The sequence below is a fragment of the Mangifera indica genome, chromosome 16 (genome assembly GCF_011075055.1).
Source record: "Mangifera indica cultivar Alphonso chromosome 16, CATAS_Mindica_2.1, whole genome shotgun sequence".
NCBI classification, from domain to species: Eukaryota; Viridiplantae; Streptophyta; class Magnoliopsida; order Sapindales; family Anacardiaceae; genus Mangifera; species Mangifera indica.
The window spans coordinates 10,100,159-10,170,613 of NC_058152.1; the positions used below are offsets into that span (position 1 = coordinate 10,100,159).

General features: G+C 30.5%; 3 protein-coding genes and 3 long non-coding RNA genes across 8 annotated transcripts; 2 read left to right on the plus strand and 4 right to left on the minus strand.

Annotated features, from left to right (window-relative positions):
- Positions 1-11,878: 11,878 nt before the first annotated feature.
- LOC123198805 (WAT1-related protein At5g64700-like) lies at positions 11,879-14,661 on the plus strand. Its single transcript, XM_044613587.1, has 7 exons — positions 11,879-12,147; positions 12,232-12,294; positions 12,408-12,524; positions 12,746-13,001; positions 13,796-13,954; positions 14,043-14,194; positions 14,431-14,661. Exons 1-7 carry the CDS (start codon positions 11,972-11,974, stop codon positions 14,606-14,608), a joined length of 1,101 nt encoding a protein of 366 aa, XP_044469522.1. The 5' UTR covers positions 11,879-11,971; the 3' UTR covers positions 14,609-14,661.
- Positions 14,662-16,806: 2,145 nt separating this feature from the next.
- Positions 16,807-17,739, plus strand: LOC123198930 (floral homeotic protein GLOBOSA-like). Its single transcript, XM_044613736.1, has one exon. The coding sequence runs from the start codon at positions 16,807-16,809 to the stop codon at positions 17,737-17,739; it is 933 nt and encodes a 310-aa protein (XP_044469671.1).
- A 4,558-nt stretch (positions 17,740-22,297) lies between these two features.
- LOC123198533 lies at positions 22,298-22,767 on the minus strand. The gene is made up of 2 exons (XR_006498054.1): positions 22,644-22,767; positions 22,298-22,543 (listed from the first exon to the last, which is right to left on the minus strand). It is a non-coding gene; the product is annotated as an uncharacterized LOC123198533 (long non-coding RNA).
- Positions 22,768-28,591: 5,824 nt separating this feature from the next.
- LOC123198519 lies at positions 28,592-29,068 on the minus strand. The gene is made up of 2 exons (XR_006498046.1): positions 28,938-29,068; positions 28,592-28,837 (listed from the first exon to the last, which is right to left on the minus strand). It is a non-coding gene; the product is annotated as an uncharacterized LOC123198519 (long non-coding RNA).
- Positions 29,069-38,160: 9,092 nt separating this feature from the next.
- LOC123198588 lies at positions 38,161-38,627 on the minus strand. The gene is made up of 2 exons (XR_006498074.1): positions 38,508-38,627; positions 38,161-38,407 (listed from the first exon to the last, which is right to left on the minus strand). It is a non-coding gene; the product is annotated as an uncharacterized LOC123198588 (long non-coding RNA).
- Positions 38,628-50,228: 11,601 nt separating this feature from the next.
- On the minus strand, positions 50,229-52,947 carry LOC123198857 (uncharacterized protein YFR016C). Of its 3 annotated transcripts, none has more exons than XM_044613650.1 (3): positions 52,450-52,947; positions 50,823-51,169; positions 50,229-50,786 (listed from the first exon to the last, which is right to left on the minus strand). In XM_044613650.1, the coding sequence occupies exons 1-3, from the start codon at positions 52,708-52,710 to the stop codon at positions 50,486-50,488; spliced, it is 909 nt and encodes a 302-aa protein (XP_044469585.1). In that variant the 5' UTR covers positions 52,711-52,947; the 3' UTR covers positions 50,229-50,485. The 3 variants fall into 3 exon arrangements, with proteins under 3 accessions (XP_044469585.1, XP_044469586.1, XP_044469584.1); XM_044613651.1 differs by having other exon boundaries at positions 50,229-50,557; positions 50,690-51,169; XM_044613649.1 differs by having other exon boundaries at positions 50,229-51,169; positions 52,450-52,945.
- Positions 52,948-70,455: the final 17,508 nt, after the last annotated feature.

Below are 70,455 nucleotides of genomic sequence, written 5' to 3' on the forward strand. Positions count from 1 at the left end.
AAACAGTTATAAAGAGAACCAACTAACTTGTCCTTCAACAAATGCTTTAGTCTTCATATGACTGTGGTGTTTCCAGAGATCAACGAATTCCATTTGTGACCAAAACACTTCTTTTCTCTACTCTCTCTTTTTAGGGTATGGTTGGGATAAAAATAATATAAAGAAATTAGGTTTAACGTGTTTTTATTTTTGCCTACTAGACATGATACATAAACATGTATAGACTATACATGGGTGTGTGTCATGTCGCATAATTAAGGCAACACTCTATCTTGTTACAATTATGATTATGATCTTATTTAGTAAATTCAAATTTATTGATGATACATGACCATGTAAACCCTCATACACAAGCGTGTATCCCTTTAGAAAATATTAATTAGCTCAATTTAAAATAAAAAGACTAAAATGCCCTCATGTTTGCCTATAAGTGTTACAGTCCTCTCCTCTTATATTAATTTTGTTCTCGAAACTCATTTGAAAAGGTGTAGGAACTGTTGCCTCATATCATGTTTGACTTCCTATGTGGTCCCTTTAACTCAATGATTCTTCTATAAAACCTTGACAAGAAGGAATCTATCTACTTCTAAGCTCTTTAACTTACTTGTCTAGGATCTAAACTAGACACTCAACATCCTCAACTCTGAGCACATGGGTCAGGTCACTAATGTACTTATGCAACAATGATACATGAAACACGTTATGAATGTGGTTTATGCTCACTGGCAATGCAAGTCGGTAGGCAACCTTACCTTCCCACTCTAACACCTTAAATAGTCCTATAAACCTCGATGCTAACTTGCCCTTCCTATCAAATCTCATGACATACTTGTAAGAGCTATTTTAACAAACACCTTATCACCTATACTAAACTCAAGATCACTTCTCCTCTAGTTTGAATAATTCTTCTAATGATCTTAAGCATGTTTCACACCCTTATTTATCAGTGTGATAGCTTCAATCATCCTCTAGGTCATATCTAGTCCCAAAGCCTAAGTTAGGGCATTTTTCTCTCCTCTCTCATTCTAATGAAATAGTGAATTAACTCTTCTACCATAGAAAACCTCATACAAAGCCATCTTGATAGTTATTTGTTAGCTGTTATTATACATAAACTCTATTAATCGTAATAGCTCTATTTAACTCTCTCATCTATCTAGGCAACAGACCCTCAACATATCTTCAGTGATTTAGTTGATTCTCTTAGCTTGACCATTTATTTAGGGATGATAGGTCGTATTGAATACTAATCTCGCACTTAAGGACCTCTGCATACTTTACCAAAAAGTTAAGACAAACCTAGTGTCTTAGTCTAAAACTATCATCTTGGGTACCTAATATAGCCTAACTATCTCTTTAATATACATCTGACCCAACTAATATGTACTTATGATGTCTTTTATTGCACTAAAGTGTGTTGATTTGGTTAATTGGTTAACTATTACCCACAAAGCGTTGTATGCCCCTCTAACTTTTAGTACTCTAACCATAAAGTCCATCGAGATGTGTTCCTATTTTCACCCTAGAATGCTAAGAGGCTATAGTAGTCTTGATGGTCTCTGGTGTTCAACCTTAACTTACTGACATGCTAGACACTTAGCTACAAAGTCTGTTATATCTTTTTTTTCATACCTAACCACCAGAAAGATCTTTTCAGATCCTAATACATCTTTATGCTCCCAAGATGGGCAATGTAATGCTAATTATACACCTCAGTAAGAATCTTATTCCTCAAACTCTAATCTCAAAGAACACACACTCAGTCTTTGAATCTTAAAATACCTTCTACAACACTGAAATCTACCTTAGTTTTTTTGTGACTCTCTGTCTAATATAGACATAACACTTATCTAATAGTTGGGCTACACAAATCTCATCCAAAATGTTTGACTGAATCCATAGGCTTACCACCGACCTTGTGATTACCTCTATCTGCTTTCTCACTAACTTCTACTGTTACTCTTAATGAGTGATAATTTGTGATAAAACTACTTTTCTACTCATAGCATTTGTGATTATGTTCACCTTGCCCATATGGCATCTAATCTTATACTCATAATCCTTTACTAACTCTAACCATCGTTTTTGCCTTATATTAAAGGTTTTTTTATTAAAGAAATACTTATGACTTTTGTGATCTGTGTATATGTTACTCTTGACCCTATATAAATAATGTCGTTATATCTTAAGAGTAAACACGACGACTATCAACTCAAGGTCATATGTGGGGCGTTTAGTCTCATAATCTTTCAACTGACAAGAGGCATATGTTATCACTTTACCTTTCTATATCAAAACTGCTCCTAAACCCTAATATGAGGCATTTGTGTATAGGTTATATTTTTTACGCTCGATTGGTAAAGCTAAAATAGGAGCTAATGTCAAATTTTTCTTTAATTTTTGGAAACTTTACTTGTAGGTATTCAACCATCTAAAAGGAACGTCCCTATGAGTCAACTCTATAAGTGATTGGACTAACTTAGTGAATCCCTTAACAAATCCCTTGTAATAACCTACCAACCCAATAAAGCTCTTAACCTTATTTTCTATCTTAAGCCCCTACCACTCTAGTACAACCTCAATTTTTATGGAGTCAACTGAAACGCCATCTTCTGAGACCATATGTCCAAGGAAAACTGCTTTGTCTAGCCAAAACTAGTACTTAGAAAACTTAGCATACAACTATCTCTCCTTCAATCTCTAGAGTACAAATCTCAAATTTTGTGTATGTTCCTCTTGAATCCTAAAGTATACTTGGATGTCATTTATAAACACTATTAGAAATTTGTCTAGGCAATCTTGGAACCCACTATTCATAAGGTCCATGAAAATTGTTGGGGTATTAGTTAACCCAAATGGCATAACTACAAACTCATAATTCCCATAACTAATTTTGAATGTTGTCTTAGGTATATCTTGCTTAACAACCTTGACTTGATGATAACCTGACCTTAAGCTAATATTAAAAAATATTGCTACACCCCTTGAGCTGATCAAATAAATCAGCAATCCTTGAGAGTGGATAATTATTCTTCACGGTTACCTTGTTCAACTCTTTGTAGTTGATACATATCTTTATTGATCCATCTTGCTTTTTTACAAATAGGATCGGTATACCCCATGACAAATGGTTTGGTCTGATGAAATCATTATCTAATAGCTCTTGTAATTGTTTTTTTTGACTTATTTAGTTTTGTTGTGGCCATTTTGTATAGTGCCTTAAAAATTGCGCTATATCTAAAGGCAAGTTTAATACTAAACTCCACCTTCCTTTTGAGTGCTAAACTTAGAAGACTATCAGGGAAAACATTTAAAAATTCTTGCACCATTGGATATCCTTCACACCCAGGAGTGCCTCATCTAATCTATTCACTATATGTGCCAAATATGTTATGCATCGATTAACCAACATTTTCTCACTTTGACACTGTTGATCATAATGCTAAGAACTCATCCCTCTCCAAAAATGAACTGTTCTCCACTATTTAAACTGAGTTACACTTTTTTTCTTTCTACAGTCAATTTCGACCTTATATCTACTTAAGAAATCTATGTTAAGAATCACATCAAATTAGGCATATCCATAACTATTAGGTCTACGACCATTTCTTGGTCTCTCAAAATAAACTATCTCTCTAATCAACATATGGCTACTATGAATTCTATCCTTATTTGGCATCTCTATACTGATCTATGGAACAGTTAAGGGTTCTAGTAAGGAGAAAAACTATTTTTCACCCAAATTTTAGCCTAATCTCAAAGTCACACCCACGGGAGATGAAAAATCCAAACTTCGTTGTCCAGACGTGATGACGAAGGATAACAAAGCATCGTCTAGATCTGGGCGATAAAGGTTCGTTCTTCATTTTCTTTTGTAGCCGAAAAAGGGAGATTGGTGAAAAAAGTCGATTGAAAAATGAAGCAAACCTTAGGGGTGAAATCTAAACTTTTCAAACTTTAAGGATGGGTTAAAATATTAGTTTTTAAACTTGGAGGGGGGAAATGATAAAAATTTTGAAGTTCAATGTTTATAGATAAAATAATAAATTTACCCCTGTCTCTAACTGAAAATTTGGATGGTCGTTTGGTCATAGGTGGGAGTTTGAATTTTTAATCTCTTGTGGGTGTGACTTTGAGATTAGGCTAAAATTTGGGTAGGAAATAGTCATTTTCCCTCTCTAGCCCCAATCTCTCTATTATGTATTTAGTAACAAAATAAGTTGTGACACTAAAATCAATTAAAACATACAAAGGGAAAAGTAAAATATAAACTAACCCCATCACTATTATCGAGATAGCCTTGGCCTAAGTCTAAGTGACTACAAACACCTAAGCCAATGCTCCCCCAATTATCTACTTTACTGGGGTTGGTATTACTAGGGTTGTGCACTATTTGGTAAAGCGGTTAAGTTGCGTACATTCATAACTCACTTTCTAATCGACTAGACATTCTTTAGCATGTCTTTGTTCACATCTATGGTAAGTAAGGAGATCATCTCACTTTGACTGATCCTTTTTTCTTTATTTCTTAGCCCTATAGTTCTTTTTGTTTTTTTCGCTATGAGGTTTTTTGTGTCTAGGGTCCTTGATACCCTCTCAGCTATCACATATAATCATCTGACTCTATCTTTGAATTAGGGTTACTAGCGTAGGCTGATTTGGTTTCCCTTTCTCTCAGGTTATCCTATATTTCATAGTATTTGACCTCAATACTTAGCCTAGGGCCTTTGATAATGATTTGAAAAGATTATCTCCCATCATGACATCTTTGGTGATATTTGATCTGAGTCCACCAAGGAATACCTTTAACTTGCATTGGTCCGAGTTGACTACTCTTGAAGCATACTTGGCAAAAAAGTTTAGCTTGGTGGAAAACTCTTTGACTGACATATTACCTTGTCTCAGATGGAGAAACTCTTGGGCCTTCACATACATGATGTCTACATATAGGTACTTCCTCTCAAAGGCCTATTTAGAGTCAACCTAAGTCATTTCTAATATTTGACAGGTCCCACATAGCGTTTGCCACCATACCTTTGCATCATCCTTAAGCATAAGGCTAGCATACTGAATCTTATTTACATTTGTCATGGTGTAAATCTTTATGACGTCTTTAACTACTTCCAGCCACTCTTCAGTTGGTAACCCATCTGATACTACACTATCTTAAAATCAGAGGGTTGGTATCTACCTGCTAAACTATAGATAGGGTGAACCTAACCTTTATTGTCACCCACTATCTCCTCTTTGTCCCATTGGGTAAAATCTCAACAACTAAAAATTGCTTGAACATCTATAGGGCATGAACTAGGTGCCTAACACTAACTATCTAGTAGATAGCTACATTGTCTATAGTAGGTGCAACTGATACACTGAATACCTGTCCTTAGACCTCAGTTTGGCTCTTTTGACCTTTAGGGCATCCTTGATCAAACTTTTTAATCTCTTCATCTTGAAATAAAATCATGATTAAGACACATAAAATACTTCAACTGAATGCGTGATTATTATACTCACAACAGTAGGTGTGTAGGGGCAGTCAACATTATATGAGGGGTCACTTTCCTTACTTAACTTTATTATGCACTTTCGAACACTTATGAACTTAACATCTTTTTGGGTACCAAGATCAAGCTCTAATATCATAAATATAACACCCATCTTTAGATACATACCCCTACTTAGAACATAACCCGAAGAGGCATATACGATTGGATTACTTAATTTAAAATCTTGTAATTTAATAAATGATCATACAAACTCTAGCGTGCAAAAAAGTTTAATAATAATGAAAGCTAGAATATATCATTTATTAAAATGCATAACTATATTAAATGTTTGATGACTCAATATAAAGTTATCGTGCAATAATAAATATCAAAAACATAATTGAAATGTTCAAAATAAATAAATGGATAGAAAATCTCAAAATGACAATTATGCCTTCATTTTTGTGCAATTGCTTGCTAAACCTTTGGCTCCCCCGTTTGTCTTGTTACTCACCTTTACTTGTAAGACAATAAAAAGGAATGTGTGAGTGAAAATATTTAGTAAGTTAGTGACCTCTCAACACCAAAAATACTCATGATACTAATAAACCTGGTGTTCCATTTGCGAATCTAAATGTGGTCACCATTCAACACTCTTGTGCCCTAACATAGACCATCTACTAAGATTACTAAGGATTAAGCTAGATTCAGTATATTTGATGCCCTAGTGAAAGCATAAGACACCTTGTATGACATTGTCTATCATGGCTTGCACACATGTCATACAGTCTAATAGGTTAGCTAACTTAGATACCTAGTCACATGAGGAAAAATCTAGTAATAGTAGTCATTTCCTTTACCACATAAGTTAATCAGGATTGATGTCTAAACCTGGGATGGCCTTATACTATGGGTACATATATGATGCATATCGCAAACCATGTAAGAAAATATCTAAAAAACCACAATCATTACCACACATACCTAAATAAACTAGGTGGCTATAAGCCTTGACATCGAGTGCATGATACATCTCATAGGTATCTAGTCTTATCACTTTCATGAATCTTGGCATTTATGCACACTGCTAATAACTATCTAGATGTGAACCACTTTCTTTAACTTTTCTTAATTTTTACCCATATCTAACTCAGTTAGGGTCTCATATCGTCTTTCACATAGTCGAGCACTTTTTCTAATTTTATATGGTTTGTTTTTCTTTGCTAAATTCTCTTATTCTTACTCCTTTTTCTTCCCTATTATTGTGCTTGAACTAAAGGTAAAATGATTTTTTCATTGGCTACATGGGTGTGAGCTTAGGATGCACCCCCTTGTGCCTTTTTTAACACAGGATGTCTATTTTTAAAAAGTCAGACGCAAGTGTGTGTCTCATACCACACGATTATGTATGGCTTTCCTTAGAATAAGCGTGCAAAGAATGCAAAATTTCCTATTTTAAACTAAAGACGTAAGGGTGTGTATGAGATCAAACACAACTGTATGTCATGATCTAGAGATCACATAATGCCATTGATTCTGCATATTTTGGCTACCTTCGATCGTCCATTCACATACAAAGGATTCTAGCATATCTCCTAAACAGTTATACATATTTATCTCTAACCACAAACACATGTACCACCAGTAAAACTCAAATCATATCATCAATATCATTAAACATGAACTAATCACAATCAATGCATCCGTAGAATTTATACAACAAATATAGTTAAATTAATGCACTGATTCATACACATATAATCTTCATAGCCACAATACAATATTAAGAAGATTAGCATTTGATCATTATGGCACCTACAATCACTGTAATTATCTTTAAACAGTTAAGGAGAGAACAAGCTTATGTTTTCCAACGAATGTTTTAGTCTTCACTTGGCTATGGGGTTTCTGATGATCGATGACTTCCTTCGGCGATCAAAACACTTATTCTTTCTACTCTCTCTTTTTACGGTGCGACTAGGGTGAGAATAATATGAGAGAAATTAGGTTAAACACGCTTTTATTTTTGCCTATTGGATGCGATACACAAGCATGTATGGGCTATACACGAGCATGTGTCGTATCGCATAACTAAAGCAACACCTAATCTTGTCGTGATTGCAATTTTATCTACTAAATTCAAATTTGTTGATGATACACAATTGTATATACCCCCATACATAGGTATAAATCCCTCTAAAAACATTCATTAGCTCAATTTAAAACAAAAAAAAAAACTAAAATGCCACTTGTGTGTGTTACAAAACTATTTGAATTTCATCTAGACATATAGCAAAATTTTTTTTTAAAAAAAAAAGATCAATAAACAAAGGAGATAGATCGTTTTTGCATGGTTAAACCATACTCATAGCGTACATTCATGAGATCAAGTCCAATAAATTCAAATCTATTACAACAAAACACAAAACGTCAAATATCGCAAAAGATTGGCTAAAATAATAGCAACTATCAAGCTTACACAATTGGAATTTAAACCTCAATAACAAGAGTTAGACAAATTTGAATTGGATACAAGTATATGATTTGCTTTTCTAAGCCTTCAACTTAGAAAGAGAAGTTCAAGATCCTCTTGAAAGTTAGACAAATTTGAATTACACACAAGTATATCATTTGCTTTTCTAAGCCTCCAACTTAGAAAGAGAACTTCAAGATCCTTTTGAAAGTGAGAGTCAAATCCATTCAGCCTTGGGAGATTTAATTTAACCTTCGTCGATAGTCAATCTTCACGATTGGTACTTGCCGATAGAACTTAAGAGAGAAATTAATTAAAATGAAAACAAATATTCAAGTTATTGATTGACAAAGAAAAAAGGTGGTTCATGTACTAACCCAAATGCGCTTGATTGCGGACACTTCCAATATCAGATTATGATCCACATGCCCCATTTGTGACAAAATTCACAAAAGTTCAAAATATGACAGGTGTAATTTACTACTAATTAATTTCATATGTTATAAGATAATGTATTAGAAAAGTGATCATAGATGATCTCTACATGCACACAACAGTGTAATCATAAACTCAAAGATTTGTTTATGGTTTGCCAAAAATATTTACAAAATCTTTGAAATATTTAAATCTATGTTTAATTTATCATAGTCAATGATTCTCTTTCATAGCTAAATAGAGAAGACTATATATTTCGGCAATGGCAATTAGAAGAATAAAATTACACGTACAAGTTTATTTATACAAACTAAAATAATAATTTGTGATTTGATAATGTGATTATTTACTTTTTCTCTTATTTTAAAATCTCTATATTAAATATTATCATTTAAATTTATATGGATAAATTTCTACAATTTATTTATATATGTGTTATTGTTCCGTTAGAAAGATATCAAACTTTACAGTGCAAACACTACGAAACTATCAAAAAATGTTTGGACACAAAGTATGGGCGGTTAACCTTGACCACAAAATCACAAAGAAATCGATCAGGATATAAATATGTTACAATAAGGGAATCTTCCTTTACTATTGATGTATTTCGAAATAATGAGATCAAAGTTGAATTGTTCTAGCTTTTGTTATGTGATCACACTGTGATTCACAATACATTTTGATGTTTACTTAACATCTTTTGATAGGGAAAAATAAAAAGCAAGAAAGAAGACGTTGAGAACTCACTTTCTAGCCAGAATTGTAATCAATCCAAGGGCTTGCCATTGTTTCTAAAGCAACGTAACATATATAGCTATGGAATTCAAAAGCAAGGACTCACCTAGGACCACTCGTTTCAATTATATGTATCATGAATGTCTTTATTACCATTATTGGAAGCCATTTTGAAACCTCAATGAAATCACAGACGTTACATAAAGCAGAAAAAAGTATACCATCATTCTCGTGTCAAATATCAAATTAATAATATATAGAGAAGAGGCACATTGCTTCTTAGTTCAATTATTGTGGAGTTCCAATGATTTGAATGTTATATTCAAATCGAATTTAAACTTAACATTATTCTTTATTCGACTCAATTACACATAAACGTGGCAATGAACAAGTTCACCTAGTTTAGGCTCGAGCATCTCCTCCCGAGACCACACCGGCCTAAACCCGCTACTGCAGGCATAGGGCTTAGCCCGGGCCTAGCCCAGGCCTAGGACTTTTTCCTGAGATTTTTTTTTCTATATAATTAAACCACTCGTTGTAATTCAATATAATATATTTTTTACCGAAGTGGGGAATGACACACGATGCCATTACTGAAGTTAACACGCCAGACCAAACAAAAATCATACTTTTTCTTCCTTAGGTTTTGTAAGATATTAATAAAAATTTTCTTATAAACAAGTCATTTATCTCTTAAAGAAGATGATAGCAGACGTAATTAAAGAAGGATAAACAGAAACTAAAAGAGGAATTCTTACTTTCTCGGATCCTGTTCATTAAATTATGCATTTGCTCCGCCTAAAAAGGAACAGCTATTATTTCCCATTAATTAAGATCTTAGTGCTCTAACCTCCCTTTATATTACGGCCAAAGGATTATTTGTCACCCAAATTTTAGTTTAATATCAAAAACACATTCGTAATAGTTGAAAAATTCAAATATCATCTCATAAGTTAATTTCTATTAGAATTTTCTATTAAAGGTATGAGTAAAATTATTATTTTACATCTAAACCCTAAAAATTTATCTTATTTCATTTTCTTAATTTAGAAAATTAACAACCCTCCTTCCCTAATTAAACTTTAAAAAACTGCATTTTCCTTCCATCTCTGACGACCAGAATTAGTTCTCACTGTTAGCTAACATTTTCACCATCTTTGTCCAACCAAAGAGCAACATCTCATGATTTTGGAGTTTTAAAGATTTAGATTATATGACAATCTAGGTCTTCAAAATTTTTAATTTAACATTTTATACAAATGCATATATAGATAATATATCATCATCTGATTGAGTGTTATTTTATTCTTAATTAAAAATCATTTAATCACATACTACTATATCATTTATATATCTATTTTTGTACTAAAAAATATAGACACGTAATTTTATTGTTATTACAAATTATGAATAATTTAATTAATAATATTCCGTGATGCCTTTCGTCTCAATACCAAAGTGTGTTTTTTTTCCATTAACTACTTAATTAACATGATGCAAAGTTGAATAAAAAATCCATCAGAAGTAGGCGACGACGACTCTAATATATTTTATTTGCTTACAGTATGTACTTTTTCTCTCTTTTTTGGGTGCTAAAACAATATGTAGTCTCAAACATTAAACAATTAGTAGGTAAGAGTCCAACATATAAATTTAGCATTCTATAGTTCTCCCACGGCACGACACACTAACACAAGACTGTTCACAAAACGGTTGATTTTAATTTAAGGTCTAAAAAGTTAATAATTTTTTTTTATTAACATAAGCAATCTTAATGTGTGTAGATTTGGATCAAGCTAAATTCGAATAATGATCAATATGAGTTTAATTTAATTCAAAATAGTTAACTTCAAATTTAGTTTAACTAGCTCGGTTAACAATGGGTTTGTTAAAGAAAAAGAGAAAAAGTTTCGCTAAAAATGAAATATCATTTGAGAAGATGAATCTATAAACCAATTTTTGACAACTCAATTAAATCAAATTGGCTTAGTTCAATTTCACATTATGATACCCATATAAAAACTTGGATTATTGTTTTATCCCAATTGGGACTCAAGCCCAACACTAATTTTAATGAAAAGGCTAATTTTCAAAAGATTTAGGTAAAAGATCAATAATATTATTGTGTTACACGAAGAATTAAACATATGATGGAATAGAAATTCAAGTCAAAAGAATCTCCTGAATAAATACCAAGACTGGCTACCATGAATCTTCTTCTTAATTCTCACGTTGTTCTCATTTGGAATTAAAACATTAAAATAATTTTCCGAGTGGAGAATTAACCTGAGAAAATTCCAAGGAATTTGACAGTGGAGCACCGAAAATAGCAAAGGAGTATCTACTTTCTTAAAATCCGAACCAATTCTTCGAAAAAAAATGTATAAAAAAATAAAACTATACATACCAACGAATTTTACTAACTTAATTATATAAATTAATATTGTAATTTATAATTATATCATATTTTTTAATTTTAAAATCAACTAATTAAATATTATTATATTAGTTTATTCAAATAAATTTGTATAATTTATTTGTACATTTTATATTTATCTTAATAAAAACATTTTCAACATTTTGCATGTATTGATAGTAAATAAAGATCACTTGATAGCTAGCCAAGCAATTGTGGTCCCTTAAAGCAGCCCATTATCTTCACCACACACGTACCAACAGGAGAAAATTGTTACTGTCAGTGAGCATTCTCTTCATTGCCCATGGCTTTATGAACTTATAAAAACCTTCGCCATTATTCTCCTTCTAATTAACTTTGTAATTTGAGAGTGAGCCAAGTTTTCTTTGAGCAATCACAAAGAAAATTTAATTAAGAATTAATATGGTTAGATTAAACAAGTCTTACTTGGCTGTGCTTCTTGTTCAAGCAATTTATGCAGGCATGTTCTTGCTCTCCAAGGCTGCATTCAATGGCGGCATGAACAATTTTGTGTTCATCTTCTACAGACAAGCTGCTGCTACAGTTTTCTTAATTCCTCTCTCCACGTTCATAGAATGGTAAACGTTAATGAAAACCTCCATGGCTCCATGTAAATTATTATTTAAGTGACTAATTTAGAACTCATTTTGGCGTTCTACCAGGAAAACTGCTCCTCCTCTGCCATTTTCGACCTTTTGCAAGATTTTTATGCTCTCTTTATTCGGGTATGTATATCCATAATTCGATAAACATTCTTTCTTTCTTTTTTTACTTTCCTTTATGTTTTTACAAACCTTGACAGTATGACTTAATACCATCTGTGTTTATGAATTTTCAGGATAACTTTGAGTTTAGACTTGTATGGTATTGCTTTGATTTACACTTCTGCAACTTTGGCTGCTGCTACTACAAATTGCCTTCCTGTCATTACTTTCTTCTTGGCAGTTCTTCTCGGGTAAATAAAATTAAACTAAGCTCTAAAATTTCAAGAGGTGATGGTGAATGAGTCGTACGTTTTAGAGTTATTCCTTCATGGGAAGGAAACCTTGAAAAAGATAGTTGGTGTCTTGTTTGTAAGAGCCAAAAGATTTTTAACTCCATATGATCACACAGACACATACATATTAAACACTCTGAGCTCAAGATTTAATCAGTTGAGTTTTTACTGTGTTACAGGATGGAGACGTTGAAGCTGAGGACAATCCCAGGGGTGGCTAAGCTTGTGGGAATATTAATATGTACCGGCGGTGTAGCCGCTCTGGCGTTTTACAATGGCCCCCAGTTCAAAATTGCCTGCCATCTTCACATTTTTGACCTTCATAATAGCCATGAAGTTGAGGGTCATGCTCAGAACTCTGGAAAAACTTGGATAAAGGGTTGCTTCCTCATGCTCACTTCTAACACCTGTTGGGGGTTGTGGCTTGTTTTGCAGGTAATTAATAAATTAATTTGACACCTCCATACACTTGTATATTAATAGTATACACAAGGGTAAATGGCATATTTCCCCCCAAGGTTTGACCTAAAAACACTTTTTTACCCTCAGTTGAAAACATTTTTCCACTCAAAATTAAACTTTTTTTTTTAAATTAACAATGTAAGAGCAAAAGAATAATTTTACTATAAATTAAATTTGAAAAAATAAAAAAATTATATTTTATCAAATCTAAACATTTTAAACATAATAGTTTAACCCTTTGTTGTATTTTTTTCAATTCTTTACGGATGTACCTATAATTTTTGAAACTATTAGGGACATACTATATATGCCAAAAAGTTTTTAAAAGATCCCTGAACTTTTTTTGAATAACCTCCTAAAAATTAAAAAAAAAAACCACTACTATTTTCAAAAATTATTATTTACTCCTTGATATGTAATTATACAACAAACACACCCCTATCTATGAGAAGAGAGGAATAAAAGGTGATGGTGAAAAGAAAAGAAATAAGATATTTCTTATATAATTTGAATATTTAAAAGGTTATTTTTATTTTTTGCTAATTTAGGATTATATGGTAATTTAGAAAAATAAAATAGTAGAGATTAAATTGTAATTTCATATTCTTAATACTGTTGTTTCATTAACATATTTTAATTTTGGGGGAAAAAGTGTTTTAAGGCCAAACTTTGGGTGGAAAAATGGAATCCACTCTTTTCACAATTGAAATGGTTAGATTGATTTGAATAATTTAATTAATTGATTGAGTATTGTATGAAACATGCAGGCCCGTGTGTTGAAAAGCTACCCTTCAAAGCTTCTCTTTACAACTCTTCAATGCTTTATGAGCTCAGTTCAATCTTTTTGTATTGCCATTGTTTTGGTTAGAGACCCTCATGAGTGGGTTCTTGGTTGGAATCTCAGACTCCTCGCTGTGGCTTATTGCGTAAGTATTTCACTATTCCAAGCATCCATGTATCAGATGATATAGGTAGAAAAACATACCTAATTAACTTGTCTACAAATTTTGACAGGGAATTGTGGTGACTGGGGTTTCATTTTACTTACAAGCATGGGTTGTCGAGAAGAAAGGGCCAGTGTTCTTGGCCATGTCAACCCCCTTGACACTAATTTTCACCATGCTCAGTTCTGTATTTCTCTTATGTGAGATTATTAATCTAGGAAGGTACTAATTTTCATCATGTTACTCTACTATTAATTTAAAATCACTTAATCATATAATAATATGTTATCTATATATTTAATTATATACTTAAAAATGTCTATACATAATTGTATGGTTTCTTTCACTTGTAATTTAGATTATTTGATTGACTTAAACTGATCGATGTTACGTATTGACCCCATAATTAAATGTGTAATTTCATGATCTGATGATCTTGTGTTTGTTTAATTATGCAGAATTTTGGGTGGATTATTGCTAGTTGGGGGACTATATAGTGTGTTATGGGGGAAGAGCAAAGAGCAAAAAGTATTGGAGGAGAGAAGTTGCTTGCCAACTCAAGCTGAGAAATTAAGCTCCTCAGATAATCAACTGAAATTAGCAATTGTTGCTCCACCATCTCCATTATTTGTTTAATTAATCTTGCAGCTGATGTGATAGAAATTTGAACTATTTGCTTTCCGCTTTCACTTCACTGTCTCTGTTTTTTTTTTAGTAATTACTAAAAAAAGTTTGTGTTTTCTATAATATGTAGTAAAAAATGTGTTTAACGTGTTAATAACAAAAATATCTTAATAAAGGTAGACTAAAAATGATTCAAATTCAAATAAAAACTAATTTAAATATGATTAGATATAAAATAACTTGATTAAATTTAAATTAATGAATAATAACACTAGAAAAAGGTATTAAAAAAATAAAATGAATAGAAAAAAATCATGAAATGGATTACTGACAAAACAAATTCCGATGCCAACATCAACAAACCAATCATTTTTCAACTTTAACTTGTAAAAGCCGAACAACAAGCAACCCTAAGTGGGCCTGAGCATAAGTTCATAATATGAGCACTGTTTACTTTGAAAAAGAAAAAAAAAAAAGGTGAAATAGTGAAGTAGATTATGAAATTTGCAAGGTTATTCTGCCCCATTCAGCGATGAGAAATTTTATGATTTCTGTTTCCACGATTATTATTATTATTTAATTTTTTGAATGTAATTCAGTTTGTTGTCTTGGATTCAGTTGAAATAGACAATTGGGCTTTCATTCAAATTTTCTGTAAACATAAGGCGGCCCAAATCAACATAAAAGTATCAACGGTTTTTAGTAATATTATTATTATTATTTTATATATAATTATATATATATATATATATATAATTATATATTATTTTATTTTTAATTCAAAATCACTTAATAATATGATGATATCTATAAATGTATATATATTTGTATAACAAAATAAATATATGTAATTTTATTGTTGATTTAAATTAACTCATTTTCTTTTTTTTTTAAAACCCAATTCTTAAACTAAGGTTCAAACTGGACTTGAAAATAATTAAGTTTTGAATCGAATCCGAGTCAATTACAAATTAAGTTTCCGAATTGATTTAATCTCAACTTATTTTATAAAAACAAACTCAAATTTTAATTTGACCTCAACTGGTTTGATCCAAGATCATACAAATCCAACCATACGGGAACTTATAATATGTAACATAAAATTATATCATGCTGATTACTGTATTTATATAATGATTAATACAGAGCACTGACGAAAATTTTCTTAATAGCCTTCATTGCAATGATATAACATTACTCTTACCTGTTCAGTCTTATCTTAAATGCATAGAATTTCCTATAAAAACATAAAATTAATAATAAATATATATATATATATTATATATATATATATATATATATATATATATATATATATATTTTAAATACATAAATTAATAAATATTTCATATATATTATTATATGATTAGATAATTTTAAATTAAAAATAAAATAACATCTAATCACACGATGTCATATATAAATGTATATTTATTTATGTATTTAAAATAGTTATATATATATTACTCAATTATATATCATAGGGTATATTTTTTTAAATATTATATATATATATAATATATATGTGTGTGTGAGAGAGATGAGAGAGAGAGAGATTAGCACAAAAGCCAAGCAAGCAATTAAAATTAGGATTATGTAAGATTCTAATCGATTTTGTTATTTAAAGTTTGACTAAAATTACGTGTGTAATTGTAAATACAATATTTTTTATTTGCTTTCCATATTTGTTAGAAGAACTTTGATTTGATTCATGGAAACCGAATCCCTGACTTCTATAAAGGTGAATGAAATAACCCCATTGTTATTATTTTTTACCTTTCTTGCTGTAGATCAAATTCCCCTTCTGTGAAGCCATTACCTTAAAGGTGGTTCCTTTATCTTAATTATTCTCTCTTTATTTTAATGCTTTTCCCTCAATTTTTCATGTAAAATTTCCTTTATAATTGTTCTTTTTAGTCTCTGATTCTCATGTGTTTTCAAGCATATCAATAACAAAAACTACTTTAATGAATAGGGTTTTTCAACAACAAGCATATCAATAACAAATATAGTATTTTTTTAGTAATACTATATGTAAAACAAATTACATAAACTTATTTATACCATCTAATGTGACCTAATCACAAACTGTTGACAGTTTATTTCTATACATAGTTTAATTCAAATTCCTGTATTATTGTATAAACAAGTTTAATCTAATGTAATTAGGGTTTGGCTAAATTTTACTCTGCATTATTGTAGATCAAAAGATGGGTCGCGGAAAGTTATCGATGGAACTGATAAAGAAAGAGAAGTCTCGAATGGTGACTTATCAGAAAAGGAAGAAGGGTTTGGAGAAGAAGGTTCAAGAGTTTGCAACTCTGTGCGGAATTCCTACGTGCATGATCATTTACAGGCCCAAGTTGAACAATCGTCCGGCAGAGATGGAGACGTTTCCCAAGAACCGTGAGGATTTTCTCCAAGTTATAGATTTGTTTAGAGAGAAAGCAGCTTTATCCGATCGTGGGATGAAGAGTTTAAACTTGTTTGATTTCTTCGTGAACAGGAGGAGAAAACTTGAACAAAAAATTGAAAAAATTCGGAAGGATAATTTGGAAGGGAAGTTCCCTTGTGCTTGGAGTGATCGTTTAGAGAATTCTTCCGATGATCAACTCAATCATCTTCTCGTTAAATTCGACGCCATTCTTGAAGTTGCAAGAAGAAAAATTGCAATTCTCAAGGAAGAAAAAGATTTAATGGACGGCTGCAACAATGGTCAGCCTTTGCTCCAGGAAAATCATAAAATGGAAGAAGTAGAAATAATGAACAATTCGATGAATTTTATGATGAACAATAGGCAAATTAATCTTCCATTTTATCCTCCTAATCAGGCTCTCCATATGCAACCGTTTGATCTTAATCCTCTGAATAATTCGATGAATTTTATGATGATGAATCAAAATACAAACTACCCACAATTAGTCAAGTCGACGTACTATGATCCCATGGCAGCAATGCTAGAAAATCCAATGCCTGTGAATTTCTTTGGTTCAAGTCTGCAGCCATTTTTGCCTTATGAGCAATTTCCTTTTCTACAGAAATTTTCGTCTCAAATGCAGCATCAGCATGCCTCTCAGTTTAATCCTAATTTCCAATTTGACATGAACCAATTCGGGGCCAATAGCAAGAGAAGAAGGCTGTAGATTTCAAGTTCGAGATTTGAAGTAAATTCTATGAAGTTGATTTTTTATTGTGAGGATTCCAATTAAATATTAGCTGTGGAATTTTCTTTATTTCATTGTTAATGTGATTGACATTCATATGTATATATATTTTAATATTTAAATAAGAAAAAGTCACATATATAAAACGATATTTAAGCTTGAAGCTTTGTTCCAATTTGACATTGTTATAAGGGGATGTTCACCTTATAACGATTTTTATTATTACTACAAGGAATACTAATATAATTTTCCCTTTATCAAATTTGTGTTGATGTATATAATTAATGAGAATCCCTGTAATCACTCTTTATTTAAATGAAATCAATACTGATATATTTTTTCTATAATATTTTCCTTTTTCTATTATGAATAATTCCTTCTCAAATTGGGTCAACCAAAGTCTAGTTTTAAAAAAGGCCAAAGGACTTATTCCCACCAAAAGTATATTGTTTTCCTAAGTTTTCCTTTATTAACTTTGAAAATCTCATTTACCCATTCATGAGCAGTTAAATCTATTAGTTTTAAAGGAAAAATCGTCATTTTATATTTAATATAAAAATAAACTTAAATTTGATTTTATTTTCTCTCCTAAACCCTAAAAACTAACAATTTTCTCTTATCCAAGTTTTCAAAAATAGCATTTTCCCCCTGGGGTTTCCAATTTTTTAGATTCAATTTTTCAACGACAAAGAGAGTTCTCTGACGATCTTTAGGCAATGTCTCTTCCTCTTCGACGAGTCCTCTTTTCAATGTTATGTGGTATCGTCGTTGACAAAGACGAAGACTCTTTGTCGACGAAGACTCTTTGTCAACGAAGAGTCTTCGTCGTTGATGAAAACCTTATCTTCGTCTCTGAAAGAAGATGATTCGTTTTCATCGACGATGATGTCGCACAACATTGGAAGGAAGACAACTGAAAGAAGGACATGTCAAACTGGAAGAAACATTGTTTGGAGATCGTTGGAGAACTTTCTTCATCATTGAAAAATTAAATATGAAAAATTAGAAAACCTAAGGGGGAAAATGTTGTTTTTGAAAACTTGGGTTAGGGAAAAATTGTTAGTTTTTAGGGTTTAGAAGGGAAAATGATATAATTAACGAACTCAATTAATTTTAACTACCTATGGGTAGGTAAATAAGATTTTCAAAGTTAACAGGGAAAAATTTGACAAAACGGCGTACTTTGGGGGGGAATAAGTTCTTAAAAAAATTGCATGAAATAGTGTTACATGTTTGGGTTCTTTTCTATTCTTTTTCTTTTTTATAATATACTTTTACATAACCTACTCTCAACGAATTATACATCCAATATTAGGACTATCAATTGAGCCAGTCAATTTCAAGATACAATACCTAAAAAATTCAGTTTTGGGTATGACAAAATTTAGGCTCCAAGTGTGCCTGGACAAAAAAAAAAATTGTCCATTAATCGCTCGACTGTATAGTCATGCACATTCCATGCATGGTTGTACATTGTGACCAATTACAAATTTGCCCTTTAAGCTCATGTATGGGCATGCAATCTACCATGCACGACCGTATATTACATCAAATATAAAAATGGATTAATCACTTAAAGAAATATGACTATAATGTCCTTAGGACATACTTGTGGATGTAACAAGGAAAGTTTGCATTCCCTAGGATGATGAGTTGAGAGATTGAATTTTTTTTTTAAAGGATCATAATACATTTTGCACAACCCAATCTGGGAGTGTAAAGATGTATCAGGATCTAAAGAAAATGTTCTAGTGGTCAAGTATGAAGAATAACATAGGTGAATTTGAGGCTAATTGTAACCTACGAACAAGTTAAGACTGAGCATATGAGACAATTAGAGACATTATACCCTCTTAGTATTTTTGAGTGGAGATGAGAACATATATCAATGGATCTCATAATCAATCTACCAAGAGTTCAAATGGGTTATGATGTGTTATGAGTGTTATTGATTGGTTGACCAAATCAGTGCATATCTTACCTATTATGGATAACATGATCATGAAGCAACTGGGTAAGCTATATGTTAGAGAAATAGTGAGATTGCATGGTGTACCAAAAAAATTTTATATTAAGACACTTGATTTGTGTCAGCCTTTTGGAAAGGTATTCAAAAGCTTTTAGGCATGAGTTTAGCATTTAATACAACGTATCATCCCTAAGCAAATGGTCAAACTAAGAGAACCAACTAGGTGATCGAGGATATGCTGAGAGTTTATTATTTGGATCATGGGGCCAGTTAAGCAGATATGTCATTGATAGAATATGCCTATAATAGTAGTTATCAAACGAAGGTTAAAGTGATGCATATTACCATTGTATTGGGATAAAGTAAGGTGAGAGATAAAAAGTGACACAAAAATGAATGATGATTGAAGATTGATCTAGAAGAGGATGAGATAAGCCTATGACCAATAGAAGAGTTATGCTGACTAGAGGAAATGAGACTTGGAGTTTAGTGTGGACGATAAGGTTTTTGTAAAGATAGCTCCTACTGATATGTGATGAGATTTGGACAAAAAGGGAAGCTAACTTTGAGGTATATTAGACCTTTCAAAGTGTTAGAAAGGAATGGTAATGTGGCTTATCAACTTGCTCTACCAACAAACACATATCACGTTCATAATGTGTTCCATGCTTTCTGTTGTATAAGCAAGTTGGTGATCTTTCACATGTTTTAAGAATTAATAAGGTGAAGATATATATAGGATAGTTTGGTCTTTAAGGAATGACCAGTGCAAATATTGGATAGAAATGTGAAAGAGATCTAGAACAAGATATTCCACTAGTTAAAGTCCATCGGAGGAATTACAAGGTTGATGAAACTCCTTGGGAAGTAGAGTAAGACAAGAGAGAGAAAGAGAGAGAAAGAGGTTCCTAGAGCAATTCGAGTGAATTTTAGGTTGAATGTCAAATAAAGAAAAGGAATTATAACACCTATAAGGGTATTATGATCATTTTTTATTAATTTAAATTGATTTAATATATTTTTATAAGAAAAAAAGGTTGATGAATGGTCATTCATTTTGAATGAATGCCCTTTCATAGCATGATAATCATTCAAGGTTGATGAATGATCACTCATAGGTTAGAAAGTAATTATAATATAATCTATTTCAGTAGAAGAAATACTTGATTCAAAGTGAAAGTTATCAAAAAAATACGGTTTTTTATAAAGAGAAAATTTGCATTTCTTTGTCAATTTCAATTCATATCAGGTAAATAGGCATTTGAGGATTGAAATCATGTAATTTGAAGGATCATTCAAAGGATTTAAAGATTAAAGATTGAAGGAAATCCTCATATGGTTTGAGTGTTTATGGATTTGCAACCCAATCTAACCGAAAATGTAAAGTGAAACAAAGAGCTTGTTATGAAAAAAGAATTATCATGATTTCATAAGTAGTTAAGGATAAGACTTAGTGTATTTTGTCATCATAAGAAGGGTTAAGAGATGTGCCCTAGATGATTATAGTTGTATGAAAGAATATGCAAGTTATTATGTTAAAGAACCATAAGATAAATGAAAATTAAATTATGTACAAGATTAAAGGAACCTTAAGAATCACATACTAATTGAGTGTTTAAGACTTATTCGTTTATTAGGTTTAATTTGCCAGTAGGACATGATTATGCAAGGTTGAGAAGGAATGAGGATTAGTAAAAGAGGATTGTATAAGAAGGGGTTTAACTTTATGTTATTACACACATTTACTATTTTATTAGTGAACATGTTATGAGTTTTTAATATAATGACACTTTTTGTACACATATTTACAAAGTTTATTAAATAATCACTTAAAGTTTTTTATATGAGTTTTTTTTTTGGTAAGATTTTTATGAGTTATTCCAATTTAAATTTATCTTGTAATACATAGTTTGTAAAATATATGAAAGTATATGAAATTTATCTTGTAATAATTTAAGAAATAATTCCAGTTTGAGTTTTTGTTACCAAAAAGGAAATTTAAGAAATAATCGATTGTGTTAACAAAATTTTAGACATCCATTGTTATAAAAAAGATTAATATTATACGTAACCATTTTAAGCAGACAAATAGACATATGTTTATGTATGTTTTTATGTGATTTGATGTTATTATATTCTTAATTCAAAATCATATATTTATGTGATGACATATATCAAATGCATACCTATTTATGTATACAAAATGAATACGTATAATTTTATTTTAAAAAAATATATACAAATAACATTGAAATAAGACCTTTCCTCACATTAATATTTTCTTCTAAAAGAATTTATGTTATTTTATGGAAAATCTAAAATATACCACATTATTCATATAAACATCCAATGAATTTATGCCATATTTTTTTCTTATTTATATATTTAAGTTATCAAATCTTTTAAAACTTAATTATAAAGTGATGTAAAACTAACTTTTTATCATGATTTATTTTATTTTAATTTTTTTTTTATGATATTAGTAATTTCTATTTAACAAGTTCATATATAGAATAAACAAATCTTTACAAAATTAAAGGGAAAGATTTAAAAAAAAAAAACCCAATATAATAAGTATGAGAGGAGAACAAATCACCCTTTTTAAATCTTTATTATCAATCATATTAAGACATTATAAGAATTAACAAGGGTAGGTACAGTGACAATAAAGGTGCAAAGCAGTACACCTCCCCGAAGCATTGGGTCCATGTTCTGTTACGCAAGCTACAAAACAAGTGTCATTCTCACAACCACCATGTGTAGGTACTAACATCTCACCACACGTTTTAGCATCCACCATTTGTAGATCATTACCTAGAAGATTTACAAAATGAATAGTTAAAATTCTTTAATCAAAAGGAATATGACATTACTCTAAACAAAATTAATTGAGATTTAAAATTAATAAATCTACCTGTAGTGGTAAGGAGAACAAGAAAAAATATGAGAGAGATTGAGAAGCTTTTCATCTTTGCTCTTGTATAGAAGATTATGTTAAGTCAATGTGTATATATGGGAGAGATCTGGAAATGACTGAGGGTTTTGGTTGATACTTGTTTGTGGCCACTGATGATATATATGGTACTACATTAACGTTTTCTCCAGACATTAATGTTTTTTTCCAAATAAAGAGTAATTTGAATTTAATTTACCATTTATATATGTATACATGAAGTGTCTAGGCCACAGGGAAGGTATCCAAACTTTAATAAGGGCATATCTGTCACACTTTAAGTTTTAAAAATTCATTTTCCCACCCATCTATCAATTTTGTTATTGTAAAGTTTTTGGTTTTACCGTAAAATACTAATTTAATCTTTGGTAAAATTAAAAAGCTAGCATTAATATTTAATACAAATTTTAATTAGCACATGTCTGGTAAGTGTTATCGTCGATACCCAAATTAAAATTCTAATTTTCTATAATGAAAATGTAGTAAAAGAAAGTAGGGATCATTCCCTCAAAGAGTTTTAATTAGTACATCGTCACAAATTAATCAAAACAAGGAGATAAGAGGGGGTTTTAAATTGAATGCAAATTATAATTAAAAACAATTAGAAAAATTCAGAAAAATAATCAATTAGACAAACTTTGGTCTACGGTCACATCCACCATTGAACTACCATTGATCATCGATACTAAAAATATCAAATTAATTATTTAAATATTCATGCAGTATTAATTACATGTTCTTCCTTATGATTAGTTAACCAAAAACATGTATTTTAATTAACTCTTATTAATTAATAATTCGAATACGATCTTGAATTTAATTAAATAATAGCATTACAAATTAGAAAGATCAACAAAGCAAGACAACATGAGTGTATGATATTGCATTTAATCTAGTTGATTATTTTCCTATGATTTACAGTTCCTAACGCAGCAAACGATAAATCTCAGTTGCCACTTCGATTAGATGGATTGAACAATTACGAATTCAGCAATTAAACTAGCAGTAAATTATATTAATTGATAAACTAATCGCGTGCCTTAGAACCGACCAACACAATCATGAAAAATAATTCAAAAAAATAATTAATACTTGAATAATTAAAAGATGCATTAAAGAACAAAACTTGATTTCACAATCATTATAGTTCCATGGTTTCAAATCCCTTCAACCAAAAGAAAATATTCAGTCACTGTAAACCATATTTAGCTCTTCAATCCTCCAATTACAATGATGAATAATTCTAGCAAAATAAAAATAAATATAAATATATTTTCTCCCTACTAAAATATAGAAATAAAAGGTAATATTAATCTCCTAATCCAGCCAAGCAAAGGTGATACATATCTTCCTAAAAAGAAAGGAAAAGATATATATTTTAATGTATATCTTTCCTCTAAAAATATTCTTCCTTATTTATCTCAATTAATCCCCTTTTCCAGCTAATAATTATCTCTTTTTAGGAAGCAAATCTTGACATTTTGTGGACTTTTTCAGCTTTGGATGTCCAAATTTAATTTTTGAATTCTGCTTTCGTCATTTCACGTGCCCACGCCTAGTCAGCATCACAGGTTTTGTTAACTAGTAAGCTTGCTCTAATTTTAGTCTGATTGGCCCAAATTCAGCTTCGAAAATATTCAAACTTCCTAAGTGCAAAAAGATAGATAATTCCATTAACTTGAATTTAATTATCACGTAACATATGGGAATTAGAAATCAAAATATAACAATTAACGACGTTATCAATGTCCTTATTTATTTTTACTAAAATTACAATAAAAAAAAAAAAACATAAACTAATCTTAAATACCAGTTATAAGTATATATATTTATTCAGTTTTTATGAAAAACCCCAAACGACTAATTATTTTATAGAACGACAAATATGATTATTTAAAAATTTGAATCAAATTAAATCTTTTAAATAAATTTTCAATTAAACACAATCACACAACTAATTTCAACAGTGCACTCAAGCAATTAATCATAAACAATACTTAACAACTTATTAAAAACACACAACATAAATGTAAAGTTTAATGTAAAGAGAGATGGATAGAAAGACTCAAGAATTTATAGTGATTTGAAGTTTTCTCTTCCAAACTTCTTACATCCATTTCTTCAAAACCCGTTTGAAGTTTCATTAGTAAAAATAGTATCTCTTTATAATAGTTCTTTGGGATTTAATCCATGTCCACGTGTTGATTTGGGATTGTGCTTAATACAATTATTTCTCAAGGATTTTGCTCAAGAGTTTTTGAATACATACTATGTGTTTGTAAATGCCTCTACTAAGGTCGATACAAAGAGTAAGCATGATTTTCCTTTCAATAATATGATTTATAAGCTTAAAGAGATAGTTTTAGAGAAGAACAAAGTATTAGATTTTACATGTATGATCTCTAACTTATTTCAACTCAAATGATCTTCATTTGATTGTCTTGGAGGGTTAAAATGGCTCGTATGACCGTTGGATGGGATAATAGATCCATTCAACTTTGAAAGAGATGTTTTCTTCATGAATATGCACAATACACAAGTGTGTTCCAAGGATAAACAAGCATGTATCATTTAAATTTCTTTTTTTATGTGTTGCACATCTGTGTGGATAGGCCACATGCTCGTGTATATGATGGCAAGGGTAAAATGGTATTTTCTTGTGTGCATAAAATTAGGCTAAGCTTGGAGGACATGCACACCTCTGTATAGTGGTGTACATGCCCATGTATGGTCAACGTATTTGAATTTTCGATAAGGAGCAATTTCATAGTGATTTCGAATAGTACCATTATTGAGTAATGATATACATGTCCATGTATGGTAGGGTACACAATCATGTATCGTAAATTGCAATAAAAATAAAAAGAACTCCAATGCATTTGGCCAACATTATTCACCATGTTCTTCTAATAAATCAAAGAGAACTTGAGAGGATTTGAGAGCTTTAAAGGCTAGAGATCATGAGGATTATTAGAGATTGTTCTTTGTTATAAGAAGAGTTGCTTGAGACTATTAAGTTAAGGTAAGTAGCATGGCTTTCCATTATGCTTTTGTCTAAATTCGATCATGAAGGTTTCTGGAAGGATATTTGATGGATTATGTACATCTTGTTAAGTATGCTATGGATAGCGAATCGATTAAATTGCTATGTTGATTCTAGTTTGATTATTGACATGAATGAGAATTCAAAGAGTTTGTGTGTATTATGCTTAGATTAGGCTTTGTGATGAGTTAAACTACAAAGTAATATGATGTTAATTGGTCTTAGTGTGTAAATATTTTGTATGAATGCCTAAATACTTATTGGTTTCAATGTTTGGCAAACATGAGCATTAGTTGTGTAATATGTGGACTTTGTGCAAGAGTTTCTATATAGAGTGAATGAACTATTGTTTAGGCTTGATGTGGTAGTGTTTGGGAATGACTTTGATGCCTGAACTTGAGTTAGGCAATCGAAAAACATAGGGAATTACTGATCAGAGTTTTACAAATTAACGCTACATGCAAATGTGTTACTTAACACACAGTCATGTATATTTAGGAAAAAGAATCCTTGTGTTAGGTCAGGTCGCGAGTGTGTTAGGAATGGATGCATGTCCATGTAATATGAGACACACAACCATGTATGTCACCCTGGATTGCAAGCCCATGTTAGCTAATTATGCATTATCAACTTGTTTTGAGGTATATTAGACCTTTCAAAGTGTTAGAGAGGAATGGTAATGTGGCTTATCAACTTGCTCTACCAACAAGCACATATCACGTTCATAATGTGTTTCATGCTTTCTGTTGTATAAGCAAGTTGGTGATCCTTCACATGTTTTGAGAATTAATAAGGTGAAGATATATATAGGATAGTTTGATCTTTTGAGGAATGACCAATGCAAATATTGGATAGAAATGTGAAAGAGATCTAGAACAAGATTTTCCACTAGTTAATTAGAGGAATTACAAGGTTGATGAAACTCCTTGGGAAGTAGAGTAGGACAAGAGAGAGAGAGGTTCCTGGAGCAATTCAAGTGAATTTTATGATAAATGTCAAATAAAGAAAAGGAATTATAACACCTATAAGGGTATTATGGTTATTTTAATTAATTTAAATTGATTTAATATATTTTATGAGAAAAAAAGGTTGATGAACGGTCATTCATTTTGAATGAACACCTTTTCATAGCATGATAATCATTCGAGGTTGATGAATGATCACTCATAGGTTAGAAAGTAATTATAATAACATATGTTTCAATAGAAGAAATACTTGATTCAAAGTGAAAGTTATCAAAAAATTACGGTTTTGGAAGAAAAGGAAACACAATTTAAGTGAGATAATTGTATGGAACACCAGTTTTCAAGTGATGAATGTCCATTCCTAATGGTTAATTCCAAAGATCTATATAAAATAACTCAATTTTATAAAGAGAAAATTTTCATTTCTTTGTCAATTTCAATTCATATCGGGTAAATAGGCATTTGTGGATTGAAATCATGTAATTTGAAGGATCATTCAAAGGATTTAAAGATTAAAGATTGAAAGAAATCCTCATATGGTTTGAGTGTTTATGGATTTGCAACCCAATTTGACCGAAAACGTAAAGTGAAACAAAGAGCTTGTTATGAAAAAAGAATTATCATGATTTCATAAGTAGTTAAGAATAAGGCTTAGCGTATTTTGTAATCAGAAGAAGGGTTAAGTGATCTGCCCTAGATGATTATAGTTGTATGAAAGAATATGCAAGTTAGTATGTTAAAGAACCATAAGATAAATGAAAATTAAATTATGTACAAGATTTAAGGAACCTTAAGAATCACATACTAATTGAGTGTTTAAGACTTATTTGTTTATTAGGTTTAATTTGCCAGTAAGAGACGATTACGCAAGGTTGAGAAGGAATGAGGATTAATGAAAGAGGATTGTATAAGAAGGGGTTTAACTTTATGTTATTACACACATTTACTATTTTATTAGTGAACATGTTATGAGTTTTTAATATAATGACACTTTTTGTACACATATTTACAAAGTTTATTAAATAATCATTTAAAGTTTTTTATATGAGGTTTTTTTTTTTGGTAAGATTTTTATATGAGTTATTCCAATTTAAATTTGTCTTGTAATACATAGTTTGTAAAGTATGTGAAAGTTTGTTTTTGGTCTTTATTAGTGGTAAATTGGTAATCATCCCGTAATAAATATAGGAGAATTTTTAATAACAGAAATTTGGGCATCTAGGAATGACATTTTTAAAATTTGTGGTCAAGCCACATATACATAACAAACAATTTATGACTACAATAATTTAATAAATAATTCCAGTTCGAGTTTTTGTTACCAAAAAAGAAATTTAAGAAATAATCGATTGTGTTTACAAAATTTTAGATATCCATTGTTATAAAAAAGATTAATACTATACGTAACCATTCTAAGTATACAAATAGACATTTGTTTATGTGTGTTTTTATATAATTTGATGTTATTATATTTTTAATTCAAAATCACATAGTTATATGATGACATATATCAAGTGCATGCCTATTTATGTATGATAAGTGGGTATATATAATTTTATTGTATTAAAAAAATATACAAATGACATTGAAATAAGACCTTTCCTCACATTAATATTTTCTTCTAAAAGAATTTATGTTATTTTATGAAAAATCTAAAATATACCACATTATTCATATAAACATCCAATGAATTTATGCCATAGTTTTTTCTTATTTATATATTTAAGTTATCAAATCTTTTAAAACATAATTATAAAGTGATGTAAAACTAACTTTTTTATCATGATTTATTTTATTTTAATTTTTTTATGATATTACTAATTTCTATTTATCAGGTTCATATAGAGAATAAACAAATCTTTATAAAATTAAAGGGAAAGATTAAAAAAAAAAGCCCAATATAATAAGTATGAGAGGAGAACAAATCACCCTTTTTAAATCTTTATTATCAATCATATTAAGACATTATAAGAATTAACAAGGGTAGGTACAGTGACAATAAAGGTGCAAAGCAGTACAACTCCCCGAAGCATTGGGTCCATATTTCGCCACGCAAAATGCAACACAAGTGTCATTCTCACAACCACCATGTGTAGGTGAGAACATCTCACCACACGTTTTAGCATTCACCATTTGTAGATCATTACCTAGAAGATTTACAAAATGAATAGTTAAAATTCTTTAATCAAAAGGAATATGACATTACTCTAAACAAAATTAATTGAGATTTAAAATTAATAAATTTACCTGTAGCGGTAAGGAGAACAAGAAAAAATATGAGAGAGATTGAGAAGCTTTTCATCTTTGCTCTTGTATAGAAGATAATGCTAATTCAATGTGTATATATGGGAGAGATCTAGATATGAGTGAGGGTTTTGGTTGATACTTGTTTGTGGCACTGATGATATATATGGTACTATATTAACGTTTTCTCCAGACATTAATGTTTTTTTCCAAATAAAGAGTAATTTGAATTTAATTTACCATTTATATATGTATACATGAAGTGTCTGGGGCCCAGGGAAGGTACCCAAACTTTAATGAGGGCATATCTATCACACTTTAAATTTTAAAAATTCATTTTCCCACCCATCTATCAATTTTGTTATTGTAAATTTTTTGGTTTCACCGTAAAATACTAATTTAATCTTTGGTAAAATTAAAAAGCTAGCATTAATATTTAATACAAATTTTAATTAGCACATGTCCTTATTTATTTTTACTAAAATTACAATAAAAAAACATAAACTAATTTTAAATACCAGTTATAAATAAATAAATAAATAAATAAATATATATATATATATATATATATTTAGTTTTTTTGAAAAACCCCCAAATTACTAATAATTTTATAGAACGGCAAATATGATTATTTAAAAATTTGAATCAAATTAAATCTTTTAAACAAATTTTCAATTAAACGCAATCACACAACTAATTTCAACAATGCACTCAAGCAATTAATCATTACAATACTTAACAACATATCAAAAACACAGAACATAAATGTAAAGTATAATGTAAAGAGAGAGGGATAGAAAGGCTCAAGAATTTATAGTGATTTGAAGTTTTCTCTTTCAAACTTCTTACATCCATTTCTTCAAAACCCGCTTGAAGTTTCATTAGAAAAGATAGTGCCTCTTTGTAATAGTTCTTCAGGATTTCATCCACGTCCACGTATTGATTTGGGATTGTGCTTAATACAATTGTTTCTCAAGGATTTCACCCAAGAGTTTTTGAATACATACTATGTGTTTGTAAACGCCTCTACTAAGGCTGATACAAAGAGTAAGCATGATTTTACTCTCAATAATATGAGTTATGAGCTTAAAGAGATAGTTTTAGAGAAGAACAGAGTATTAGATTTTACATGTATGATCTCTAACTTATTTCAACTCAAATGATCTTTATTTGATTGTCTTGGAGGGTTAGAATGGCTTATATGACCGTTGGATGGCATAATGTGATGAAATGCACCATGGCTTCGAATGTATGTACAAGGGCAAAAATGTAAATTTACATGAACATTCATACATTTGAAATTTGAATACATACCCAAGTTAAAAATGGTGAGAGAAATCCAATGGTACAATTGAAATTCAAAAAGGATGACCAAAAGAGGTATTTTAAGACAAAAACCGAATTTTGGATGATAAAATTAGGGGTTTTAGATTTAAGACTTAATTTCAAAAATTGGTAGTTAGGAAATATTAGAATGATACTAGAAGGGATAAATGTGTGTTTAATTTTATATAAAATAACAAAAATTTGGATGAATTAGAGCAAAAATCAAATTTTTAGGTTTAAAGTCTTTAGAGATTTTGCTGAAATTTTAGGTGAACTATGATGTTTTTGAAAGAGAATTTTGGTTAGAAAGTGTAGAAAATATGTTAGGAACCAATTTGATAAAAAAAAGGTTAAAGAAACATGATGTAAAAAGTGGAGAAACATTTGCCCTTATACATTGCAGAATTTGGAGAAAACGGTCGATTGAATTTTTCAATTCCTCAGCCGAATTCTGCAAAATTTTGGTGTATATTTTATGCACTTTGTTGTCCCATATTGAGTATAAACAAGCCAAAATGATCCAACTATACAATTTTGACTCAATAACATAAAGTACAATAAAATTTGATGCTAAATATCAGGAAAATTAAATCAAACACATTAAAAATCAATACAAGAATAATTGGTACAAGAAAACTATCAAGGATGGTCAAACATGAAATGATGCATAAAGCATATATTAACATTTTCAATTAATCCAAAACACCATAACCACAATGATATGTAAGTGCAAATGCTAATATGGTGATTCCATGATCCCAAGTTCACCTCTAATTTTGCAAAAACGTTCTTCCCCAAGAGGTTTTGTAAAAATATCCGCAAGTTGATTTTCGATGGAAACAAAATCAAGACAAATATCACCCTTTTGAACATGATCTCGAATAAAATGATATGTAATTTCTATATGTTTGGTTCGAGAGTGTTGAATGGGATTTTTGGATAAGCTAATAGCACTTGTGTTGTCACACAAGATTGGAGTTTTAGATAGGCTAACTCCATAATCCCTAAGAGTTTATTACATCCACAAGGCTTGAGCACAACAACTACCGATGGCAATATATTCTGCTTTTGCGGTTGATAAAGCTACGGAGTTTTGTTTCCTTGAAAACCATGAAACTAATGCATGACCTAGAAAATGACAAGTACCACTAGTACTTTTTCTATCGACTTAGCTTCGGGCAAAATCGACATCCGAATAGCTCACTAGGTCAAAAGATGTTTCTCTAGGATACCACAACCCTAAAAATCTAGTACCATGTAAATATTTGAAGATTCTTTTAAGGGCGTTTAAATGAGATTCCTTGGGCATGATTAGAATCGAGCACACAAGCACACACTAAACATAATATCGGGTCTACTAGCGGTTAAATATAAAAGAGAGTCAATCATACCTATATACATTTTAACATCAACATTTGGCCCACTCTCATCTTTGATGAGCTTGACAATTGAATTCATTGGTGTGCTTGAAGCTTTTAGTCTTTCCATGCCAAACTTCTTTAATAACTCCTTGATGTATGAAGATTGGTTGATGAAGATACCCTCTTTGTTTTGCTTGATATTAAGTCTAAGAAAATACTTGAATTCTCCCATCATGCTCATTTCAAATTCTTTGCTCATGAGGTTAGAAAATTCTTCACACAAAGAAACATTAGTAGATCCAAAGATGATATCATCAACATAAATTTGAACAAAAAATATATCATTTTCTTTTCTCTTAATAAACAATGTAGTAACTACTTTTCCAATGCAAAAGTCTTTTTCAAGCAAGAATTTACTTAAATGTTCATACCATGCTCGAGGTGCTTGTTTTAAACCATAAATAGCTTTTTGAAGTTTAAAAACATGGTTTGGGAAATCATGACTTTCAAACTCGAGAGGTTGTTCAACATAAACTTCCTCCATGATAAATCCATTTAAGAAAGCACTTTTAACATCCATTTGATGTAAAATGAATTTTTTAGAACATGCAAATACCAAAAACATCCTAATGGATTCTAGTCTAGCTATCGATGCAAAAGTTTCTTCAAAATATATTCCTTCTTCTTGATTGTAGCCTTGAGCCACTAATCTAGCTTTATTTCTAACAATCACTCCAGATTCATCGTTTTTGTTTCTAAAAACCTATTTTATGCCAATAACGGATTGATGATCCGGATGAGGGACTAATTCCCAAACATTGTTTCTTTCGAATTGATTTAATTCCTCTTGCATGGTTAAAATTCAAAATTCATTATTTAATGCATCATAAATTGTTTTTGGTTCAAATCGTGAAAGAAATGCTAAATTATTACAAAGATTAAAGGATGATCTAGTTTTAAAACCTTGATTTTCTTCACCAATAATTAATTCTTTAGGATGAGCATTTGCATACCTCCAAGCCTTAGGAAGATCTTTATCTTTATCTTCTTCATGTTTTAGCTCTTAGTTTGCTTCATCCTTATCATCATTTGGTGAATCATGAATTTTCGTTTGGTCTCCATTTTTAACTTGATCATCATTAATATCAACTTGCACACTAGTTGAAGGATTAGATTCATCAAAAAAACATGCATGGATTCCTTAACTACTAGTGTCCTTTTGTTAAATACTCTATATGCTTTGCTAGATGATGAATATCCAAGAAAAATGCCAATGTCCGACTTTGAATCAAATTTTCCTAAGTTTTCTTTTGTGTTCAAAATAAAATATTTGCATCAAAAAACTTTAAAATAACCAATATTTGGTTTTTTGTTTTTCAAAAGTTCATATAGAGTTTTATCTAAAGATGGTCTTATTAAAACATGATTTAGAACAGTGTTTACGGCTTCTGTCCAAAAATATTGAGGTAAAGTTTTTTCATTTAACATGATTCTAGTGATCTTTTGAATTGTTATATTTTTCCTTTCAATAACACCATTTTGTTGGGGAGTTCTAGGACAAGAGAATTGATGTTTAATACCATGCTCATCACAAAACATTTCAAATAAATGATTTTCAAATTCTCCCCCATGATCACTTCTAATGCAAGAAATTTGCATTTCTTTTTCTTTTTGTATTTTCTTGACAAATTTTGAAAATGTATGCAGGGCTTCATCTTTTGATGCAAGAAAAAGTATTCAAATGAATCTTGAAAAATCATCAACAATAACAAAAACATAATGTTTTCCACTTAAGCTTGCAGTTCTTGAAGGACCAAAAAGATCAATATAAAGAAGTTGTAAAGGTCTAGATGTAGAAATATAAGTTTTACTTTTAAAAGAATTTTTTGTTTGTTTACCAAATTGACATGCATCACAACTTTTATCTTTAACAAAATCTATTTTCGGAAGACCTTTTACAAGCTTTTTCTTGGAAATTTTTGAAATCAAGTCCATGCTCTCATGACCTAATCTTCTATGCCACAATCAACTATTTTCATGCAATACGGAGAAACATAGATTTTCATGAGATGCATTGTCTACATCTATAGTGTAAACATTTTCATCTCTATTTCCTACATAACTTGTTTTTCCATCATTCATATTTTTTATAATGCAACTATTTGGCTCAAAAATGACTTTAAATCTTTTATCACATAGTTGACTAATGCTAAGGAGATTATGTTTAAGAGTATCTACCAAAAGAACATTTTCAATGATAATATGAGAGTTGTTATCAATATCTCCAATACCAATAATTTTACCCTTCGTATTGTCTCCAAAGGTGACATGTCCTCCATCTTTCTTGTTTATTATCGAGAAAAGTGAAATATCTCTAGTCATGTGTCTTGAGCAAGTACTATTGAGGAACCATTTGTTTTTCTTCCTTTTGTTTTTCGGTTTCTAAACACAATGGGAGATTCAAGAATTTGTCTTAGGTACCCAAATCATATTGGGTCCTTGATGGTTAGTTTTTGTTCCCTTAGGAACCCATACTTTCTTAGTGCCTATATGATGTTTCTTTTGAATTAGGCAAGATGATGAGATATGACCTTTATTTCCATAATAATTGCAAGTTATATTTGATTCACTTGAAGTTGAGGCTTTAACAAAATAATTTTTTAAGTATTTTGCCTTGATAAAAGGTTTATAACCAAGTCCTCTTTTATTTAAGACTCCCCTTTGTACACCAAACATTTTATTAAGAATATTTTTTCTATTTTTTAATTTTAAAACTATTTCACTTAAATCCTTTACTCCCTTTTTAAAACTTCAATTTCATTTTCTATAATTTGTTTTTCCTTTTTAGCTATGCAAAAATCATTTTCAAACTTTTGTTTTTCATTTTCAAAAATGGAACACTTGTTTTCTTCATTTTCTTTTCCTTTAAGTTTAGAGATTTTTTGGTTAAAAGTTTCATTTTCTTTCTTTAAGGACTCATTTTCCTTTTCCAAGTTAAAATTTTTCTTTTTAAGGGTTGCATTTTTAGACATGTAAAGAGCAAGTTTTTCATTCATCTCTTCAAGTGTATCATATAACTCTTCATATGAGGGGTTCTCATCATCTATGTCATCTAAATAATCACAAGTATTAGATTAGTTAGAGTTAATTACCTCATTATTTGTAATTGCCATGAAACACATATTGGCTACTTCATTATCCTCCTTTTCGGATTCACTTTCATCATTATCATCCCACGTAACCTTTATTGCTTTCTTTTTCGATCTACCAATTTTGAGGATAGGACAATCATATTTGATGTGTCCCGACTTCTTGCATTCATAGCACATAATTTGTTCTCCCATTTGTCTTTCTCCCCTTTCACCTTTAGAAGCCTCCTTTTTATGAAGTTTCCATTTCTTCTTAACTTTCTATTCCTTAGAAGCTTTCCAATCTTTCTAGTCAAGAGTGCAATGTCTTCATCTTCATCATTTGATGTCTCCTTTTCTTCTTCTAGGAACTTTTCATTCTCTTTGATGGATGATTTGAAAATGATACTTTTTTTCTTCTTCTTCACTTCTTCAATTTGTCGTTGCTTCATAGTAAGCTCATGAGTGAAAAATAAACCTAAAAGTTCTTCAAGAGGTAGAGTCTTGACATCTTTTGCTTCTTCGATTGTCGTCACTTTGGGATCCCAAGAGGGAGGTAAACACCTAAGAAGTTTCTTGACATTTTCTTGGTTAGTATAAACTTTACCAAGATTTTCCAATTCATTCACAATAGTAATAAATATATCAAACATGTTACTAATAGTTTCATTTTCATTCATCTTAAATAACTCGTATGAGTGTGTGAGCATACTAATTTTAGTCTCTTTGACTTGTGAAGTCCCCTCATTTGACACCATCAATAATTCCCAAATTTCTTTAGCCGAGGTACAAGCTTATACCTTGTTAAAGTTATATTCATTTAATGCACAATATAACATATTCATAGCTCTAGTATTAATGGCAATATTCTTCTTATCTTGAGGGGTTATTTCTTCTCTAGTTTTGGGCACTTGTTTTCAATCTACTTCTTTCATGGGAACAAAAGGTCCATCTTGCACTACATCCCACAATTCATAACCACTTTGAAGGAAAATTGACATATGATTTTTCCAATAGGCATATCCGGTGCCATCAAACAATGGCGTTCTATTAAGGGTAAGCCCTTCACTAACAGTGTGAGATTTTCCTAGGTTGATGGCCATTGCTTTAAACGGTTAAGTTTATGAGAATGAGCAACCAAGCTCTAATACCAATTGTAGGATCGAATGGCCTAAGAGGGGGGGTGAATTAGACAATTTAAAACAATCTTTACCAATTTAGAAAATTAAAACAATTTATTCAAATCAATGAATATTGCCTATTTTTAATCCAATTTATGATAATAACAAAAATATTTCAAATAATCAATACAATCAAAATAACATAATATAAAGTATGAGTTAAAGGGAGGAGAAAATCAAACACGCGATATATAGTGGTTCGGCTCAACCCAGCCTACGTCCACTCCTCCAAGCTTTCTCCCTTAGAGTATTCCACTAATCCTTGGTTGACCTAAACCTCAACCAAGCTTTTCTTCACAACCAAAATAGCTTCCAAGGTGCTATTAACATTTACAAATGTTAAAGCTCAATTTCTCTCACTAGAAATTTTTTAATCTCTCCAAAAGTGAACCTCACTCTTTATACTATGAATTTTAGTACAAAATTGAAATATGATCTCTCTTAAAAAGTGTATATGAAAGTTTAAACTTAATACAACTCAATGCAAATGAAATTACAAAATGTATAAGGGTTTTGATTAGAGAAAAGAATTTGCAAGTGAATAGTTCAAAACTAATTTGCCCTCAAATATATGAAAGTTTTTGGTGGCAAAAGTTTTTTCGAATGAATTTGATTAGGTTTATATAGGAGAAAATGAGGAAAGTTACCGTTGTGCACAAAGAATAGTCGTTTTAGTTTTCCAAAAAATGCACAGTTCGGTTGATCGGATATAATTCGATCAACTGGATGTGACGTAACACTTCTATAGAGCTTACATGGCACTAGTCATTGAAAAATTCAAACCAAAATTCGATCGACCGAATTTAATTCGGTTGATCAAATTTCTGAAAGCCAAAATACATGGTTTCTAGATAATTCGGAAGCTGCCATCGAAGAATTCGATCGATCAAATTCGGTCGACCAAATTTTATTATATTTTACCCTCTGAACTTTTAAAAGCATATTTGACCCCTAAAACTTTGAAAAGTGACAATTTAACCCATTTTTGAAAATTCTTTCAAAACCAACTTTAAGATATGAAAATATAGTTCACAAAACTTCATCATTTTAAAAGAATTAATAAACTTTAGTGAAAGAATTGGCTTAACCCAATAAGTTTGAAAATTGACATTTTAACCCAAAATGTGAAAGATATGAAAATAATTTTTCAAGTGAGCTATCTCATGCAAATAAATATTCTAATAAAAAAGAATGCTCCAAATTACAAATATATCTGCCTAAACTTGAGTTTTTCTTCAAATCTTCAAGAATTCTTCAATTGAGTTTTCTCTTTCATTTCCATCTTGAAACTTCTTCAAGTGTATTAGATAAATTCTTACAATCTAAGTTCATACTCAAGTAAAATCATTAGTTAATATGCTAAGGGACATATCAGTTTGTTATCATCAAAATAAGAGCATAATGACTCATTGAGGCAACAGATTATGCAAGGTTGAAAAGGAATGAGGATTAGTGAAAGAGGATTGTATAAGAAGGGGTTTAACTTTACGTTATTACACACATTTACTATTTTATCAGTGCACATGTTATGACTTTTTTAATGTAATGACACTTTTTGTACGCATATTTACAAAGTTTATTAAATAATCATTTAAAGGTTTTTATATGAGTTTTTTTTTTTTTGGTAAGATTTTTATATGAGTTATTCCAATTTAAATTTATCTTGTAATGCATAGTTTGTAAAGTATATGAAAGTTTGTTTTTGGTATTTATTAGTGGTAAATTGGTAATCAATCGATAATAAACATAAGAGAATTTTTAATAACAGAAATTTGGGCATCCAAGAATGACATTTTTAAAATTCGTGGTCAGGCCACATATTTATAACAAACAATTTATGACTACAATAATTTAAGAAATAATTCTAGTTTGAGTTTTTGTTACCAAAAAAGAAATTTAAGAAATAATCGATTGTGTTTACAAATTTTTAGATATCCATTGTTTTAAAAAAGATTAATATTATACATAACCACTTTAAGTGTACAAATAGACATATGTTTATCAAATCTTTTAAAACTTAATTATAAAGTGATGTAAAACTAACTTTTTATCGTGATTTATTTTATTTTAATTTTTTTAAAAGTTGGCCTCAAATTTATGATATTACTAATTTCTATTTAATAAGTTCATATAGAACGAGAAAACAAATCTTTATAAAATTAAAGGGAAAGATTAAAAAAAAAAAAAACTCAATATAATAAGTATGAGAGGAGAACAAACATAACACTGATTATTAAAATGGGGTGTCAATAAAATCACCCTTTTTAAATCTTTATTATCAATCATATTAAGACATTATAAGAATTAACAAGGGTAGGTACAGTGACAATAAAGGTGAAAAACAATACAACTCCCTGAAGCATTGAGTCCATACTTCTCTACGCAAGCTATGGTACAAGTGTCGTTCTTACAACCACCATGTATAGGGACTAACAAATCACCACAAGTTTTAGCATCCACTATTTGTAGCTCATTACCTAGAAGATTTGCAAAATGAATAGTTAAAATTCTTTAATCAAAAGGAATATGACATTACTCTAAACAAAATTAATTGAGATTTAAAATTAATAAATCTACCTGTAGTTGTAAGGAGAACAAGAAAAAATATGAGAGGGATTGAGGAGCTTTTCATCTTTGCTCTTGTATAGAAGATTATGCTAATTCAATGTGTATATATGGAAGAGATCTAGATATGAGTGAGGGTTTTGGTTGATACTTGTTTATGGCCACTGATGATATACATGGTACTACATTAACGTTTTCTCCAGACATTAATGTTTTTCCAAATAAAGAGTAATTTGAATTTAATTTACCATTTATATATGTATACTTGAAGTGTCTGGGGCCCAGGAAAGGTACCCAAACTTTAATGAGGGCATATCTATCACACTTTAAGTTTTAAAAATTCATTTTCCCACCCATCTATCAATTTTGTTATTGTAAATTTTTTGGTTTCACCGTAAAATACTAATTTAATCTTTGGTAAAATTAAAAAGCTAGCATTAATATTTAATACAAATTTTAATTAGCACATGTATGGTAAGTGTTCTCGTTGACACCCAAATTAAAATTCTAATTTCCTATAAAGAAAATGCAGTAAATGAAAGTAGGGATTGTTCCCTCAAACAGTTTTAATTAGTATGTCATCACAAATTAGTCAAAACAAGGAGACAAGGGGGGGGGGGGGGGGGGGGGGGGGGTTTGAATTGAATGCAAATTATAATTAAAAATAATAATAATAATTTAGAAAAATAATCTAAAACAAATAATCAATTAGACAAACTTTGGTCTACGGTCACATTCACCATTGAACTACGATTGATCATCGATACTAAAAATATCAAATTAATTATTCAAATATTCATGCAGTATTAATTACCTGTCTTTCCTTATAATTAGTTAACCAAAAACATGTATTTAATTAACCTTTATTGATTAATAATTCAGATACGATCTCAAATTTAATTAAACAATAGCATTACAAATTAGAAATACCAACGAAGCAAGACAACACGAGCGTATGATGTTGCATTTAATCTAGTTTATTATTTTCCTAGGATTTACAGTTCCTAACGCAGCAAACGATAAATCTCAGTTGCCACTTCGATTAGATAGATTGAACAATTACGAATTCAACACCTAAACTAGCAGTAGATTATATTAATTGATAAACTAATCGCACGCCTTAGAATCAACCAACACAATCATAAAAAATAATTCAAAAAATAATCAATACTTGAATAATTAAAAGATGCATTAAAGAACAAAACTTAATCTCACAATCATTGTAGTTCCATGGTTTCAGATCCCTTCAACCAAGAGAAAATATTCAGTCACTATAAACCATATTTAGCTCTTCAATCCTCCAATTACAATGATGAATAATTCCAGCAAAATAAAAATAAAAAAATATATATTTTCTCCCGACTAAAATCTAGAAATAAAAGGTAATACTAATCTCCTAATCCAGCCAAGCAAAGGTGATACATATCTTCCCAAAAAGAAAGGAAAAAATATATATTTTAATGTATATATTTCCTCCAAAAATATTCTTCTTTATTTATCTCAATTAATCCCCTTTTCCAGCTAATAATTATCTCTTTTCTAGGAAGCAAATCTTGACATTTTGTGGACTTTTTCAGCTAATCTGGATGTCCAGATTTAATTTTTGAATTCTGTTTTCGTCATTTCACGTGCCCATGCCTAGTCAGCATCACAGGCTTTGTTAACTAGTAAGTTTGCTCCAATTTTAGTCTTTTGGCCCAAATTCAGCTCTGAAAATATTCAAACTTCCTAAGTGCAAAAAGATAGATAATTCCATTAACTTGAATTTAATTATCACGTAACATACGAGAATTAGAAATCAAAATAAAACAATTAACAACGTTATCAATGTCCTTATTTATTTTTACTAAAATTACAATAAAAAAAACATGAACTAATTTTAAATACCAGTTATAAGTATATATTTATATTCAGTTTTTATGAAAAACCCAAAATGACTAATAATTTTACAGAACGACAAATATGATTATTTAAAAATTTGAATCAAATTAAATCTTTTAAACAAATTTTCAATTAAACACAATCACACAACTAATTTCAACAATGCACTCAAGCAATTAATCATAAACAATACTTAACAACTTATCAAAAACACACAACATAAATGTAAAGTATAATGTAAAAGAGAGGGATAGAAAGGCTCAAGAATTTATAGTGATTTGAAGTTTTCTCTTCCAAACTTTTACATCCATTTCTTCAAAACCCATTTGAAGTTTCATTAGTAAAGATAGTGTCTCTTTATAATAGTTCTTTGGGATTTAATCCATGTCCACGTGTTGATTTGGGATTGTGCTTAATACAATTGTTTCTCAGGATTTCGCCTAAGAGTTTTTGAATACATACTATGTGTTTGTAAATGCCTCTACTAAGGTTAATACAAAGAGTAAACATGATTTTCCTCTCAATAATATGAGTTATAAGCTTAAAGAGATAGTTTTGGAGAAGAAGAGAGTATTAGATTTTACATGTATGACCTCTAACTTATTTCAACTCAAATGATCTTCATTTGATTGTCTTAGAGGGTTAGAATGGCTCGTATGACCGTTGGATGGGATAATAGATCCATTCAGCTTTCAAAAAGATGTTTTCTTCATGAATATGCATAATACACAAGTGTGTTTCAGGGATACACAAGCATGTATCATTTAAATTTCTTTTTTTATGTGTTGCACATCTATGTGGATAGGCCACATGCTCATGTATATGATGGCAAGGGTAAAATGGTATTTTCTTGTGTGCGTAAAATTAGGCTAAGCTTGGAGGACATGCACACATGTGTATAGTGGTGTGCATGCCCATATATAGTCAACGCATTTGAATTTTCAATAAGGAGTAGTTTCACAATGATTTCGAATACTATCATTATTGAGTAATGATATACATGTCTATGTATGGTAGCGTACACAATCGTGTATCGCAAACTTCAATAAAAATAAAAAGAACTCCAACACGTTTGGCTAACATTATTCACCATATTCTTCCAGTAAATCAAAGAGAACTTGAGAGGATTTAAGAGCTTTAGAGGCTAGAGATCATGAGGATTATTAGAAATTGTTCTTTGTTATAAGAAAAGTTGCTTGAGACTATTAAGGTAAGGTAAATAGTATGGCTCTCCATTATGCTTTTGTCTAAATTCGATCATGAAGGTTTTTGGAAGGATATTTGATGGATTATGTACATCTTGTTAAGTATGTTATGGATAACAAATCAATTAAATTACTATGTTGATTCTAGTTTGATTATTGACATGAATGAGAATTCAAGGAGCTTGTGTGTATTATGCTTAGATTAAGCCTTGAAATGAGTTAAACTACAAAGTAATATGATGTTAATTGGTCTTAGTGTGTAAATATTTTGTATGAATGCCTAAATACTTATTGGTTTCAATGTTTGGCAAACATGAGCATTAGTTGTGTAATATGTGGACTTTGTGCAAGAGTTTCTATATAGAGTGAATGAACTATTGTTTAGGCTTGATGTGGTAGTGTTTGGGAATGACTTTGATGCCTGAACTTGAGTTAGGCAATCGAAAAACATAGGGAATTACTGATCGGAGTTTTACAAATTAACGCTACATGCTAATGTGTTACTTAACACATGGTTATTTATATTTAGGAAAAACAATCCTCGTGTTAGGTTAGGCCACGAGTGTGTTAGGAATAGATGCACGCCCGTGTGATATGTCTTAGAGCAATTTTGAGTCAAAAATTGAATCAATGTATTGTCTTATTCTCACAACCAAGCTTTATACAATGTGATTATCCTACCAAGCTTAGTGCAACGTGGATTCATCACTGAGTTATATACAACATGATATACCACCAACTATGTGCATGTGGCTGTAAAAGTAATTGGGCTAGTTTGTGTGACCATCTGTGTGGAATAGTCATCATGTGTATAGGTTACACTATATTGGAAATAAGGCATAGGGTGTTCAGGACATGGATAAACATCATTTAGTATAAGTCATCGAGGATGACATTATTAAAAATTAGGTATAAGGTGCCAAGATACTTGGATGGGTATCTAGGCTACTAGAGAAACTTCAAAAATACTACAATAGGATTAGATACAAAACACTTTGAAATTTTGAAATATGTTGATATATGCTTACCTACTTATTAAACTTGTTTTACTCATTATGTTCCTTTATGATCTTGCAGGTAGGATTGTAAAGCAATAAGGCAACGACAAAGCTAATAGGACAACTTAGGATGTTACATGAGGTGAGGGGTATTTTTGTCATTTGTACTTGAATTTCTATTGTGTTTATTATATACATTGATTTTGAGCTTGAAATACTATGTATTTGTTTTGGTAACTCTAGATTATAGATACATGGTTTTAAATGAGATTTTTGTTGATGACAGTTTGGATACACTTTTAAGATTGTGGGTACTTAATGATTTAAACACCATGCATTTGTTTTATTGCTTCAATTATTATAGGAGATGTTTTCATTAACACGTTTCTTTGGGTACATATTCTGAGTAGAAACGTGTATCTAAAAAGGGGTGTTATATTTTTAGTATCAAAGCATGATTTTGGAAATCCAAAAATGTTGAATGTTTATATGTGCATAAGTAATTGAGTAACTCATGTAGATTTGGCAAACTTTGACACGACCTGTAACCCTGACATGACATAACACAAAAAAAATCAAGTTAAAGTTATGATTTTTGACACAAAAAGTAGTTTGGGTTAGGTTAGGTTTGATCTAAAAAAAATCGGGTCTGGTTAGGGTTGACATGAAGCCAACTAAATTGACTTGAACTAGCCCAAAAATTTTAAATAAAAATATTATATAGCATCATAACAGTAAAAGATCCCCACTATCCTTAATTTTTTTCAATTGACAAAAAGTTTCAATCCACAAAATATCTATTCTCTAATTCAAATCAACAAAGAAATTAACATGCAACACTACCAAGTCTACCCTTATACAATGCTAACTACTCTTATGCGCCAACCTCTGTAAGTATTATTTAACCTGTATTTGAGTTGTGTTGTATATATGCCTAAGCATATGTGTTATTTTAGGATGAAGAGATCAAAAAAGCTCATAGGCAATGAATAAGATGTCTTTACCCTAGATGGTAAGCATAATAAGACACAAGGATTGGCCTCTTTTGTAATAAGGTAGGTCATTAACTAGGTTCTCCAAGAGAATCGTAAAGCATCAAAAAGTGTAAAACATCTAATTAAGGTCTCTCTAGTTATTGAACACCTACCAATTATGAATTTATCACCTTTACAAGATCAAGTGAGGAGGTTTAGAGGATCATAGTTATTAGTGGTAATAAAGGAAAACTTCACTTTGTATATATTCTAGCTAATAAATATCAATCCTTAGAGTTTATAAATAGTGTAAAGACTGAGGTAATACTGACTGAGAAGTAGCTTGCGGTCATGAAGGATGTTATAGGCTTGTTTAATATGACAGACCATGAAAAAGTTTGATATACCATCTATCTATTGAGAGTTGACACTAAGATATTATGACAGATGTTAAATGATACTCACTAGATCGATATGATGACATAGGTTGAGTTCAAAGAGGCCTTTGAGAGGGAGTATTTGTCAACTAATATCCTGTATGTTTGGGCGTAAAGTACCTTAATCTGAGATAGGAACATATGACAGTTATGAAATTCTCCACTAGATTTAACTCACTTATTCAATATGCCTTTAGTGTGGCCAATAATGATAAGGGTAAAATGAAGATCTTTATAAATAGGTTGAGGTTAAACATTGCCAAAGATGTGTTAACTAGAGATAACCCTCCCAAATCATACTCAGATATGCTAAATAGAGCCTTGAGATAAGAGGTAATGAGGTAAAGGATAACTAAAAAAAAATGGGAGTAATAACCCAAATCATTAGCCTCAACCCTAAGATATGATCAAGTTGTATCTAGTAATAGTAATAAGAGTGGTAGCCATGATTCTAGAGGCAAAAGAAGCTTTTAGTCTGGAGGATCCATAAGGAATTAGAAGGGTAAGAGGTCAAGACAAGATGAGCAGCCATAATAAGAGGACTAACTAAAGCATGATAACCCTCATCCTTATTACATCTGTAGGCGTAGACATATTAGAGATTATGTAGGGTAGAGGTTGTGATTTAGATGTAGAATAAGTACTTATCCTATACATAAAGAAGTTAAAGAAAGATTTGTAAGAGCTATTAGATAATGGGTTATCAAACCAAGTTACTCATCATGGGGTGCATTGATCTTATTTGTGAGGAAAAAGGATAGATTGATAAAGATCTGCATTGATTATCAAGAGTTAAACAAAGTAATAGTGAAGAATAAGTCCTTACTTCTAAAGATAGATAATTTATATGATCAACTCAAGAGTGTCTCAATATTCTCCAAGATTAATTTAAGATCAAGATATCACCAGGTCTGAGTTGTCGAGCAAGATATACCTAAGACCATATTCAAAATAAGGCACAAACATTATAAGTTTGTGGTTATGTCCTTTAGGTTGACCAATACCCTAATAGTGTTTATGAACCTTATGAATAAAGTGTTCCAAGATTATCTAGACAAGTTGATAATAGTGTTCATAGATGACATCTTAGTATACTTTAGGACTTAGAAGAAACATGCACAATATATGAGGTTTGTGTTGTAAAGGCTAAGAGAGAGGCAGTCGTATGTTAAATTTATAAGTGTAAGTTTTAGTTAGACAAAGTGGCTTTCCTCAAACATTTGGTCTTAGTAGATGGTATCTCGATAGACCATAGTAAAATAGAGGTCATATTGAAAGGTTGAGGTCTAAGACAACTAAAGAGGTTAGGACTTCTTCTACGCATAACTTTGTAACCACTATGTCAAGATTAGGAAATGTATCTCTATAAAACAAAGAAGATCATACTAATTCAAACTCTTCATTTAATGTTATTGTAAACTGATAGACTCGAAATTCATCTCTTTTCTTTACATAGAGTACAACATCATGTGGATTATGTCATTTTAGTTCAGACAACAATAAATAATCTCATAGAGCTATCATTTTTTAGAGAATTCATTAATGGACTAGCTCGATTTTTTATGCATTTAATGGAAGTTACTATAAAGTTGAAATCGATGAATGACACTGGTAGTGGAGTAACATTTAACACATACATCCTAAACTTCTTTAGCAGTCTCAAGATGACCAAACTATAGTTTTATAAATGAAACACATGTATTATGAGATCAGGTGATAATTTGATAGTTTTTACTGTCTCATTCTTCAAGCATCGCAATATAAGCAAATAGATCTATGTCTTCACTTTTGATAGGTTCAGGTATACCACTAGTATCACAATGTCATAATTTTCAACCTTTAAGAAAGCCAGACATTTCTTGGGCTCAAATAACATAGTTAGTACCATTAAGAATGATACTTATAGGATGTGAAATGCGTAACTTTTCCATGAAAATAATCCTCCAATAATGATCACAACTAATGAATAAAGCTAGCTGCAAAATAAACCAACTAAATGATGGCCCACAAATTATCAACCCAATAGATTTAATGCAACTAGATTAATAACCAAAGCTAACTCAAATCACCAATTTAAGAAACCTAAATTATCAACACCTAAACAAGCCTAACTTAAAACACCAATTCAATAAACCAAAAGCATTAAAATCCAAACAACAAAGGCATAGTAGAATCAAGGAAAAATATATGCCAAAATAACACCCAAACAACCAACAAATACACAAAGAGCAACTCATAAATGGAAGCTAGAAAACCAATTGGTAAGTCAATCAACGAAGATGTAAGAACCAAGGAAGCAAATCATCGAAGAGAAATTACTGAAAAGTTGAGTGTTGGTGGTCAGTCAAAAGAAGTGAAAACAAACTTGCACGTTAAAGTGCTGTTTGTCACCAAAGAATATGTCTTAGGATGTTTCATGGTCGAAAACTAAAAGGAAACAAACTAAGACACCCGTCAATTTCCAAAAATTAAGGAAGCAACTAAAAAAGTCAAGCAACTTGAGAAAAAACTAATAATGTTAAGAAAAGCAAGAACTAAGGAGAACAACAAGGAACTGGTGAGACAAGAGTCTGGAAATGGACAACTAAGAGCAAAGAGTCGACAACGACCATCGAAATGGAAGGAACATCATCAAAAGAAGAAAAGCAGAGACCGAAGGGTGAAAGAAAGGTTCTCAAAGCAAAGGGGTGGCAGCTGTAATTTTTATATACTAAAAACCCTAGTTTTTGTAGTGTAATGGGTAGCTTTCAAAATAATTGGGTGCAAAAGAACATTTAGCTCTGATACCATGTTACAAATTAAAACGAATACAATTTTGTATGTATTATAATGCTTGAATTATACATGAATATGTACAAATCTTAAATATAATACAAAGAAACAAAATCAAACTAATTAAGTTGCAATAATACATAACGGGAAACTAAATATTCAGAATATATTCTAATATAGGAAACTAGAATATATTCTAACATTTATTAAATACTACAACTAGGTGATAAGGTAAATATGGGTGTTTAAATTTACAAATTTTTCATGTTTAATGAAATCTAAAAGATATTCTTGATTCTGGAATTGGCTATGATGATCTGTGGTATAAAAATATTTTTATTTAATGATATAAACATGTTAAATACTTATACAGAAAAATGCTTGGTATAGTACAAGAACATATTAGTTCAATATTAACATGATAACTTATGATCTTTTCATTAAGAAGTTGATGTATTGGTAGTGTGACTTGTTATTTGTAGAATTGTTATGATAGACAAAACACAACCAAATTGCCAAAATCCATAAACCTAAATTGCGATGTATGATTATCCCAAGGATAAGCATGACTGTACATCAGCATAAGATATAAGTTATAGAATAGGATAATACATGTTGTACACCCGTGAAAAAAGGGATGCATGATCGTACATATATATGAAAAAACAATAGTACGTTTAGATTAGGGAAAGTTGTGAAGGAAAGAATATTCTTATCATGACAATAAAGTGCACGGTTGTGCATGTAAATTAGACCTAGCAAAATGGGCAAGTTACCTACAAGACCTATGGGCAACCTTCCTAAAAACAAGTATGAGTTTTAGATTTTTAGACTCATACCTATGGGTAATGGATTTTTGCAATTAGTTTGGGTATGCCCACGGGTAACCCATGATTTCATTCCTATATATGTTTTTTTTCCTCTTTAACATCAAACTTATAACACACTCATCACAAATTTCACATATATTCTCTTCTCTAGACATGAAATGATCTCAAATCCATTATAAACTTAAAAAATTTGTTGTGTTGAAAACAAATTTAAAGAAAGAATTTGAGCACTAAACACTTTGTTATAAATATTTATTCCATCTTCAATTCTAAAATTCCTCAAATCTATAGAGAACATTTTTATATTTTGAGGTAGATTTTAATTCCTCCATAGAATACTTATGTATTTAAAGAGAAAAATATTGAAAATTATGAAATAAATACATTAAAATAATAAAAACAAAAGAAAATTAGTAAGAAATTAATATGTAAGTAACCTGCAGGTCAACCCTTACCTATAGGATTGCGTACGAGTTTTAGAAATCAAGACTCGTATAAATCACCTGATTTTCGACCTACACCTATATTTACCTAACCCAACTGCCCATTTCTCAGGTAAAATTTAAATGCACAATTGTACATAAGAGAATGCATGAATAATTGTAAAGGTGTCGTCATGAATGTTCATGCATTGAACACATGCACACCCGTATAGGGTCGAGTGCATCGTCGTGCAAGATAAGAATGATGAATGCTCAACCAATATCAATAGGAAACCATGTGTAGATTCGTCCCGATTGATTTAAGGGATGTATACGGTACATGAAGTATTGAGATATTCCAAAAATAAAAAATAAGAAAGTGCATGAAGAATATAGGCATGTACACTAGGTGAAAGCTAGATAACGCCCTAAAATAAGACGATTCATGGGCTTTGAGATAAGATAGATTATGCAATGGATATAAATATGTTTTTCAAGTGATTAGGTGATGAGAAAGGACATAGAGATTCCTTAGAATACGTGTGGAGCTCAAATACCCCAACAGTGAATGTGAGAGTTCTTATAGAATATGAGATGAGACACCACCCACAAAAACATGTATTTTAGGATATGCTTTCAAGAAGGTTGTTATGAGGGGGCATTTGTGACATAGGTGTGATACCCGTCAATAGGGTAATAAGATAATCCATCGATTAGTGTCCACTAATGTGTATATTAGGACTAAGGTTTTGTCGACTGGTGTAGGACATGCCAAGACACAAAGATAGTTTGTTGATTAGCGTTCATAAAATGATAAGCCAAGACTAAGATTTTGTCAATTGGCTACCATAGTAGGATGAACCAAGACATAGATAACCTTTGAGATGAGTCACATAACCAAGGTTTCGAATCCGTACCTCGACCTATTTTAATCGGCCTAGAATGATGATTTAGAAAATAATATTAGATGAGCCTACTTTCACCATAAATATGATATATATTGTGTACATGCTAGCATTTCAAGAATTTTGAGATAGGGTAGAGTCGAATCCTAGATGTCGAATGAGAATGAAATATGGAATGCGAGATAAAGTTTAAAAAGGGGGATTAGATACGATTTGATTGATGTAGATTGATAAAGACTTATACCAACTAAGTGTTTTATCATTCACACCCTTTTTCTTGCTTTTAATTGTAGGTGAGAGATGATGTGATAGTGTAGGAATGGCTAGTCAATGATGGAGCGGCATGATAGGGAACTTTGATTTATCTAATGTATTTGATTTTAAATCTTTTAGAATTGTTATTCGAATTGAGAATTAGTTTATACACACACACTATGAAGATATTTATTTGGATTTTATGTTTTAACACTTTGTTGTTATTTCCTGGATGATTTTTCTTATAAAGGGTATTTTAGTAATTTTGATGATGGGTTGAAATTTTATTACTTTAAAGCATGACAAGATAAGAGTAAGTGACATTTTACTCTAGGGGGCAGGATTTCCGAAGTGGGGTGTTCCATGAAGGTTTATATGGCTGGGAAAATTAATGAAGCTTCCTTTTGTAACAAATTCCGTTAAAGGAGAAATTGATACAGGGCATTTTGATGAGGAAGTGAGGAGATAGTGCGGTTTGGAATTTGTGTACTGAGGAAGACTCACCCTACGACAAAGAGTAGCTGATGATGTGTTTGTTTGTGAATAATCGAACACTTGTTGTCTTTTACTTGGATCGCTAACTTGGCATTCAAGTAGATATAAAAACTCGATATTTTCTTCCTCTTCAGTTGCATCAATTTTATTGAGATGAAATAAAATCTGGTTCTTTCAATTTTCTTTCTTGATTGAATGCTAGGGTTACAATTCTTGATTGATTTGTCAATCTTGATTGTTAGGAATAATGTTATATATTTTTGGTGCACAATTTAAGTACACAGATAATATGTCATCATATAATTCGATATTACTTTATCTTTGATTCAAAATTATTCAATCTTATAATAAAACATCATCTATATACTTAAATTATATATAAAAAATATATACATATAGTTTTATTGTTTATGTTAGCTTCATAGGTAGTTTAATCATACAAGATTATATAAAAGAAATATTATGTACAATAATGGCCTTTCAAAGATCTCTGCTTGTTCTGAGCAATGGAATATTAGACTTGAAACAGATATAATTCACCAGAAATCAACACAAAAAATGGTACATAAAACAACCTGTGATCATATTATATAATTTTTACAATCCCACATGAAATAAACTTCAGTTCCAAACAAATTTGAGATTTTCAACAAAACATTAAAACAAGTTCACCCACAAAATTAACCAAAAACATAAAAATTCAACCAGTGAACTACTTGATTCCTCCAACCGCCTTGCCTGCAGCCTTAATTTCCCTGCAGAATGAATAGCAAATGACGCTTCTACGACACTTTGACACTAAATATTTTCACAACTTCACTTAGCTTCTTCTATTTTCTTCTCATCAGATGGCTTTTGATCTTCACGTTTAATCTCAGAAGATTTCACCTCATCTTCGGGTTTTATCTCCGATGTTGTTATAACTGCATCTTCTGTTTTCATCTCCGATGTTATTATAATTGCATCTTTTGTTTTCTTCTCCGATGATTCCTTGGTTTCGGTCATCTCCGAAGATTTCACCTCATCTTCAGGTTTTATCTCCGATGTTGTTATAACTGCATCTTCTGTTTTCATCTCCGATGTTGTTATATCTGCATCTTCTGTTTTCATCTCCGATGTTGTTATATCTGCATCTTCTGTTTTCATCTCCGATGTTGTTATAATTGCATCTTCTGTTTTCTTCTCCGATGATTCCTTGGTTTCGGTCATGGCAACTGGGAATGTTTCCTCAAAAACAGGCTTCTCAGGAGCATCAACAAAAGCTGCAGTAGGTGTTCGCTCAATAGAAGTCTTATAATGTTCAACTTCAGGTTGCTTTTTCTCAGGAGCATCAACAAAATCTGCAGTAGGTGTACTCTCAATAGAAATCTTAGAAATTTCAACTTCAGGTTGCTTTGTCTCGGATTCTTCTTTAGCCTTTTCAGCCTTCTTTGATTCTTCTTTCAGGGCCTCTGAAGGAGCATTATCATCAACTGGTATTGACTCCTGCCCTTTATCATTCTGCAAAGAATAAAAGTCAGAAAACCAAAATCCAAGTCCATTGCCCCAAATTTTATTTATAATGCATACAGTTAGTTACAATTTTATGAATGTTTGGTCTGTGCACCTTGACCATCATTAATTCATACATTATGAACAATGGTACCCACCATTCAAACACATCCTGCAAGTACATTTTCTCAAGTCATTTTCATTCTACTCAAACTATATATTCAACTGTTTCAATCATTCAACTTTTATCTGGAAAACCTAAAAGATAGTTTAAGTAGTAAAAGAGAGATTTTAGCATAAGAGTAAGGACTTAAATCTACTCTAATAATATTTTAAAATTAAACTTTTTACTTATTTGGTATAATGATTATAAAATCGGTTACTAAATTCGAGATTTCAGTTGTTTGGTGTGGCAGTTCAGCCACAAAGAGATAGTCCAGCTCAATAAGGTTTCCTATTTAAAAAAAAAAAGGCACTTTTATTGGGGAAAAATTTCTAAGCTAATGATGCACATAGCACTAACCAGAAAGGGCATGTGTGATTCAATTGTACTGACTGCATTTCTATTCTTCCCACAGATGACTTTCTTTGCCCTTTTTGCTTCTTTTCTTTTTTCGATATAATAATGATAATTATTTTTCTCTCTTTCACATGGGGGACATCAAGACACACGAAGCTCTAAAAGCCAGACAGCACTAATGTCAAGCTCTCACAAGTTTACAGAAACAGCCATAAAATGGGTCGTTGAGAAACAAAACAAATAAGCAGAAACAATACAATCTGTGGGTCTTAAACCGAGACCTCTTAGTTTGTCATCTAAAGGAGATATAGTCAGGAGAACTAAATAATAATTTCTGCAGGCAAAGATTCTAAATCTATCAAAGTTTTGTGCACATCAAATTAAAACAAACATGGAAAGAGAGCAAATTTTTTACATAGGGAAAGTCACGTTTCACTGAATAATTTTTCAAGAATCTCTATAGCAAACAACATGCCGACAAAATACTATACCAGAGGAAAAAGACATGGGCCAGGTTCAATAAAGCTGAAAATTTTGTGTAAAACTGATTAAAAAAATTCACTTAAATTTTAACGCTTTCTAGATATTTTTTTAAAAAGAACTGAATCAACTATGATCTGGGTATCTTCTCAAATTATGAAACTATAGATCAAACATATATATGAAGCAAAATTAGATCTACGAAAACTGAAACAAAGTATAAAAAAATTTTATTTTCAAAATCATGAAAACATAAAAAATAAAAAAAAAAAATTATTTGTGTTATCACCTTGAACAAGTTACTGAGGGATCGAGGTTTAGTATTTTGATCATCAGCCTTTCCATCTTCGACTATCTCCTCGACCTTAGTAATTTCAGTTATACCACCATGGCCATCACCAACAACCTTCTTGTCATCAACCACGACAACTTTGGCTTCTGCAGGTACCTTGGCAGATGTTACAGCGTCCTCCTTAACAGGCACCGGCGCCGGGACCCCCCTCTCATGATCACCCGTCAACACTTTGGGCTTAGTTGCACAACCCCCCATAATTATTTTACAAAATTCTTAACTTATTTCTCTCTCTTGAAAAATAAAGAAAATAAAAACACAAAAACAAAAACAAAAGATGTTGTTATTGTGATGAGAAAGATGAAAGAAAGAGAGAAGATATAGGAGATTTATAGGAAATAAAGAGTTAAAGGGTTGTTGTTTCCGACATTTGTTCTTTATTAAGATGATAATTTAAGGAGAGAATAAGAGACAGATAGACAGAAGAGTGGCAACAGGAACAGATTGGATTTTGGATTGAATTAAATATAAAATTATTTTAATAAAAACACTTCATTATTTTTATTATTTTGGAAATAGAATCAACTTATATGGTGACAGCCTGGGGTGGATTTATTATTATCATTAGTGTGTTCTGGGGAACAGAAAATTCGGAGAATTTGAATAGTGAAGGTTGTTAATGTTAGTTTTACAGTTTGAGCGGGTAGCCTGACGATTTTGTCTGTTCATTTTTGTTTATTGTTAGCAAAAAGATTTTTCCCACCCTAGGTTTTCAGAAACTAATTGCTGCCGTTTAAGTTTCATAACTTCAAATTCTCACCCATTATTGTTTCACTTTTATTAGTAGATTCCGTTGAGTGAAAGGGCAGTAAGATTGTTCCATTTAGATTTTTCTATTTTTTTCCTATTGTCTCTTTTCCTTTTTTTTCCTCTTTCAAAAATTTGAGGGTAATTTATCATTTTTTTTTAAATATTAAAAATGTTAGTGAAATTTTATGAAAGTTTGAACATTCAAAAAAATTTAGAGGTGTTTTTAAAATTTTTAAAATTTCAATATGCTCCTCATTAATTTAAAAAATTACAATTACACTCTTAAAGAACTGAGTAAAATATAAAATTTTATAATTTGTTAAAGTTTTAATTTTTTTTTAAGAATTTAAGTGAAAACTTTTTAAACTGATAATAATATATTAGTAATTTAATATTTATCTTAATTGTCGGTGGCAGTATTCTAATTTCAATAAGAGAGTTAAACAATTATTTTTATGAATATCAAATAAATTCTCTAACAAAGGTGAATGATAGTCGAAAATTTGGTTATTTGAAATTTGAAGAGTGGAATAATTATTTCATCGAAATAGTCAATATTTATATATATATATATATATAGAGAGAGAGAGAGAGAGTGAGAGAGAGAGAGATTTTTTTTTTACAGCATGGCAGTGGAACTGTGTGAGTTGGCCAATTCGAAATGGAACCCACATTTTTCATATTATTAATAAACCAGATTTCTAAGAGGTGTAAAGTGGGTTAGAAGATTTAGTTCATGAACAGTAAAGATTTGGACAGTCAAGAATCTGAATAGATGTCAAATGGAATATCCACTAAGATGATTGCTGAGGATTCAAACGGGGTGTTTTTGGACGGTTTGTTTGTCCAGGTTATATTCAATATTATTTATGAATATAAATTTAAAAGTTTTTTTAAAAGGTTAATGTAAATTTTTCCTAGTAAAGTTTTATTTTCCTAAAAGCATATACTTTGACAACTTTGTTTTGTTATAATTTTAGGTTTCTTATTTAATCTCCCCGGAAGTTTCAAATACATCACCGAGACCCCAAATATTTTTGGTATTATAGACACTGTATGTTTTGGCCAGTCAACCCTATTATTCTTTATCACTTACATGTAGGGCTGGATTCGAGCCGAGCCAGCTCGGGCTCGAGCTCGGCTCGGCTCGGTTCGAGCCCGAAACGAGCCGGGCTCAACTCGGCTTGATCGAGCTCGAGCCGAGCCCGAACTGGCTCGGGTTGGCTCGGTATATTTTTTTAAAAATTTTTTTATACAAAACGGCGTTGTTTTGATTTTTATATATATACAAAATGGTGTCGTTTTGATATAAAAAACGAGCCGAGCCGAGCCGTTACCGAGCCGAACTCGAGCCGAGCCGAATTCGGCTCGAGTCGAGCTCGAGCCGAACTCGAGCCGGCCCTCAAAAAGCCGAGCTGGCTGCGAGCCGAGCTCGGCTCGGCTCGAATCCAGCCCTACTTACATGGTAACTGAAAATTTTGGTGTGAGGGAATTCTATTTTCCAAAAATAAAAATTAAGAAGTAAGAAAGCGAAGCTGGGAGAGTCTCTAGCTAAGAAGGTAACAAATCACAAAATTTGATCCTAATTAATGGTTAGAATAATTTAAATATATTACCTTCCATTAACATTGTATTACCTAAAATAATTTTTTTTTAATTACAAGGTAGTGTAAATTGATGTGTTGAATTATAATTATTTAATCTTCTTTGAATAGAATTATCTACTTTTCTTGTATAGCTATTTGATCAAGTTTCCTTTTATAGGGTTATTTTCTTTTCCTGTACAATTATTTGATCTACTTTCTTTTTGTACATCCTATTAATTACCATTATATTGGATGGCCCTAACTACAATTTTTGGGTTGAAAGTACGAGTGTTTTCTTCAAAAATGTATGCTATAGAAATATGTCACTGGTGAATGTGTTATGCGTGTTTGTCTTGCCATCGACACGGATGATGCATATGCTCATTGTTTGGACGTATGGATGTTGTTAATCATCACATAATCTCTTGGATTCGCAACATATCAGTTCCCTCTATTGCCTCACAGATTTAAGGTTACCATAAGAAAAAAGTCGGTTGGGATTTTCTTGCTCAGGAGTATATTTCAAAGGAAATTTCCTGTAAGTATCGTGTTTAGGATCAACTTATACCTTTTTGGGCAAGCTCTGCGTTAGTCTCCTGATTTATTTTATACACAAATGAGTAATTTGTGGGTTCAACTTACTTTGCATGAACCTCTTGAATGGGAAACTCATGATGAGGAGCAAAAATATTTGAAAGAATGTGATGAGTTTGCCTTGTTTAGTTTCTTGTGGCTTTACGTGATGTGTTTAATCCTACACGAGCTTCTCTATTTCATGAAGTTTCTATTCCTTACATAATTATTGCTATGAAGAGGCTTTTCTCAGCTCAAATTAGACAACAAACTCGGCATCTGAAGGGATCTCATATGCCCAAAATAAAAAATTATAGTTGCGAAATAGAGGGAAAAATCAAAATTTACGAGATCCTGTTGACCTGGGATCAAATACATGAATCAAAGCATATAAAATATACAAAGAAAGTGATAGTACCTTCTTTGGAGGCTCCAGCTCTTTGATATCTTTATGAGAGTTTCTTTCATAAATCCTCGGAATGATGCAAGACTCATATTTGTCCACACACAGGTTTTAACACCAGAAGGTACATTGCTAGGGTATTCTGGTCATTACATGTTATTTGAATTATTTATTTTTAAAATTTTGCAAAGATGAACGGTCGTGCATGGTAACTATATGCCCATGCATATACAAGAATTGTGCAAGAGGCTTGAACGATCATGAAAGGGATGAAATTCTAATTTGGTTGATACATAGGACCGAGCATTGGAAGTGCAGAGTCATGCATACACAACGATCAGAGAGAGAGAGAAAGGTATCCAAGTTAATGCGTTATGATGTGTTATGATTGTTGTGATAATATTTTGGCTGAGAAAATTATAGGCATCAAATGTTAAAGTGAGCATATGTATATTGGAAATTGTATACGAATATTTGAGATAATATGATAAAGTTTGAGATATATTGTATAAGAACGTTGTGTAATAATTAAACCAAGGTTAAAGCATGTTTGTTGAAATTTTTGGGATGTTATTAATGACCTAGGGTAAAATACTTAATTTATGTTACATAGGGTATAGAGATGATCACTGGAAAATAGAAAATCTAAAGTTAAAGACAATGATGAATGGTCAATGATAAGAAATGAATGGTTGAACAATAGTTATGCATCAAATCATGACCATATATATTGTGTCTATATGATGAAATGCACTCAAATAATTTTAGATTTGAATCAAAAAAGTGAAAGTCATAATATTTTCAATATGAACTGTGATGTTGATATGTCAAAAACATAATTTGAATCTCTTGTTCTCACATTTAAAATCTCTTTCTTTTGCCACCAAAGCTACCTCTTGCAGCTAGCTTTAATTTTCATATACTTATGTAGTTAGCATGTCCTCAATTTTATAAGAAACCAAATTTTTTTAAAGTAAAACAATGAACATCTAATCTCACAAATATAAGATAAAATAATATATTACTAGAAAATAGGAGCTAATAAAATCGGCCCCCTTTTAAATGCTTTCAGTATAAAGAATGTTACTCACATGTTATACGACAAAATCAACTTCATATTAGCATTTTGAAAGCTCACGTTTCCACATAGATTTGAAGCTATAAATTAATAGAGAATCTTAGACCAAATAAAATCCTTAATAATTGCCTAATATATTATTTGATAGTTGTTGCTTGTTATATGGCTAATTAAGTTAGTGGTCTCCTTTTTATTTATATCATGTTCTCCCTTACATAATGTTCTCAATTTGTGCTCCCCACTCTTAAGCATATCTTCTCAAATTAGATATAACAAACACTTGCATTGAAATATCATCTTTTTCTATTAAAATTATCAATTTTCTTTTTTTTTTTTATTGAAATAACTAAATTTTACAAATTTTTTATTGAAGAGGTTAAATTTTTATATATTTGTCTAACATCTAATACCTTTAAAAATTAATGGCATAGATTTTTGTATTTATACAAAAATCATAAAACTTATTCACAATAAGAAAAACCTAATCAAAATTAAAACTCATTCACACTTAAATCACCAAATTCACATAACGAAACATTAGATAAAAAATTTGATACAATCAAAAACGAAACAACAAATCAATTCTAGTTGGATTTTCCCTTTTTTTTCTATAAGATTTATTTATTCTGAGGTGTTTTGTGATTTTTGTATAAATAATTATAGAGAAATTGTATCATTTGAAGTTTTTGTGGTTATAAATGACTACATCATCTCACAAATTATCAATATCATCACATAAAATATTCACGTTAACACATTAAAATGAATTTTTCAATATTTTTAATAAAATATATTATCATGTTATTTTTATTTAACATGAAATTAGATGATAGTTCAAAACTTTGAACAGAAATTACTAAAAATTTAATTATTTCTAAAAAAATTTAATATCTTTTTATAGGAAAATAAAAACAAAAAAGTAATACTAAGGTTAAAAAATGTTATCTTAAGTTATAACAAAGGGACATTAATTAAATTACCCGTATTCTATAGGTTATAAAAAAATTGCATATAATTTTGTGATTTAAATAAAAGTACCCAAATTTTTAAGGAGTTAAACGAAATTATCCTAAATATCCAATAAAATATCAAAATTACCCTTCTTTTATTTCATATAAATCATAATCCTATAATACTTTAACATCTACAATTTTACTCATTATCCGAAACAGATTTTAAGAGAGAGGGAAAAAGTTTGTGATTGTGATTTCAAGCGAGAGAAAAAAGTTTATGATATTGAGGTATTTATACATACTATAACTTCAATCGTTATTATTTTTATTGATAATACAATTATATGTGATATCTTATATAATAACTTAAAATTATATGTAAAAATTAAAATGGTAGAAAAATATAAGGGGTATTTTGTGATTATATTAGTAAGGGGTGAAATAATATTTTACAATGAAGGGTGTTAGAGATATTATATAATATTTGGGGGTAAAATGATATTTAATGATATAAGTGTGAAGTGATATTTTATAAAATTAGTATCAAATTATTCAAAATATATTAATAATTACAATATGTAGTAGAATTATGGAATAGGTGTAATTGAGCAATAAAAATAAAATAATAAAACTCAAACTTCTTAAAATAAGGTAACTCAAATCTTTAAATAGTATTTTTGGTCATGCTATTTATGTTGATTATATTTATACACTTTCTTACATTATTTTCAAATAAATTTGATTATCAATTTTGGTCATTGTAGGATTAATCTAAATAGTGGATTATACTTCAATTAGATTTGGGGAAGGGGGTGCGGAAAGAGGGAATGGATAGAAAATGATAACAATGTAATAAAATTTATTGGAGATAATAGAAAATTGAATAAAATTTTAGAGTACATGACATTCGAGAGATTAATCCAAATGGTGAGCGAAAAATGTAACATAGATTGAATGGTAAACAACATTCAGATAAACATGACACAAAGACATCTTGACTACAACATCCCTATTGAAATCTCAAATGATGAAGATGTTGAAGTTCTTAATAGTTTCTCTAACCTCTTTAAAGAATGTGTTCTAGTTTTTGTAAAAACTACAATTAATGGCTATGGTTATGAAGTTCAACAAGTAGATGAGGATTTACAAGGACGTGAGCTAAGTAGTTATTCACAAGATTATGAGATTGGATTAGGAAGGGTTCAAAATGTCAGTATCAATCTGAAACAAGAATTTTCTGAGAAAGACTTTACATATTTAAATGATGTTTAAATTGATATATTGTATAGTGTAGAAGAATTTGTTCGTGGCAACGAAGAGAAATTTCCATATTTGAGTGAATTTGATAGGAAGGTTATGTATGATTTTCCTATCGAGGAACTAGAGTTTGTGGAGAAGACACACGTTAATTACAATAGTTTCCCACATGCAATTCTTAATATTAGAAATGTTCGTATTGACGCATTTCATTGGTTACCCAAATTTAGTACTTACCATGAGTGTGGGTGGAGAAATGAATATGGGACCCCTCGTCAACAATTCATCATTGTCATCATGAAGAAACTGTAACAACATATACAATTATTGTAAGGTTTACATGTTTACATGTTAAATTAAAGTATCTAAAAAATTTTCATTCACTTTTTAACCTGCAAGACAGTATCAGTGCAGAAATGAGTTAGTGTGTCCTTCATACGTGTCATCTTTTCTTTTATACGAGTCATTCTATCCTCTAGACTTGTCATCTTATCCAAGGAAAGATTGCCCCATTGAGTCAATGCAACATCAAAGTAACACATGGAAAAATCTTATACAGTGATGTGGGGATCATTTGAAGCATGTTTGGCAGCGGAGGGCATAACAAGGGTGTTAATTGGAGTGGGCTCAGTGATAGAAGGTTGAACAGGAGCTTCGATATAAGCAAAAGCAATGACCAAAGAACCAATGTCAGGAGGAGCAAATGATGCTTCTCTTGACGAGAAGAAGGATAAAAATGAAAAAGATTGTTTATCCGATATTCCCATGTATCAAACGATGTCATCATATCAGTCTACAACTTTCACAACCAAAGTTAAAACTAGCGGAAAATTAACATCATCCTACTTATTAAATTAAAATTATGCAAATTTTGTTTAAGTAAACTTTGTTGCCTTTTCATAATTTAATCAATAACAAATTATTACTTACTACATCTTTAATGAAGATAGTTGGGATAGCCTCTCATCCTAAAATGTCTTTCATATGCCACCTCAACATGCGTGAAGATCTTGAAATTGGCATGATATCCACCTATCGATGTAATGCGTTTAACGTCTCATATATCTAAAACTATAATTTCAACTTAAATGTGTTATTCTAAAAAATTGCAATTGTATTAAATCGTTGCTATTTTAATCACAAACTTTTTTTACAATTACTAAATAATACAATTACCTAGAAAGCTAGCAAGAACCCCAGGATACCATATTGTTTCATAGGGTTTCCCTTATTCTTTATGAGGTCGAACTCCACACAAATTCAAGCAATATAGGTATAGATGAATCGATAAGTTATCTGCCACACCCATACTCCCTACGGGTATGCATTGACTCTATCAAGATAATCAACCAATTGTAATACCTTTTGGGGCATTGTTTTCCTCAAATCACTTCCCAGTAACCCCATGTGAAGATCATACAACAAGGTCAACCTTACTGCATCAGTGTCGTCCTCCCCCCCAAAGCCTCTATTGGAAAACACAACTTAGCTCGACATGCGTTACTGACTTACACCCATTGAAATATGTATGTTAGATCCTCTATATGGCTTTCGATGGAAGATACGTGTCAATATCCAACAATCGACTAAATCAAAGGTCTGTCATCGTAGTGAACTCATATAGACTAAACTTAATGTCAACCCCATTAACTTTAAACCATAATTCATTGTTCAAGTTTGCCTTGTTTAGCTCTTTTAGGATGAAGAAGTGTACCAACACTCTACTGAATCGACTATTCTTAAGGTCGAGGAAGTGCCCAAAACATGCACACTGAAACGTTTTTAATTACCTCTCTATCAATATTTTCTTCATCATAACTCTCACATCTCTATACTCACGTATATTAACTTAAGCCTTAAACTTTGTTTCATCTCTTTTTCTCTTTTGTGGAGGTTTCTATCAAAAAAAAATATTACAATTACATCAATTTTTATATTAAAAATGAGTTAATTCTCAAGATAGATGTATTATTAAAAAAAAAAACCCAAAATTTGAATTTTGCACTTCAAAAAACTAAAATAAAAAATTTTCAATTTGTCTCCTCAAATGAAAAATATTAGAAAACATCCAAATTTTAAAAATATCATTATGCCCCCTAACCACCACCATGCGAATTCATGTGGTGGGAAAACTTTAAAAAATTGCACTTTTGCCCCATCACATGTTGTACATGTGTGACACTGTTTAAAAACTCACACTTCGGCCCATAAACCACACAAATTTGTAAGTTTGAAAAATACCTAATACCTCCCCATCTCTAAGAAATCTCACTACAGAAATTTGTGTGGTGAATAAAAAACTTGTGTGGTGAGAGCCGAATTCTTGTGGTAAGATTGATCTCCCAAACTTCATTTTTCAAATCTCATTTCATCAATAATCAACTTTATACCTATTCTAACACAAAAGCCCTAAAAAAAATTAATCCAAAACACCAACAAATCAAGCAATTTTATCAAATGTTTCAAATCGAAATCCTAAGTCTAAACACCTAAATATCTCATTCAATCACCTAAATCTTACACTAATATGTATAAAAATATGAAAAGATTATTTTACTAACCTTTTCATCCATTTTGGTTGTTAGAAAAGTTGCGAAATTTGCTAAAGGAAGTCAATTGGTGCGTCTATGATTTTGAGCACTCGAATACACATTTCGTGTGGTTAGAGAAGGAAAATGTAATGTTTTCTTCATTTTTACTAAAAGGGCAATTTCATCTTCATATGAAAATAAGGCATTTTTGTTTAAATTATAAAAGTTTGGGCAAATTAATTATTTTCCCTATAAGAAATCCATTTATTTTGTTTTATTGAATTTCAATTAAAGAATTCCAATGATTTTATTGAGATAAAAGAGTTTTATTTTTCTCAAAATTCATTCATTTTTTTAATTGAAACTTGAAGTATCATAAAAAATAATTCAAGAGTTATCTAATTTTATATGCGGATTTTATGTTTCCTATTGATAATATATTTTAGGCCAAAAGACTTACCCACCCAAGATTTGTTAAATTCCCAAACTAGTATCCATTAAGTATTAAAAATCCACACTCCCACCCCATAAGCTGTTAAAATTAATAAAATGAATTAGTTTCAGGATTAAAATTATCATTTCACCAGTAATATATTAAAAATAATAAAACTTTTATCTTATTTACCCTCTTGATTTAGAAAACTAACAATTTCCTCCATAATTAAAATTTAAAATGTTACATTTTCCCCCATACTAGGTTTCCATTTCGAAGTTCTCTCCCTCCGACAACCAGACTCTACCATCTTCCCCTTCTTTGGTGTCTTCATTTCAATTGGCCAAATCACGGTTACGATGCATTAGTTCGTGTCAAACTTTCAAAGATCAATCAAAGATTTGTGCAAGATTCGTCTATGAAGATGACTTAAAAAAAATCTAGTACATTGGCGTATATCTTGGAATTAAAAAAATCATGTCAAAAGTAACAATGTCAATTTTAACAGAAAATATTCTTGTGAACAGTACACGACCTACCCACATATACCGGCCTGCCAATTTGTTGGTCTACCCCATGAAATTTTTCAGATTTCAACAATTTCATTCTTCCTAACAATTTTTTCACAAAAATTTAGATTCAACCTAATCTAATAAATTTTTTATGTAAAATAATCAGAATTTTAGCTGATTTTGTATTCATCTAAAAAAACAATTTAACAAGAAAAATGACTAAGTATATGATATTTCAATTGCTATGAATTTCAAATGTTCTAACAAAATAACAATATAATTGCTTGAATTATAATGAGTTTTATACAAGATTTCTATGATTTGTTTTTATTTTTGAAAGATAGTGGATGAATTTGCAACATTCCACCGGTAGAATACGTTGGCTTCTTCAGGTTGAAAATAGAAGTAAACCTGGTATTATTTTGGATTTTTTGCTAAAACTGTATAATAAAAAAATGTGGTTAAAATTGTATAGGAAGATTAAAAATTGGTTAAAATAATTAATTTCCGCAAAAACCAATTGGATTTTTTTTTTCGTTATTGCATTCTTATGGAGTTCCATTAGAGGCCTCATGGAAGTTGATGACATTAAGTCAATTTGCCTGTTATTTCAAATACAGAAATTCGTGATCTCCATGATCTTTGAGGTGGAAGAAGTTACTAGCAAGTTTGCAGATGGATTTACTAGAAAATGCAGATGATAATAATACACTTTTCCATTTTTCAGTCCTTTCTTGAAATTCAGTTTTGATTATGATATTCTGGCTAGATCAGTGCGCATGAGTTCGCAACTCACTTACAACATATAAGAGTCTCTTGATTTCAATATGCTTCTCATTAATTTAAAAATGATAAGTACACTCATTAATGATTTATCAAAAATGTAATATTTTAAAGTTGGTTAGAGTTTTGATATATTTTAAAAATCTAAAGAATAAACTTTTAAATTGATAAAGATATATTGATAATTTAACATTTACATTAATGACAATTTTGTAATTTTAATAAAAGAACAAAATAGTTATCTCTATGAATACCAAACTGATTCTTTAACAAAGATGAATGATGAATGGAAATTTAGTTGTTTGAAACCTAAAGGTGGGAATTTTGTTATTTCATTAATATAATTTTGTCATTTCATTAATATATATATATTTAAGTAATGTTTTGTTTACATATTTTTAGTACATAATTTTGGTACATAAATAATGTGTTATTATGTAATTGAATATTACTTTCATATTTAATTCAAGATTCTTCAATCACATAATAGCATATCATTTATGTTTTCAAATTGTATAAAAATATATATGTATAATTTTATTTTATATATATATATATATAGAGAGAGAGAGAGAGAGAGAGAGAGAGAGAGGTTTTTTTACAACATGGCAGTGGATATGTGTGAGTTGGCCAATTCTAAATGGAACCCACGTTTTTCATATTAATAAGCGGTGTAAAGTAGCTTGAAAGATTTAGTATCTGAACAGTAAAGGATTTGAACAGTTAAGAATCTGAAAAGATGTCAAATGGAATATCCATCAAGATGATTGTTGAGGTTTCAAATGGGTTGTTTTTGGATGGTTTGTTTGTCCATGTTACATTCAATATTATTTATGAATATAAATATAAAAGATTTGTTTTTAAAAATTAATGTAAATTTATCATGATAAAGTTTTATTTTCCTAAAAAGAATGTACTTTGACAACTTTCTATTGTTATAATTTTAGGTTTATTATTTAATCTCCCCCGATGTTTCAAATACATCACCGAGACCCCAAATATTTTCAGTATTATAGACAGTGTATGATTTGGCCAGTTAACTGAAAATTCTAGTGTTAGGGAATTCTATTTTCCAAAAATAAAAATTAAGAAGTAAGAAAGTGAAGCTGGGAGAGTCTCTAAGAAGGTAACAAATCACAAAATTTGATCCTAATTAATGGTTCCAATAATTTAAATATATTACAAGGTAGTGTCAATTGATGTGTTGAATTTTAATTATTTAATCTTCTTTGTATAGAATCATCTACTTTTCTTGTATAGCTATTTGATCAAGTTTCCTTTTATAGGGTTATTTAGTTTTCCTGCACAATTATTTGTTTGATCTACTTTCTTTTTGTAGGATTATTTTGGAGGGCCCTAACTACAATTTTTGGGTTGAAAGTATGAGTATTTTTCTTCAAGAATGTATGCTATAGAGATATGTCACTGGTTAATGTGTTATGCATGTTTGTCTTGCTACTGAGACAGGCGCTACATGCTCATTATTTGGATGTATGGATGTTGTTATTGGATTCGCAACACCTCAATTCCCTCTATTGCCTCACAGATTTAAGGTTACCATATGATAAAAGTCGCTTGGGATTTTCTTGTTCATCTTATTTGGAATCAAGTTTGTCTAATTAAAAAGAAGTTAGTCTTCCATAAGTCCTCCAAGTTTGTCTCTTGATTTATTTTCTACACAAATGAGTAATTTGTGGGTTCAACCTACTTTGCATGAGCCTCTTGAACGGGAAACTCCTGATAATGAGCAAAAATATTTGAAAGAATCTGATGAGTTTTGCCTTGTTTAGTTTTTTTATGGCTTTACGTGATGTGTTTAAACCTACTCTAGCTTCTCTATTTCACAAAATTTCTATTCCTTACATAATTATTGCTATGACGAGGCTTTTCTTTGCTGAAATTAGACAACAAACTCGGCATATGAAGGGATCTCGTATGCCCAAAATTATAAATTATAGTCGCGACATAGAGGGAAAAATCAAAATTTACGAGATCCTATTGACCTGGGATCAAATACATGAATCAAAACATATAAAATATTAGCGGTGTTAAAAACCAGTTAACCAAACCGGTTTACCAAGTTTTTGAACTGAATCAAATTTTTGGTTTAGAAAAAATCATAAACCGAGACCAAATTGATTTAAAGATTAACCGATTTTAAACCGAACTGAATTTCTAATTAATTGATTTTTGAACCAAATCTCAAAAAATTATCATATTTTATTATATTTTTCAATTTTTTGAAAACATGTTCAATATTTTATTTAACTTCTTAAAAGTTAGTTTGGTTCAATTAACCGATTTTGAAAATTGGACAAATCAGTAACTGAACCAAAAAACTAGTTTTTTTATATTTTTGAATTGGTTGGTATCCAAATCAGTTTTTCAAATAACCTATTTTTTTATTCAGTTTTTGATTCAAAAGTCGGTTCAATTCAGTTAAATGCACAAATAGATATACACTTATATATGTCACTACGTGATTGGATGTCACTTTATCTTTAATTTAAAATAATTCAATTATATAATAATACATATTAGTGTACATTCAAAATAAATATATATAATTTTATTGATAAAATATACAAATTGATCAGACCTTCGTTGGAGGCTCCACCTCTTTAATATCTTTGTGACAGTTTCTTCCATAAATCCTCATAATGATGCAAGGCTCCCATTTGTCCACACAGAAGTTGTAACACCCAAGAGTGCGTCACAAAGATATTCCAGTCATTACATGTTATTTGAATTATTTAATTGTAAAATTTTGTGAAGATGTATGGTCGTGCATGGTAACTAAACACTCGTTCATATGCAAGGATCGTTCAAGGCTTGAACGATCATGAAAGGGAAGAAACTGTAACTTGGTTGAGGTATACAACCTTGCGTTGGAAGTGCACGGTTATGCATACACAATAATTATGAATAACTGTGTTTCTAGAGGTTAAAAAACACAATAAAGACCATTGAAACCGCTTGAATATCATGCACATGGAATACACGACCATTACTGCCATTTAAATATGAAAAATTATATATAAGGCACGGGTTTTCAACTAAAAGAGAAACTTTACATTTCGTTTAATCTACTCACAAACTATTACAGGACAGAGAGAGAGAGAGGTATCCGAGTGCCTTATTGTTGTTGAAAAAGAAGAGGTCACTACAAAAAGAAGAGGCCACGCAAAGATTTAGTATTGACTTCAGAGGATAGGTAAGTTGGCATAACATTCCATCACAGATTCTTTTTATGATTTCCAGACTATTAAAGCATGCTTTATGATGTGTTACGATAGTTGTAATAATATTTTGGCTGAGAAAATTATAGGCATCGGATGTTAACATAAGCATATCGATACCGGAAATTAGATAACGTTGAGACGATATGGTAAGGTTGGAGATATATTGCACACGAACATTGTGTCATAATTACACCGAAGTTAAAGCATATTTGTTAAAGTTTTTGGGATGTTATTCATGACCTAGGGTAAAAGGCTTGATTTATGTTACATAGGGCACACAGATGATTACCGAAAAACATTAAATCTATAGCCAAAAATTGTGATGAATGGTCGTTCGTAAGAATCTATGACCATGTGGTGCACAGCCATATGAACATTGTGTCATACAATACTTTGAGATGTTTGGATTTGGATTGAAAAGGCAAAATGTCATAAGATTTCTCAAATAAAATTTAATCTTGATATGTCAAAAGTGTTATTTGAACCACCGTGCCCTCACGTTTAAAATCTCTCTCCATTGCCACTAAACTATCTTTTCAGATCAGCTTCGTTTTTTTTTATACTTATTCAATTGCCAGCCTTGAGCTTTCCCCATGAATATAATTGGTCGGCATATCCTCAATTTCATAAGATACCCAATTTTTCAGAATAAAACAAGGGCCATCTCATCTTACAGATATAGTTTAAAATAATATGTTACTTAGAAAATAGGAGCTAATACAATCGACCTTCTTTCAAATGTTTTTAGTATAAAAAATGTTACTCACATGTTATGAGACAAACTCAATTTTTTATTAGCGTTTTGAAAGGTACATTTCCAAATAGATTTGAAGCTATAAATTGATAAGGAATCTTAGACCAAATAAAATCCTTAATAATTGTCTAATATAATATTAATAGTTGTTACTAGTTACACGGCTAATTAAATTAGTGGTGTCTTTTCTTATTAAAATAACCAAATTTTACAAATTTTTTATTGAAAAGCTTGAATTTATATATTCTGTAACATTTAACACCGTTAAAAATTAATAGTATAGGTTTTTGTATTATATCGATATTAATGATTGAGATCATTTTTAGTTGACATAGACAATTTTAGGGTTGGTATAAACAATTTTAGGGTTGAAGTTGATATTTGCAACCCTCAAAAATCTCAAATTAACCTTTTTATCGAAATTTATTTATACAAAATTTATAAAACACATTCACAATAAGAAAAACCCAATTAAAATTAAAACTCACCCGCATTTAAATCACCAAATTCACATAACGAAACATTGGATAAAAAATCATATACAATCAAAAACAAAACAACAAATCAATTTTAGTTGGATTTTGCTTATTTTTTATAGGATTTATTTATTCCAAGGTGTTTTGTGGTTTTTGTACAAATAAATATGGAGAAAGTGCATCATTTGAAGTTTTTGTGGATGCAAATGCCCACATCATCACACAAATTACCAACGTCATTGTATAAAATATCCACATTAATACATCAAAGCGACCTTGTCAATATTTTTAATGGCATATATTATCATATCATTTTTATGTCATTTTTATTTAATGTGAAATTAGGTGATAGTTCAACACTTTGAACAAAAAAATACTGAAAATTTGATTATTTCTAAAAGTTTAATATCTTAGATAGGGAAAAAAATAATACTTTGGTAAAAATATGTTATCTTAAGTTATAAGAAATCCATTTATTTTATTTTATTGAATTTGAGGAAAGAATTCCATCGACTTTATTGAGATAAACAAGTTTTGTTTTTCTTCAAATTCGTTCATTTTTTTTTTTTTCAATTGAAACTTGACGTCTCATGTGTAAATAATTCAAGAGTTATCCATTCTACAATTGAATTTTCTAGAATTCCTATCGACTTTTGTGTGCAAAAAAAAAAAAAATCTTGCCAGCTGAATTTTATGCTCAAATTTTATATTTCCTATTGATTATATATCATAGGCCGAAAAAATAATTCCCACCTAAGGTTTGTTGAATTCTTAAATTAGTACCCGCTAAATATAGAATACTCAAACTCCTATTCATAGATAGTTAATATTAATAAAATCAATTAGTTTCAAAAATAAAATCATCATGTAACCAATAATATATTAAAAATAATAAAATTTTATCTCATTCCCCTCTTAGTTTAGAAAAGTAACAATTTTTTCCATAATTAAATTTTAAAATATTATATTTTCCCCTACTAGGTTTCCATTTCTCCAACGACCAGACTCCGCCTTTTTCCCTTTTTCTAGTGTCTTCATCTCTAATACATATAAATCGTCTTCATTAAAGACAAAGATGAATCGTCATCGTCAGAGACAAAGACAAATTGTATCGTCTCTACAATGAAGATGACATCTTCGACACATGTCTCTATCAGCCAAATAGTGGTTGTTTTGCTTCAGTTGGTGTTGGACTTTCAAAGATCTGTGCGAGATTCATCTCTAATGACTGCTTCAATATGACGAAGTTAGAGGGACAAAGATGCTTTCACGTTGCTTTAGTTCACGCTAAAGAAGGTAGCCAAATCACCAAAGAGATTGTGTCACTTGCACAAGAAGAGTGAGAGAATGCCAATAAGGAGAGAGATCCTGTTGAAGAAGCAGCCGAAGATGGATTCTAGTGGCCAAAAATGAAGGAAAAAGGAAACTCTAGAGGGGAAAATATCACTTTTCAAAAGTTAAGTTGGAGGAAATTGTTAATTTTTAAAACTAAGATAATAAAACAAGATAAAATTTATCTTTTTTAATTTTAAAGATTAAATAACAATTACACCCTTAAATTTAACTGATTATGTTAATTTTAATCGTCCATGGGTAGAAGTTTAGGTTTTTGATACTAAGTTGGTACGAGTTTAGAGATTCAACAAACCTTGGGTGGGAATAAGTCTTTTGGCCTATATTATAAGTACTACTAGTTCTTTCATACAAGGAGAGATGGAACAAAGATGCACTGGGACTTCAAACACTGTTGCGAAGTCAATGGTGGAGAAAGATAAGCCTCTTCAAGCGCATAATGAAAGTGTGGGTCCTCATAGAATTTCAATAACTTTTGAATAATTTTTTCAGGCTGAACATTCGATCTTCATGACTTTTCGGCCCGACTGTCAATTGGGACAAGCAAGGTTGGGAGGGAAAACATTGTTGGGCCAAATGCATAGTCTCTTTAATTATTTTCCCTCCCAAAGTCTCTGCCTCTTCAGCTTCTCTTCTGCGAAAACTATTATCAATCTTCACTTCTTTAGGTTCTCTTCCTCTTTTATCAATCTTATGCAGAAACTTCAATACCATTTGCATGTACTGGTTGTCAAAAATCGGTGTGCCATCTTTCTCTATATCGGCCTGGTGATTTATTTTGAGACGATTGGAGATTTCTTCATGCAGTCCTCCATAACCAATTTTTGTATTAACTATTATCATTTTTTCATTCCCACCAATATATCTCCTAATATTGTCATCTCTAATAATCCACCCCCATCCAAGCCCATCTGTAAATACAATTTCAATCGTTTTGAAATGAAAAATGAACCCGGCGATACAATACAACAATTTAATAAAAATTGGTAATTTGTTCTGGGGGAAAGAAACTGAAAAAAAAAATCCCGTACATTGTCATGTATCTTGGAATTAAAAAAAATCATGTCAAAAGTAACCATGTCAGTTTTAACTGAAAAAATCAATTAGTTTTAACGAAGATAATCTTGTGAATAGTACCCAACCTACCCCACTTATACCAGTCTACCGATTTGTAGGCCTACCCCTATGAAATTTTCCAAATTTCAGCAGTTTCATTTTCCCCAGCAATTTAGTCACAAAAACATAAATTCAACTTAATC

What these genes read in the sequence shown, in the direction of transcription:
- LOC123198805 (XM_044613587.1), top strand. Translation starts at nt 11,972, where the DNA reads ATGGTTAGATTAAACAAGTCTTACTTGGCTGTGCTTCTTGTTCAAGCA. An exon ending in TTCTTGGCAGTTCTTCTCGG is followed by an intron (nt 12,525 to 12,745) that starts GTAAATAAAATT and finishes ACTGTGTTACAG; the next exon opens with GATGGAGACGTTGAAGCTGA. An exon ending in GGTTGTGGCTTGTTTTGCAG is followed by an intron (nt 13,002 to 13,795) that starts GTAATTAATAAA and finishes TGAAACATGCAG; the next exon opens with GCCCGTGTGTTGAAAAGCTA.
- LOC123198930 (XM_044613736.1), top strand. Translation starts at nt 16,807, where the DNA reads ATGGGTCGCGGAAAGTTATCGATGGAACTGATAAAGAAAGAGAAGTCT.
- LOC123198857 (XM_044613649.1), bottom strand. Translation starts at nt 52,710, where the DNA reads ATGGGGGGTTGTGCAACTAAGCCCAAAGTGTTGACGGGTGATCATGAG. An exon ending in CCCTCAGTAACTTGTTCAAG is followed by an intron (nt 51,170 to 52,449) that starts GTGATAACACAA and finishes TATTCTTTGCAG; the next exon opens with AATGATAAAGGGCAGGAGTC.